The sequence below is a fragment of the Taurulus bubalis genome, assembly GCF_910589615.1.
Source record: "Taurulus bubalis genome assembly, chromosome: 13".
Taxonomy (NCBI): Eukaryota; Metazoa; Chordata; class Actinopteri; order Perciformes; family Cottidae; genus Taurulus; species Taurulus bubalis.
The window spans coordinates 8,204,564-8,276,372 of NC_136601.1; the positions used below are offsets into that span (position 1 = coordinate 8,204,564).

Below are 71,809 nucleotides of genomic sequence, written 5' to 3' on the forward strand. Positions count from 1 at the left end.
CATTGAGATGGTCTGAATATTGTGTTTTTGAGTTCTAAGTTTTACTTATTTTTCCTCTTAAAGAGTCTTTTGGGAGTTTTTTCTGTATCTGAATCAATTGTCTAAGGATGAAGGGTGTGATAACCTTCATCCTTAGACAATTGATTGGATGAAGGGTGTCATATGTCAAACAGATTGTGACCTTAGATTGTGATATTGGATTTTATGAACAACACTAACGTTACTTGGCTTGACTCAGATTGGACATGTGGTCCATCTAAGGTTAAAAAGGTCATAAATAGGTTTTTAAAAAGCCTCAACAGAACCTCCTGGTTCTACTATCATATCGTCATATCAACAGTATTTCAAGTATGTGAGTTTTCTCAGTATACTGTCATACATTATTTTCATGTACGGCACATCTCCAGTTAGAAAATGTGTTAAATATCTTTCCCTAATTGCAGCCGTGGATCTGACAGTCTGCAGAGGATTGCTTCATGTTTTTCACTCTGGTGCCGGGATCAACTCATTAAAGCCATCGCACAGTCAATTAACTTCCATTCTCTGCCCCGTCGTGTCCTTTAAACCACTTGAACCTGGGCAGAGCACGTCGAGATCCATGGATTATATGAATGGAGTGGCTGTCTAGCTCAGACACTGTAGGCAATGAGGATGAAATAGGCTGCACCTGCCTGAAGTTAATGGGGATGGATTATGTCCGGGGTGATGTAGAGCCACATTTACTGGAGGCCGCAGCCGGAGCGAGGACCTGAACTATGAGCCTGCTGAACTACATCAGCAACGGGGAGACTGATGCCTGCTCTCCCAACAGGCTATTACACATGTGACCAGACCAGAGGTGGCCGGAAAGTAAGGGCCAGGATTCAACGGTCGAGAGGTTGCAGTAATTAGACTTGACCATTCTGCTGCTCATCCATTATTCCTGGTCCCAGTGTTGCTCATTTGGAATTGTCAGAGAAATGCCTTGCTCCCACTTAGTCGTGTGTGTGTGTGTGTGTGTGTGTGTGTGTGTGTGTGTGTGTGTGTGTGTGCGTGCGTGCGTGTGTGTGTGCGCACCTTACTGCATGCATATCATATTTGAGTAGCTCTTTTTAAAAGTCAAGAGAAGAGCCCAGAGAGTTTTAGCCCTTTAACGGCCTAATTGTGATTGTCCAGAGAGTAAAAGTAATGTGACTGCTCTAGTTTCTGCAAAGTTTTCTGAAGTCGTAGCTCATCTTGGCTTTTATGTAAAAAAAAAAAAAGCCAAGTCTGCAGCTGTTCTTGTTCCCAGAGAGTTAAATACCGTCGCTTTATCACGCCTCGGTGTCAGATATTGGCAGGCCTTTGCCGTCTGTATGAGAGGCACCGGGTTAAGTCAATGTAAACCTATCCGTGTCATTATTTGACGCTGAGATGAAAATGTTGTGGAAGAATGATGTCATAGTCCAGAAGAAACACACACAGGGTGGGAGGGTCAAACAAACACAGGACAATCGACCAGGAGTGTTTTAGACCGATGTTCGTGTCCCAAAGTGTTGTTGAGTTAATTTTATTTGTATTATTGTTATTATACTCCTTTTTACATTTTCTGTTCAGTAAATACCAATGGTACCCATTAACCCCCGTTAGTTTGTTTTGAAGAAAAAAAAAGTATCCAATTGTTGGATGCTTCGTATGTCTTTTTGAGTATGGTGTTAACAATTATACCTAATTATCAAAGTATTTAATATGACAAACTTAACATAGCTTAATCAAAAGGAACTTCAACAAAAAAATGTAAATCTCCGATAACAAAGCTTAAGAAGCAAAGCTAAAGCCAAAACATTTTAACTAAACAATAATAAAGTTATGCCATTTAAATTATTTGTTTTAAATGTGCATCAATATATTTCCTGTAATGTTTAGTATGATCCTCTGAATGTAGCCTTCTTCACATCCGGGTGCGGACAAACTGACAACTCAATGGAGTTTTTGTTGGCCTTGAAATAGTCAAATTGATGTAGTCTGAGTACTTTAAGTACTTGAATCCTTCTGTAAAAAAACAAACATGTATTTGTCTTAAGGTTGCATTAAATGTAACACAACGTTACCAAGAGCCCTGTACAGTATCACGTTCTCTAATTTACTTACATATAATTGTAAATAACTACTAGAATTCTTCAAGAACAAACTAATGTATTTGTGGCAAAGCAAGCATCCTGTAAATGAAACTCTATAGCTTTCTTTAGAAGAACAGAAGAAGCAGACACATGTCATTTCTTATATTTGGCTCACCTATTCAATAAACAGCAGGTGCTTTGTAATTTTCTGTGAGTTTACTTGTTTTATTTGAACAGAAAACCCACGCTGATGGTATCTGTGTTTCTCTCCACAGGCAGATGGAGCCTCGATGGGAGCTGTATGCTGTGATGCACCATTAAAAGGAAATGAATGCATGGGGTACGATTCTTGGAAATCAGTTTTAATAAGTTGTTCTTTTTGCTGCCTAGATGCACGTGTAAAATATGTGTTCAGGAAATTATATCAAGATGATCCTTGAATTTGATCTACAGATGGTAAATCTGAATACACAAATCCTAGACTGCAACAAACTATTTTGATTCCTATTATCTTTGTGACCTGACAACCAACTTTATGATTCACAACATTTTGATTATTAAATATTATTTCACAAGATAAGAAAACACATATTGATGCAATGTCTCTGAGTGGCGTCACTGAGATAAAAACAATTTAAATTACCATTACTTTCATTCACTGTATATCATGATGAGAGAAACGATGACCAGCTGCTGAGACATGTTGCAGGTGACTCATACATCTATTGTTATAAATGAACAGTGACGTTAAACACCAGAAGTTTTTGTTTTATCTTTTCATTGCTTTGAACTCATTTTCCCTTGGGGATGAATAACGTATACATCTATCTATATATCTATCTAACATTAGGCACTTTTTTTTTTTATTAAGAAACTCTTGCTCAAGTGTAGCATTTTGCGGAGTCAATGCTATTGTGTAAAAGTCTTTTATCACTGTTATCAAATGTATCATTTTTCCAATACTTTGTAACCAAATAAATACCTGCAGCACTAACAAAATTCCCATCAGCCACAGCATCATTTGTGTTTAGTGCTAAATCCCAAATGTTGGCATGTGAACGTGCTAAAGCTTTGAGGTCAATATTGATATGTGTCACGTAACTTACGTAATGTAGTTATTTTAACACAAACAACGATCTTTTCCTCAACTTCACCAAGTAGTTGTAGCCTAAATCGTATTGAGGTTTCTGTGAAGATGGAAGTTTATTTTTCTATTTTGTACGTATGCAAGGACAATGCACGGAAATTGAAGAATAACTTTTCGTAAGATATCGTTTGTATGAGGAAACGTTTTCCTGCTTAACAGCAGCATGTTCACATTGCCAATGTGAGCATGTTGTGCCTGCAGAGCTGCAGACTCTGACTGTTCTTGGACATGACACTCATTGAAAACTGATTTGTTGCACTGCAAGCAAACACACTTTTCTGCTGCCCAAATATTGAATCTCATCTCCCTCAGTATGTGATTCGTTTAGTGGATGCACACTGGGTGATACTAATAATAATAATAATAATAATGTAAACAGTAAACGCCTCCACATTAGCTTTACTTGCTTGCATTATTGGCATGAATAAGATGTTGGGCTGCTGATGATTTGAATGTGTCTTCTGAGTGGGGTGAAGCGCGGCTCCTAGCCGGCTAACGATCCGCTCTCAGCTCCTCATTAGCTGGCTCCTCTCACTCAGACACACATCTTCCTGAGACTCCCCGCCACAGCAGGGGGAATGACTGGGATAAATAAGGAATAATCAAGGAATCGTTCTGGCTGCGAATTGACCTGAATATGGAGCTCCTCGCCGTCACGGAGGAGGCTCTGCCGGCACACTGGTACCATTATAATGAACGGACTGGGAGAGAGAGGGAGAGCTACAGTACCATCACACTAATGCTCAGGGAAGAGGAGGATGCTCTTTTGTGGTTCGGTTCCTGCGGAGGCTTGTTTCAGTGCAACTTGTGCATGCTGTGACGAGAACCCGCGGTCTATATTTGGGGAGGCATCATTTGCGAGACAAACAAAGATGCATTTTTGTTTTTATAAACCCATGAATAAAACGGTCAGCAAGGAGGCAGTTGTGGTTGTTTGCAGAGGAATGGTTCTCAAAAATAACACCTCCTCCTCCGAACATTCACAGTCACAGTTGACTGAGTCGCTATGCAGCTAACATTAGAGACATCTGGTTCAGAGAAACAAGGAACAATGTCGGGGAGAAAAAAAACGTGTTAATGTGAGGCTTTGAACTGCAGCACAAAAACAGAGACACTGGTTTAATTATAATGAGTCATTTGATGATTTAAAATGGTCAAATTGTACATTTTGTGTTCTCATATGGCTAAACATCAGCTTCTAGGCCTCCTCTACCAATACAAAATATGTTGTTCTCTTTCTATTACACTTCCACATGTTCATTTCAAGCTGGTGGACCTCAGCTCGTCACGGAGTTCACAGAGCCATGACACGTTGCTGCAGTATCAGATCAGGTATCTTCCTCCATGAGGATAATATTTCATGTACAGGACATTCGTTTTCTAGTCAACTTTAGCGGTTAGCCACCGCCGGTCTCTGTCCATCCATCATCTGCTGACCTTCAGCTCTGTGCCCTGACGGCTGCCCGGGGCACGGGGAGAGTGACTAATGTCGTCTCAGCCGCCACCTCCCCGCACCAAAGGCCCCTGATATCCGTCCAGTATTATTCGACCCTGGCATCTACAGATTTCTATCACTGCGCCCTGCTTTAATTATTCACGCTGCTGAATCACACTCTCACCAGAGATAGCCAGACCGGCCAGACTGCTTGCCCTCTCTCTCTCTCTGATCTTATCTATCTGGCTGTATGACACTATCTCATCTTTCTTTTTCATACGGGAGATTAGAAAAGACAACGGCTGGGCTCACCGGTGACCAAGTATATACAGTCTATAATTAAGCCAAGACAAGAGCGACAAGAGTGAATAAGTTTGGGTTCAGAAGTGAAGAGTACACAATGAAGTCATCTAAAAGAAAAAAGACACCCTACACTGACGTCCTGTCTTTATATAAACATTACGACCCATTCCGATGAAACTACGTGTTATGTTTGCCATAACTATGATTTGCGGCAAAGCTAAGATTTGCTAATTAGAGTAAACACAAAGCAAAAAAGAAACAAAGTGTGGATGAAAATTTGAAAAAATCCTACATACGTATTTAAAAGTTAATTAGTTTAAGTTAGATAGGTCTGTGTGTGGAAACGTTGGCCCACATTTACCATCACTTTGTGGCTCTATGTAAAGGGCGTATAGGAGGGCCACCTGCTTCTGACTACCTCTGCAGCTGTTCTTGGTCTTGTTCTTGATGTGGCTTATTACAATCACATGCATCCTTCCTGTGGCGCCGGTAATTCAACATCACGACTTTAACTGCAGTGAGATGCCTGTAAATGCATGAAGGACTTGGGTTGTATTGACCAATGAAACACACCCGCCCATGCGCACACCTCACCTCATATTCAACCTCTGTGTTCCTCAGCCCCCCTTCCCCCCCAGGCTGGGACCACGGATCCTATTTCTTCGTGACAGGTCCAGGACGGAGGAGGGGAGGTCGGTTCATTTCTTTTGGCTGCTGGGAGGAGGACGAGGTGGGGGTTGAGGACACAGGATGAGCTGCCAGATTGACAGGCCGATGGGGCTGTCGCTGGGGGCCAAGGTGTAGAGATGTTCGGGGAGTTGGCGTTTGCGGCTCAAAAGATAAGCATCAGTGAGAATATGAGAGGCTAGATGGTAATCTTTCACAGGAAGTCAGGCTATACCGTTGCAGAAGAAACCACAGGAGAGAGGCTGACCTTGTGCGCCTGTGCTCAGCTGCATCGCTTTTTGGCGGAGGCCGGGCCTCCAACCCGCTTCAGACAGGAAGAGTTTATGTGTTGATCAAAGAGAAGTCGCCCTCAACTTGTGTATGATCTCTGCACCATGGCAGCGTGAATAACCAAAACGTAAAGTAGTAGAGAGCTGTTTCACAGCATTTATCGCCAACATCTTCAGTGTTTTTTTGTTTTTAAATTTTAGTTTCAATGAGACTTAAAACTGCTTTAAAAGTATTATCTTCACTCCATCTAATTAAATACAATTTTGAGATAATAATTGATTCAGCTCTACAGAAAGTAGAGCTGAATCAATTATTATCTCAAAATCGTATTTAATTACACATAATAATTTGACCCATCGTTGTTATATTATATTGAATTTCATTGGTGTTCATAAATATCTCAGTAAAATATAATTTTGCCTCCACATGTATTTTTAAGGAAAGTTTTGTTGTGTAGCTCTGCCATTGGTTCTATTGGTTATGAGACTATTTATAATAAAGTTAGTTGTGGCTTTCTTGGCGCATGGCAACATTGTTATTGGTCATGGGCAGATTAGTGAAACTAATTTGGAGAGAAACAAGCAGCCAAATGAATATCCAAAATCTTTTTGACCACAGTTTACTGACCGACTTCCTGGCTCAACTTTGACTTAGCTATGCTTCTACTTTGAGGGATTTTCAGCAACAGTACACTGTTGGTAAAACCTCCACATATTTTCAGCTTTGACACCCGTTCCGACATTTCAGAATTATACAGGTGACCACAATGTTACCACCACAAATGTAGACAATGGCTGGAGCTACAAACACATGAACCATGTAACAACAGATGAGATATTTCCTTTAACTGTATTTTTTTTTGCCTGAGCGACCCAAAAATGTAATTTTCTTCCTTCCTTTTTCCTTTTTTTTAAGGGACAGTGGTGAGTGTTGCACATATTGGTTACAGAATGAGGATTTTAAGCAGAATATCAGCTATGTAATTTTTTGGACAACCAGGCAGGTTTTAAATAAGTCTGAGTAATGCTCCACCATAAATATATCTCATACTGTCAGTGTCCCTTGTTCATGGACCAATAAAACCCATCTTCATGGCCGGTGTTAAAATATCCTCAGCATGATTCAGCAGATGTTTCTGCCTCATGTAAGCTGTTATATAACTACTATTAATAGCGTGAGTTAAATACCTCTCACTGTTTGAAATATGGTTAATGTGTTAACCAACCTGCTGATACAAATCCATTTATTCAAAGTTTTTAAAGTATTATATAAGTGGCAGTAGACTATATTAAGTGTTTATGCTATTCACTAAAAATGTTACACGAAAGCAAAATATCAATTTGAAAGGGCATGAATAAAAATATTGTAATTTGGGTTTCACCTTCTTGTTTGCTATCAAAATAAAGCGAGGCGATGATCTGGTGGAAAGAGTAAATGTCACCCTGCTTCCTTTCGCACTTGGCAGAGCAAATGTTGAAATGTCACCGTGGTCCTGTTCAAATTAAGAGAAATACCTGGAGCACTGGAAGGTTCATTTGACCCTGATGCACTGAACAAATGGTCTAGACCTGGTTGTTTAGATGAATGCTGCATGAAAACAATCTCACCAACTAAAGCGAACAAAAAGGTTTATGCAGAAATAAATGAAACATTAAAAAAATACATAATACCAATACAAACAATGTTTCCGCTAAACAATCTGAAAACCAAACACAGATGCAGAAGAAGAAGCCCTCCAGAGAGAAACCTTTGACTGTCTGAAACAACAGTGAAGACCTTAGGTTATAGGCCAGTCGTTCACCACACAGGAAGTCATGTCGGGTTACTGCAGTGGGCCGCTTAACTCTGACAGGCAGTTGTTTTCTGTTGGTCTGTGCGAGATAAATGAAAACTGCAGACTCTTTCTGGAACCAAATACGTTTACCCAAATAGGCAGACATTTGCTGTACACCCACAAAGGCAGGTGTGCTTGTTGTACAAGTCTTCAGAAAAAGTAAGTAACGGCTGTATTTGTGTGTAGAAAAGCAAGTTAAAGTCGGTCTGCTGGGGGAAAGAAATAGATGAAAATGATAAGTAATGAACTATAAAGACGAGATAAGCTTTGATTTGCGGTATTTTCTGCTCGAGCTGCAAATCCTGCTTTAATTAAAATTCAAGAACAAGTCTTTATTTGCTCTAAGATCTTATGTAATTTATGAACGGCAGTTGTCATCTCATTTTATAAGGAATTGGGATGTGTGAATTAGGTGTTTCGTCACATTTAGTCACAACATTTGTATCAAAACAAAGGCGGTGCAAACTTATTGTTATAGTTTCACCCAACACTGATAATACATTTAAACTATCTTGTGTTCACTCTAAATAATAGCTTTAACATCTTCATAACAAAACATATCCTGTCTCTTGAAAGTGAAATACTGCATTCTTTAAAGCAAAAGAAACACACTCATCTTTGTCAATTTTATAACTCAATTAGGTGCACAAATACCAAACAAATGTAGTCCCGGCTTTAAAAGAAAATCTGTATAAACAACATATTTACTGCCACAGAACACATAAATAAATATATATATATATATATATATATATATATATATATATATGTCAACACAACGAGAATGTTATCAACAATAGTGGGTAACATTTTATGGCAGACAATCCACGGTATGTCCTAGTTCGGTCGCTGTTGATATCGTTTCTGAGCTCTTGCTCGCTCTCTGCAGTTGATACTTTCGTGACTTTCGTCCGTAGAAAAGCCAGGTCACAAATCCTTAAGTCGACTGGTGGTTTGAGTTGCTACAAATCCTCTGCACCCAATTTCCATGGGGCAGAAGTTTATTCCCCAGACTAACTGCTCAACCTCAGACACTGGCTGCAAGTATCTAATCTCCTTTCCTTTTCATACGTCTCATCCAACACCACTTCCCATGGCCCAGTAAGCTCTGCAAAGTAGACCGACTGCCCTGCTGAGTGTTGGACCACACTGCCAAATCCAATACTGAGTTTGATTCTCCCTTGTGGGACTGTGATTTGGTAGCCTGTAATGTCTCTTGGCATTATCACAATCCCAGAGCCTCGCTTAAATGTCCTCACTTCTATTTTGGTATAGGTTTCCTTCCTGCTTCCTGTTTAATTTTTTCTTCACAGCCAAAAGGACTCAAAGATAAAAACCTGTCAATCAAAGAGTGATTGATTGGTGCTACTGACCCTGTGTTTCGCTTCCTCTTCTTGCTTATCGCCCTGGAAACATGATTTTAAAATGGATAGTGTGTCTTAAAAAGCTCATAAATGAAGGATATGTGACAAAGACCCACACATCAATTGCAGTCCTCTTTCCGCCATCCAGATTGAGATCACAACAACGTCACTCCTTCTGATACTGTGTTGGCACCATCCAAAAAGAACACAAAATAGTATTATATGTATTTGTCACAGCGGCTTTCACAGTTTTGTAGACCGTTTGCACATGACAAAGAAAAAAACAGTGTCATAATAATAATAATTAATAATTGAATAGTCTGAATATACAAAACCGTTTTCGTAGTCGTCCCTTCACTGATATTTGGTTTAACGTTCATATTTTGAAGAGATATACGAAATCAGCACTGCTGATCAATATTGAGACACTTCTAATGAATACCAAAATGCTACCTGGTTAAATGCAACATTTAATACTGTTGCTCTGTATGCATCTTAGGACTGTCATTTATATTTACAAATACTAGTGGGATTAGTAATAGCTTTAACTGAAAGTGTTGTGTAATATGATACATACTTTTCTTTTCTACACTATGCTGATGATACATACAATTGAGACGGAAATAATCACCACAAATCAAACAAACTAATCCTTATATATTGCGGGATGTTACGCTATAATTATATTATTATTAGAATAAAATGTATAATTTTTATGGTTTACATATTTTTGAATAAATAGCATGATACAAGTATGTTATTATTATTATTTTCTTAATTAAGTAATTTTATCAAAAACTGTAAAAGCAAAATACATGAAACATTTTTTTTTAATTATTTGAGTGTTTACGTAAATTCAGATTTCACTGCGGACCTACTTAATACATGATGTTGCAAAGAATAATCAAATATATCAGATGTTTGATGTTTGATAAGCATCTGTACTTCTTGTGTTAAAATAAAATTATAAATCTGTCAATATTTTCTTCATAGTTTATTTCCAGTGAATGTTAGAACTGTAACAAACAGTCGTATACACAGATGTTGTTCTTCTGTAACTGTTGAGGAGGGAAAGTCCAAGGACATATTCTTTAGCAGAACACCAAACTAATGATGTTTTCCTTTTTGTTTCAGCCCCTCGTTAGCTGCAGGGAGAGAGGGAACAGCCATGCGTCTGCTGTGATAATGGTGAGTTATGGCGCCCGACTGGTATCACAGCGTTTCCCCGATGGTTCCACATGAACGTTCCCAGGGGAAGCTTTGGGAGTCTGCAGCCCCCCAGTGTAATTACCTTTTAGCACAGAGACGAGGAAAGAGTGAGATTCTGCTCTGTCATTGTTAGTGCACAGCAAAAACAACACCGACGTGGAAAAGGATTAACAACTTCTGTGTTGTATTACTCCTTTTGATGTTAGATTCAATATTTAAATTTATTTAGTCTCACTGGTTAATACAATAATCTCTCAAATTCATGAAAGCTCACAAGACTAACACTATTTTAATGTAATTTGAGGGAGTGATTTGAATACATGCAAAAATTTGAAAGAAAAAGGGAAAACAACATTAATATCCTTTAGAATTAAATTAAAGTTCTGACTCCACTCCACATAAATGTTCTATTGTGGTTATGAATCTTTACGTGCATATTTATTGTGAACATTCTAGCATTAATGAAGCACTTTAACTGACGGTGTCAGACGTTTTATATGTGCTGATGCTTTTTATGATGTATTTCAATACAAAAAAAGCTCATGATGCTTTTTTTAGAAATGCAGCACAGAGAAACGGCACAGTGTGAAAAATGTTTTCCTTGTGTCATGTTTCTGGCTTTAGACTTCCTCCTCATTGACTTTCCAAAATCACATGAACTCTTCTCAGGTTGTGCACTTCAACAAGCATAGTGCTCAACACAATTGGAAATGTGAAGTCATAACCGCAGTAATGCTAATTGACAGAGTCTGTATTGGTTTAAACCGAAGAATGTTCCCGACCAGTAACTGTCATCCGCTGGCAGGATGACGACTGCTTTCCCCTCTGGATGATTAGATCCCTGGAGCCACCTGAAGACTGCAGGTGTGCCTGTTCCATCTGCAGCCTCTCAATAGAGAGATGAGTTCGACATGTTCAGCACACTGGGCAAGAATGTGCTCAGTGAGAGTAAACAAGGGCTGAGGAATATTGGTATTAAATTGTTTTAAAAAAATATGACCCTGCTGGCAAGATATACATTGCCGTTTCTTGAATTTAAACATTATAATATTATATCATAATAAATTCATCGAAAACAGAGGGCATTATGCTTAATATGCAGGTATAAGAGCGCCTGTGGTTACAGCATGTAGTCTGAGTCAGCGGATGTAGACTTTGGGTATAAACCTGCCATTGGCCACGAATTCCACGAGGCATTCTCCTCTCCTTTTGCTGTCTGCGCTATCTATTTTGCAAGGTCGCTGAGGCTGCATCCTATGCTTAATGCCTCCCAAGACCATGGGATCGGTTTAAAAAATTACAAACAAGCTGGAGCGTTTTTCCCCCAAATAGCAGAATGACCATATGTATAGCAGGACCTTTCTTTAGCGCTGACATAGAGCTGTGTAGATCGGTCTGGCTATGCAAGACGACTGCTAGATAACAGCAACGTCCTGGACACAGTTCTGGCCTTGGGACTTTAGTTGCATGTCATACTCTCCCAATTTCGACACTGTCCTCTGTCAAATAAAGGTGAAATGCTCCTTGTCCAACCACCTCTTGTAATATAAGAACCTGAACTGCTTTATTTAGAAAAGACATTTGTGCACATACATAGCCAATCGTGTGGTTATTTTATGAATCATTGTCATTTTAAAAATAAACTTCCGGGGTTCATCATTACTCATGATACAAAGGAACGCTCTGAGAGAGATCTTTCCTGCCTTTTAGCGACATATTCCTGGATGACACTGCACCTGCCGGACAAAAACATCAAATTTCCTCTCCGAAAAAAACAAGGCCAATCGTGATTCTCCTTTTCATGACAAAAGAACCGGTTCTGATGTGAAACATATTGCTTTTGAATTAAGAGAGAAGCTGGTTTGATTGCCGATGATTGATGCACCCTCTCTGAATGTATCACCCTGATCTCGCTCTTTTTTTTTCAGCTTTGCCACAGCTGCACAAACGTACACCGTCACAGTGCCTCCATTAATTAACAGAAATAGACAGTTTTGTATTATTTAACACTGTGTCACAGACCGGCTTTAAAAAGGAAATCCCTCAGTGGGTTCTGTTGCAACACCTCATTATAGCTTCCTGTGCGTATCAGTGCTGTATACACGTCAAGGAGCTAACACTGTCTCCTCAGAATGTATGACTGTGTGATGGTTGATGTAATGAGCAAGGCACAAATGTGAGCAGGTTTACCGCTTTCATTGTTCTAAACCAGATTAGTACACTTGTTTCCAATAAATCAATGGATGCAGAATGAGATTGTTATCAAGGGCAGTCTTTCTTGTATTAAATCTTGGTGACACGCACACAATTTCTAGGAGCGCAGTGTTACAAGACGAAGATAAAGCTTATCTATCGTACACTTAGTATCTCCAATTTCAAGAAACTGCAATTTCCTCTCCACAGGATCGCAACAGGACAGGCAGGAACCGAAATGAAAGATGCGGCAACTTTAAAAACGTGGAGGAGCCTGAGTACGATGTGGTGGATGCCCAGGAGGAAGTGCTTCATGTGCGCATACTTCCTGCGAGGCCCATAAATGATGAGACAGAGTATGCAGGTAGAGAGGAAAACAATTACTTATAATCCACATTCACGCTGCTCTCATTATGTGTTGGTTTCAGTTCTTAGTTACTTGGATGTAAAGCGTGTTTTTTTTCTTTGTACCGTTGAACAGTAAACCAAATAATTGTCGTCTTCGTGGCTCAGTGTGTTGAGTGATTCACTCCGTCTGTAGGCGTGAACCTGACCTTTAACATGTGTCACCCACACGTTTTATTCTCATTATTCCTGTCTGCCTTAAATGCATAAAAAAGATGGCACATAAATAGTTCATAAACCTATATCCAAAAACCTAAGAATGCACTCTAAGTCTAAGTGTTTGCATTGCGACACAATGAGAGTGAGTTTATTTCACTTTCCTGCAAAGAACATCATTAGAATGAAGCTGAATGAAGTGCAGGCACAAAATTCCAGCTCCAGCAGAGAGAATGAAAGCCGTTTGAATCTGAGAGAGGGAGAGTAAGAGAGGGAGGGAGCTCACGCTGAGTGATCATGATCTGCCAGTGGGTCTCCAGGGCCATCTGTTGGCTGAGGCAGACTGCGGGAGATTACAATTATCCAGCAGCCGATCGGGGAAATGGGGGAAGCATGTAGTGTGAATAGACTCCCTTTACTCTCCTGCATGGATGTGGCCCACAGCCAGGGGCCTCGCAGCTGCACGTCTGCAACTCCACACTGAATGTGGCTTTTAAATGTGTTCACACTCGGAGTGTTCTCCCTCTGTAATCAATACAGTCTGCTGCTGCGGTGTGCCACTGGGACCGGCCGCCACCGAGTTACAACAATGATACAAACTCATCTGAACAGTCAGCTAACACTGCAACCGCTGAAACTACTGTCATTACTGTCACTGATAAGAGCGAGAGCATCTCAACTTCTTTTGCTTTCAAGACAGGGATCTCCCGAGGTCATCGTCGGCTCAGAGCCTCTCATCACTCTGCACTGTAAGTTTTCTGTTTTGATTTCTTCACATTCATTCTCCGTCACAAGTGCACCGCTGTGAATGTCTGCTTATTCTTTATGTGCTCTCCTCTTCATCAGGGTAACGCCGACATCCTGCCAAGAGAAATCCCACTTGCTTCAGGTAAAGTGACATTAAAAGCTCCGTCGTCTGAATTTTGATGAGATCCAGACATTCTAGGGAAGTTTCACTTGGCCTGCTTGCTACCAGTACAGTGTAGCTTAGCGCGGCTAATATTAGCTGATGTGAGCAACTTTAAGACTGGCTACTGCTCAGCAAAAGCTACACAGGGTCACTTAACCTGCATTATTAAAGATTTAATATTAAATCAATCGGCTCTCTAGGATGTAAAAGGGTCAGTCATAGTACTGACAACACTGAAAACAGACACACAACCACTTCTGGTGAGCTTTTCCGTCTCTTTAAGCTCTTTGAACTGTTTGTAATGTATTGTTACTGCATGGCTCCAACTGTTCTGATTAAATCCCCTCTACACTACAAGAGGCAGACTGTTAAGTTGGCAACTAGCTGAACATAGTCAACCATCCACCAGCTGACCCAGATATGTGTCTCAGTTCAAGGTACCTACACACTTTTAACGTTTTTAATACCTTCATTGATGAATGTTCATAATAAAAGTAATTAGTACTGTTAGCACGTTAGCTGTGAGCCGTTACCATGTTGAGAGCCATTGAAAGGCAATAGAAATGCTCCCAATTTTGAACATATATCACCTTTAACCAACTGTTTCAGATCCTGTGCTCCATATATTTAGAAGCATGTGATACTTCAGCTGATGGCTTTCAAGTCAGTTGTGACATTACATCAGTTTCAGTTTAAAGTAAACGGTGGGCCTTGCAGTTTACTTAAAAGTGTCACATTTCCCTCTGAGGTTGAGTACCAGAACCTCAACATTGTACTTGAGAGCACTACTTAACTATTTGTACACTGTACATTATTTCTTTCTGCATTGCATGTTTTTTAGGCACCGGCCCTGCAATAAACAGAGACCTGAAGCCAGGCAGAAGAAAGATCAAATTAGGTAAAACAACTTAGTTCCCTTTTCTTTCACCCTCCTCTGGCCTCAGAAGCATCTCACACGTTCACATGTTGCTCTTACAGATAAGAGGTTTCCACTTGTGCTGCCAGGAGAGCAGGTAAACACCTCACCATACATGCACTACTTATTGTTGACTCTGTTTCTGTGTCAATAAACCGTGTTGATTGCAACTCATAAAATAGGTGATGATTTCTCTCTCTTTCTCTTTCTAATATCACAGCGCTCACACAGGTAATTTTCTCAACTGCTATTAAAGTCATTCATTGTTGTGTTTAAATAAGATGTTAAATGAGAATGGACTTGCAGCTAAAGTCTGTGTACTTCCAGGCGATCTCCATCTCCTCCAACAGCGATAGAGAATCACTTGACTACACTGACCATACGAGAATCCTGCTGGAGAAAGTGAGAACTGGTTTGACTGTGGACGGAACTTCACTGGTTTTATTTTGCTGTAGTTTTACTTTCACCTCTGTGTGAATGCCGGAAAGTGAAAGGAACCGTCTGAGTTTACAGTTCGCAAAGTGTGGCAGCGGCGCCATCTGCTGGTTAGAAACATGATCACAGAAAGAAAACTTGAGGCTTTCATTGAGCGAGCATATTGTGATGTCATATTTAGTAATAATAATAAAAGAATTCTTCTTTTTTATTTTAGTGGACAAAGACCAACTAAAAAGGTAAGTAGTCAAACATGCAGCATTGTTACAAGAAAAGTCAATTTCAGAGATTTCTGTCTATGCCTATGCTCATTAAAATGTTATACATTGTATTTTATTATAGACAATTAAAATTGTAACCTACAATTAATCTAATTGTCTTTGTAATACTTCTAATAGGCTGAATTCAGTTCACTTACCAAAGGTAAGAGCTAAATAAGTGTCAATTTATTTGTTTGAAAAGGTGTTGACAGAGGTAAAAATGTTGAATGTGTTTTTAGGTCTGCAGCGTGCTGAAAGTGTTTCATCCCTTCACACCAATCTCAAACAATCTCTGGAAACTCATAATATAGAAACAAGGTGTGTGTTTCATCTCTCAGGCCTTCCAGGACAATTGTGTTGTGTTAAGTCATTTTGATCTGCTCTTTCTTCCTTTATTTAGGACACAACACAGTCTAGGTAAGTAACAATATTGATCATCAGTATCATCCTACAGTTATTAATTAAATGAGTCAACACTAATGTCTACTTAAAGAAAGGGTGAGATCAAAACGTCATCACCACGAGTGGCCTCAAACTAAAGAAGACTTTGACCAACATGACTTTGTTCCAAAGGGAAAACCTCTACAGGTAAACTCGCTGCTATTTAATACAATAACAAAATATGATTGTAACGATCCCTGTTACCCCACGAGTCTCAGGCAGCACAAAGAAGGCAGCACACTGTAGTTGGCAGATCTGTAATAAGCTTTATTTCGGACAGTTAATGTGCAGGTATGGCTGGGTCGTCGTTCCCTCGACTGTCCGTCGTTCCACCGTCTCTGCGACCTTTCTCCACTCCTCCTCAGCCACTGCTTATATGGGAGACACAGCCCCCCCCCCCCCCCCCCCACACACACACACACACACACACACACAAACAATTGCACACAGATGAGGCTGATCACACTGATCACACCTCATCCCGACACCTGTTCCCTGAGTCGCTTCTCCCCTCCCCCTCTGCAGCTGCGCTAACCACGCCCCTGCCACCACAATGATGTTACTCACTGAACTCTAAAGTATTCAGTGGTAGAAATTAACTAAGTATATTTACTCCAGCACTGAAGCACACTTTTGATTTACTTGTACTTTATTTTTTGTGATATTTTATATTTCAATGACAAACATACTTTTTATTACACTACACTTATTTGATAGCTTCGGTAACTTGACGCTAATTTAGCTTTGCAGATTTAGATTATTAATACGAAATATGATAATGATAATATATGTCATATGATGATGAATCGTTTTAGGTTAAACTACCCATAAATTCAAAAAGTAATTCATCTTTAGCTGCTGCAACATGAAAGTAATGTTCGTATTAATGCATTACTAATTATAATCCGGTGATATCATATATTTTACTTTATTTTTATGAAGTGGGCCATTCTGCATACTTTTACTTTTGGTGCTTTAAGTATATTTTGGTGCAAATATTTGTATTGAGATCGAGTATAATTAGAAAATACAGGACTTTAACTTGTAACTGTATATTTTTAAACATGCTACTTTTGCTTCAGTAAAAGATCTGAATACTTCTTCCGCCATTGCTAATGTTTGGCAGACCTACAGTGAAGAAGACTGGTATGTTGGGGCTTGTTCTCGAGCCGATGCTGAGCACGCCTTACACCTGGCGAACAAGGTACAGCATCTCTGATATGAAATGAAACATGAAAGATCTGAATACATCTGCAACAACAAATATTTTGTTTCTCACATCAACCCCTTTAGGACGGAGCCTTTTTGGTGCGAGACTGCTCCATCAACACCAACAGGGAGCCCTTGGTGTTGGCCGTGTATCAGGAGAAGAAGGTTTACAATATCAAAATCCGGTTTGTGGAGCGCTCCGGCAAGTATGCCCTCGGAACGGGACAGCGATCAAATGATGTGAGTGGACAAATGTCTCAGAAAGACGGTTCAACAGACCTCTCTCCATTATACTCAGTGAAAGTTCACATCTTATTTTTCCTCAGATGTTTGACTCTGTGGCAGACATCATCAAGATCCACTCCATCTTCCCAATATTACTCATCAGCGGGAGAAGCATGCCCGGAAGCAAATGTCCAGAAAACTGTGTGCTGACGTGTCCCATAACAAAAAAGGAAGTTGTCCAACTGCTGCAATAACACATCAATTATTCCAGCGAAGATAATCTGCTATGTCTGTCGTGGTAAAAACTAAGACGCCACTATTTATTTGTAATGTTACTAAAACAAACTGGATTGGTATAATAGATGTACTGTTTGTAGGTGAGTAATAAAAAATAATGACGAGCGTGTGTTAACAAGCTATCGTGTAACCACGCTCCTTTTTTCTACGTCATGAACCTGAGGCGCTTTCTCTTTAATTTGACCTGATTCCCAAATAAAAACAAGGAGGTCGTACCAGCTGCTCGTGGCTACAATGGCTGGTAGGGTCTGCTGTCAAGCTTCACTGAACACAATACTCCAACGTTCTTTACTTCATTCATTTCAGAGAGAATAATCTTCAGAAACGTTTTCCACGAATGGCATCTTGTTGGAACCCCAAACATCCACTGAAGTTCACGATGAGCGTGTTGGGAAGAAGATGACTGAGTATACAAATTGTGAAAATTAAAAAGTGTTTGCCTGTGTCAAATTATAAAAACCCTTACAATTATTTCCTTTATAAATGAATCAGTTGATTGTGCTATTTTTGGTTTTATTCATGTACCAACTGTCCAAAAACACAATGAATATCACTTCCGAGAGAAGCAACAAACTCTCATGTGAGAAGCTGGAGGAAGAAACTATTTGCCATTTTTGATTGATAACATTTAAAGTATTGATCGATCGACAATATAGTTGACCATTTTCTCTAACTGTGTCAAAATGTGAGATTTAGACTTCTAGTTTAGAATTATGACTCAATCAATATTACAAGATAGTAACAGTGGTGGAAAGTTTAAGAGACTTTTCTCAAGTACTATAATAATAATAATAATAATGCATTTCATTTTTAATGCACTTTTCTTTCAAAAGAATCTCAGAGTGCCACAGAGCCAATATATAGTAAAACAAATAAAAACATAGTTAAAACAAGCAAACCATGAAAAAAAAAGTATAGCTGACAATGAATTAACACAAAGTAAAAAATGCCTTCCTGAATAAAAAGGTTTTTAGGCCAGTCTTAAAAGAGTTCAGTGTCTGAGTTGCCTTTATGTATTTATGGGTTAGTAGTAGGACTTTGTAGTCAATCCGGAATGAGACAGGGAGCCAGTGTAGTGAGTGCAGAATGGGTGTTATGTGTTAATATTCCAGACTCTCTTCAGGATCCTGGTAGCACTGTTTTGGATGTATTGTAGTTTCTGGATGTTCTTGCCAGTGATCCCAGTGCAGAGTGAATTACAGTAGTCCGGTCTTGAGGCGATAAAGGCATGGACGAGCTTCTCTGCATCTGACGGGGTTAAAGTGGGGCGGAGTTTGGAGATGTTTTTGAGATGATAAAAGGAGGTTTTGCACAGGTATTTGATATGGTCATTAAAGGTCAGGTGAGGGTCAAAACTCCCAAACTCCCAGATTAGTGACTGTGGAGGAGAGGGGTATGACCTGACCGTCAAAGGTGAGATGAATTATGGAGGATGGCTGAACCTGGTGTGGAGAGCAAACAAGGAGGGCTTCGGTTTTGCTACTATTCAATTGGAGAAAGTTGTTGCTCCCCCATGCCTTTATCTCCCCAAGACAGGTGGTGAGACATGACATGGCTGCAGAGGGGCTTGGGGCAGTTTTTATGTAAAGCTGGGTGTCGTCAGCATAACAGTGGAATGACATCCTATGTCTGCTGACGACACGGCCGAGGGGGAGCATGTAAATAATGAATAGGATTGGAAATAGGATTTCCATTTTATGTTTACTACTTAATACCTTTAATCTATCACATTGTCAGGGTGGTTTACTCAACAATCAACTCATAACTCATAGATACATTATTATAGGGTAAACGACCCAGCAGTGTATTAATTCAAATAAGCTCCACCTTTCCAAGCTACAGCATTCAGCTGATTTATACATCAATCGGGGTGCCTACGTGTTTTATATTTAAAAAATCCATCTTTGACCATATTTGACATCTGAGTACAAGCTGGATGTTTATTGTGTTCATAACATTACCACTGCTTGTTTTGGTCGTTAGTGCAAAACCCAACTAGCCTGTCTTTGTGACACAGAACCATCTGAGAAGCCATCTTTGGAAACCGTTTGGTAATGTGACGGCACATTTGACCTTACCTGATGTTGAGTCTTTTAAAGCTGAAATAACGAATATCGAAGAAACAGTTGCTTGTCTATGGAGTCGTTTATTCTAGCAAGAAGAGGCACCGTTACACAGAGTCACTGAGTCTGCATCAGGATACACTGAAGAGTGACAATTCACAAAGGGACAGACAGTAGTATGGTTTCAGACTGTAGCAAACAAAGGGACTGGGTCTGCATCTTGCCCTTAATTTATGTCACGTCTTGATGACTTCACACCAGGTACATGAGGGGATGTGTGCCATTTGCTTTCTACCCCCCCCCAGTCCCTCACTGCAGGAGAAGAGGTAGTTTGCAAGATACTTCCCTCAAATAGAAATATAAAATACAGCTTAGAGTATACCATTCCCAGTACAGTGAAGAGCAGATATTCTGTAATAAAGCACTCACAAGCAATTGTGTCTTTAAGGTCACAGCAATTGTGTATTTAAGGTCACAGCAAGAGTTTCTTTAATGTCACACTTGTAAAGGTGCAGAAAAAATCCACCTTGGACAGAGTTTTTTAGGCTGAGACAGACTCCCTTCTCTCTCAGCCTGTTGTTAAGCTACTCCCTTGTATATTCAGACACGTGGGTAATTTAGAGAAAGTTCATGAAGAAGGAACTTAACAGAGTATGTTTACACTGTGGTATTGCTAATTTAACTAATAAAAGATCTGAAGGTTTCTTCCACCACTGCTTTTTTCTCTCTCCAACGATGAGCACTTTGTGTGACGCAATTCTGTTGCAACAAAAGGGAATAGACCATACAAATTGTGATCATGTTTTAATAGAAAAAAAGAGGAGTTACAGAATTGTTATTAAAAAAGCATGGAACACGATATTAAACAAAAAGAATAAACCCAAAACAGCTTGAATAGGGACGTCAAAAACACAAATGAGAGGTGAATGGAAGGCAAAGAAACATTCAGAGAACTGGCACGCCCTTAACACACCTGTAAAATAATAATATATATTTATATAAACAAACAATAAAATACGTCAGCTTCTGACTCTGCAGTGCTATGCAAGTAAAGCACAACATATCTGCTTTTGAAGAGGCTGTGGAATGTTAACCATTCCCTACAGGGTATGAACAACAGCTATCACATTTGATATTTATAGGTATGTACACAATAAAATCTGCGAATGATTGAAACGTATATACACACAATAAAAACTGGGCAACCAAAACCTATTAACTGATAGGTCTAGCACCTCATACATCATGGTTACGGATTATAAACACACATGTACTGCTGTCGCAAGAACAGAAACAGTTCTGCAAAGCACCAGGAAAGATGATCTTTTGTGGCCTTTTAATGGTTTCAACAGGTTCTCAGAATCACCACAGTCACTTAATATGTACATCAGATCAAATACAAGCATGTGGCTTTCTGGACCAGTAATAAACCAGATTGGGACCAGCTTTATTTTTGGACCACTGTTTCAAGAGCTGCAAAGAGGCGTCACATCAAAGTTGCGACATTGGAGAAACCGTATGGCACAAGGAGTAAAAATGATCCAAGATGGCGGTAACACTTGTTTCTGGGACGGTTGCCTCAAATAAGTTAGTTAAAAAAATATTTGTGATGGATTACAAAAGAATAACAAAAACAGAGACTGAAAAAAAAAAAACAATTCTTGAAGACATCGCTTTTCTTATCCATCTGGATTACGAGGAGTAGTCAAATGTATATAGACGTTAGCTCCGGCCTCACAGACACCAAGACTCGCGGTGCATTCAGGCACTCATCGTCAACTAGTAAAGTAAAAAACATTAAGGTTTATCGCCGAGAAAAGGCCAGCAGGTAAATACTGGTGATAAACTGGGGCACTTTCCAAGTTTACAGTACAACCGAGAAATTTAACTTCACACAACACATGAAGGACAACTGGCAAACATAATTGCCCTTTCTCTGCAACACCCAGTGATTTAAAACACATCCAAACTGATAACAACAAACAGCAGTGTGTGTGTGTGTGTGTGTGTGTGTGTGTGTGTGTGCCCAGCTTCCATTATTTACACCTTGTAGTGTTGTTGTTTTTTTCCAATGGTCCAGTTCACTTTACCAGTAACTGATGACCAAATAAATACCACACAGTCACACAATATTTCCCAAAATCTTTAGAGTTTGTAAAGAGTGCCTGAATGCATCAGTCCACTACTGACCTATACTGAGTGCTGCACACATCATCACACTGGCTATCATCTCAAAGTGATCAAATTTGGAAGAAACTGTTTGAAAACAGGACGTGCCTTATTAATCAGTTTTAAGGCAATTGTGTTAAATTGACTTGTTGGATGAAACATAATTGTCTATACAACTTCATCACAAGAAACAAAAAAGTGCTCTCTGTTCATATATGACGGCCGGAAACAGATTATTTTTTCATACTTCATATTCATACTTTCAATAAGACATTTTTTCATTGTATATTATTTGTGCTAAATGTTGCATGAAATGTTGCACAATAGATCTCACATAAATGTCACAAACCAAACATTTCCTCAATACTTACTATCAATTTTTTTCAATTCAATTTGGAGCCGTGTATGTTCTGCACATTGTTTGCTTGTTGTTTGTTTGTATTCTGAGTTGATACTCTCAGGTGTACTGCACATAATTCAGGTTGTATTCGAGGAGCCAGATTAACAGCAAATCTTTCTGATGACAACAAAAACTAAATAAATACAGTATGTTATCCTTTTTAAGTAAACAGCACATGCATTTATGCCTCAACTCTGACACATCTACTGGTTTCCCAAACATCTGTAACGGTACTCAACATCTGCATATTAGTGACCGCAGTTTACTAAACCAGATGTTTCCAGGACTCAAAGCAGTCCAACTGCATTGCACTTGATTATTCCACATTCCATGCCTATATAAACAACATATGTGTAACACAATGATAATTAAGATGTCCATCGTTTTTAAAATCTCACGCTCCCTTATATTTTGTCTTTCAGTCAACCTCCCCCACGCTGTAATACTATTTATTCTCTCATAAACGTACACTTCCGTGCAGCGATACGTCCGCTGATAGATTCATGGGAAGACGCCGACGGTGCACCCCATCACCTCGTACTTCTGCCCCACCACTTTGCTCAGCCTCATTTTTAAGATTTGGCACTTTGGCGCAAGCTTGGACTCTGGCGTGTCCGCTACAGTGTGCGGTCTCGCGCCCTGAATGGCGGCCCGGGGCTTCGGGTGATTGAGCACCACCACGGGCTGGTAGGGGCTCGGCCGCTTCACCAGTTGGTCCGACTTCAGCGGCATCGGGTAAATAACTGTGCCCGTCGGTACCTGAGTCTTGTATTTGGATATTCTAAGTTTCAGTCCCTTCTTGTTTTTTTTCCACACGCCTACTTGTACCCGCTTCAGCGAGACAGTCAGGAACTTTGAGATGTCGTGCTCGCTTTTCCCCATTTGCTCTAGCGGCTCTGCAGCTTTTGCAATTTGGGAAACAGATTCCTCATCCGTTGAAGATTTTGAAGCAGGAGTGCAGCTGCGTTTCTTACGGCGTGTCGTCTTGGTAGTAGTAGTGCTTGGTTTTTCCTCCTTGATGAGGCTGTTGTTCAGCGCAGGAGGGTGCTGAATACCTTTATCCTCTGTGGGCTCCACTTTGAGAGTCTCACCGATCCACTCTGTCAATAAAAGCTTGCGGATGATGGATCCATCTTTTGTGTCCACCTGAGCACAGGACGCCGACGCCAGCGCCTCCTTTGCAAGCGCCTCCTTCGCAAGCGCCTCCTTCGCCAGCGCCTCCTTCGCCAGCGCCTCCTTCGCAAGCGCCTCCTTCGCAAGCGCCTCCTTCGCATGCGCCTCCTTCGCAAGCACCTCCTTCGCATGCGCCTCCTTCGCAAGCACCTCCTTCGCAAGCACCTCCTTCGCCAGCGGCGTGACGTTTGTTACCTTGACGTGATCTTGAGTTGTGCTACCGGTCCGCCCTGTTAATAAAAGCTTGTGGATGATGGATCCATCTTTTGTGTCCACCTGAGCACAGGACGCCGACACCAGCGCCTCCTTCGCCAGCTCAGTGCCGTTTGTTACCTTGACGTGATCTTGAGTTGGGCTGCCGTGATCGTCACTTTTATCCATCACTATATCGCGCAGCGCCATGACCAGCGGTTGCATGGCGCCTTGGACGTCCTCTGGTTGTTGGCTGAGCGAAAACACAGAGGAGATGACGGGGAAACTTTCAGGCTCCAGCGGTTCTCCTGCTCTCTCCCCGGATCCGATTTCCTGGGTCCAAGCCGACATCTTTGGACCTTTGCTGGTGGAAAGCCTCGTTTTGTTGACCGATGAAGACTCATTTAGACTTCTGGGGATTGAAAACGACGGATTTGAAACGGTATCATTGCCAACGAGAGTCGCTGGAGGTCTCACTTGGGCAGATGCGGCCAAGAGGACACTCAAAGAAGGACAAGATGAATGTTGCCGATTCGAGCGCAGTAACTCCGTCTTTATTTTTGAAGAGGTGTCGTTCTTGGGGCGTATCTCGCCTGGTTCCATCTTCACAGCCAGCGATAGATCTCGAGGAGTGATTTTTGAGTCACTCGCCCTCCTGGGCGGGATGCTCTTGGAATGCTCTTGAATTAAATTCTGCCTCTCGTCCACGGCCCTCTGAGAAACACATGCGCTCATGTTGTCTGGATGCAGGGCGCTCGTGAACCTTTGGCCAGCCCGGCTGCAGATAACAGAGGGCAGCGCCGCAGCGTGGTTCACCGGCTCGCTCTGCGGAACTTTGACCCCACCGTTTCCCTCCCTTACAGGATTCAGGATGCTTTTGGGAACCTTGTTTGGAACGACCGTGTGACTTTCCAAGTTGATTATTTCCTGCGACGCTCTTTTAAGTCCAGCTTTTTCTTTGTTTACTTGACTCGGGAGGTTTTTGGAAATATTCACTGGACAAACAGCGGGACGCTCCACGTTCATTGTCTTTGATTCACACTGCTTCCGGTTAACCGTGCACATCCCCATGCTCATGGACTTCACCGCGTTCGGGTGAGTCAACGAGGAGAAGAAGGGCTTTCCCAGGCCAGTGTTTTGGGAGACCATGCTCCTGGTCTCTTTGATCACAGACTCGTTCTCTTGTTGAGAGACGAGCCTCAGTTTCAGCTCCTTTGTCCCATTTACAGTTTTCACCTCGACAAGCTCAACCAAGCAGCCAGCGGGGATCGTTACCTCCTCTGGAAGAGAAACCGTCAGAGCCCTGTTGTGCTGGATGAATCCATTCAAAGGGGTCAGAAGATCCGCGTTGCCATTAGTAGCGTTCGACACGTTTATTTCCAGTGTTCTCCCTCTCTGTTCATCTCGACCCTGCCTGGCTGCAAGCGCACTCGGGGCCGGTACATTCACCCGAACGACTGGTCGGAGTGAAGCCGGATCCACAGTGGGCACACTTGATAAGGCACTGGAGACAGGAACATGTGGGTTTTGTTTTGCAGGTCCTTGACTTGTGTTTTTACTATGCAAGCGATCAATGTGCTTAACAAGGCACAACCTCCGCATATAGCCCTGTCCACAGTGAGGACACTTAAACGGATATTTGGAGCTGTGCTGCTTCAGGTGAGCATTTAACTCTGCCTCACTGAATGAGACTTTGTTGCAGTAGAAGCAGTAAAACCTCGTCCCCCGGTGCTCCAGCATGTGCCTCTTCAACTCCGCGGCGTCCGTGGAAGCAAATCCGCACTTCTGACAGTACTTCACGTTGGAAGAGCCCAAAACACGATCCAGCACCAGGTTGGGATGCCCCCCATTCACGGACATGCTCTGGTAGCTGACAGGATTCATGTTGAGCCGAGAGGTCCGCCGGTCATCTGGCCTGCGGGGTCGCACAGCGGAGTCAGAGGAGCAGCAGCCTCTGACAAGCGAGCTGCCTCCCCACTGTGGAAATAAGATAAGAAAATACAGAAAGAGTGAACCTTACAATGCTGGCATAAACACAAGGCCCGTGGAGCCCCTCCCCCTCGTGTGAAGCGGCTTTCGTTAACGCCTGCAGCCGTGTGATCTCCAGCTAACGGGTTGCAAGCGAAAGATACGAAGCTGTTCACGCAGATGTGTGTGCGTTAGTTCACCCCTGCTGCTGTCCGGGGCTGTCTCCCTTTGAACACAACGGAAAAGGCCCCATCTGACCACAACAAGGAGGAGGAGGAGGGGGAGGGCGCAAAGACGACGGCCCGCTGTTCTACTGCTTGTGCTCGCAACAGAGTCGTATCCCATGCACGTACCTTGTCGGGGTGGTGTGTTTTTATCCGTCGTGTGTTTTGAAATCAATAAATCCTCCCGGTGGACGTAATATCAACGGTCGTCAACGAGACCAACCGAGCCGTTTTGCTTTAGCTCGGCGTTAGCTGTCCGGAGCTAGCTGACACCACTCCGGAAACGGGTTGTTCTCGCCTTCAAAATAAGAGCGTGGGATACAAATATTACTCTGCAGTTAGTTATTTGAACGATACTCCCCTATATATTGTGTTTGAGTTTGTTACAAAACGATATTTGGTGCATGCTGTTGTGACATAAATATCCTCAGGGGTTTTTATTGCACTTTAGATATGTAGAGGAAAAATGGTTAACTAACCTTTATATTACAGTACATTACATTTAATTTAGCTGACACTTTTATCCAAAGCAGCTTACATTTTTGCTCTATACACCGCAGACACAGCAACGGGGAGCAATTAAGGGTTAAGTGTCTTGCTCAAGGACACAACGACATGGACTAGCGGGGCCGGGGCTGGAACCGCCAACCCTCTGTGTTATACTGTTCTTATGACTTGAAGGATAACATGGCAGCCCTCTTCCTGTTGAACTTCGACTGAAGCACTGTCATCTGACTCCCTTTCTGCCTTGGGGCATACTCAAATGATTGTTTTTGCATACAAACTGTGTTGGTCATTACAATGCCTGATCTGTATACCACACTGATCGAAATATAGCCTAGTCTGTAAATTAACTTTTCCCCGTCTGTCCAAGTCAAGAGCGTGCTTTCAATTTGGAAAGTCCCATGAGCTTTGTGATAGACATATCAAATCATATCATAAATGTCTGTGTTGATTCTTTGTCCTTATACGCATAAGAACCCTGGTAAGGATGCACTCAGCACCGATTCCAGGGCAGTCAGTTGATTGTCAACTGTCTGGTTTCGGTCCTCCTGCACAGAAGCCTATTAAATATACAAAGACAAATTTATCTTTGTAAGTCTCCCTTTATTCGGTCAACTTCCATCACAATATATTTGCTACATTTATTTACTCTACCTGTTTTTATATTTGCATTACATACTAATTGACATGGTTAGATTATCACATATCACATGTTTGTTATTGAACAATGTGTTTCTACCCTTTTGTTTCTAGTCTTGCATCTTGTTCTGTATCTGTTGTTGTACCTTGTTATTTGTTTATTTTCATTCGTTCATTCTTTTGTTTGCATTGGGACCAGGGAAACACAATTTGCTTCCTCTATGCACTGTATTGCACTGCATCTATATGGATGACAATAAATCTCTCGTATATCTTATTTTATCTCTCTTTCATATGTATGAAGGATGTATGGTTGTATATAGATTGACATATTGTCCCCCTCTGTGGAAATGTGTCTTTGACTTCTCAGTAAAGAACATTCAATACACATAACAAAGCACACCATTAGAAATGTACAAATATACAGTATACAACAGTGCAAATGGGCAAGTAGCAGCAAATAAGTAAAAGAGAGCAGTTACAAATATAAATACATTTACTCAACTTCTGTATGTACGCCTACACCTTTGACTACTTTTCTTGGTATCAAAGGAAATACAAATGTAACGCACTTCTGCATTAGCTTCACTTTTCAGAAGCAGATGTTGCCACCTGGATATTTGGTCATAAACCAAAGTAATGAACAAATAAAATGCATTTGACTGATGATGGCACTAGATAAAACATGTATTAGGATTCATGTCTGTACAAAATGTCATGGCGTCCAGTAGTTGAGATGTTATAGTCTGAACCAACTTACAGACTCAGAGCCATGATGTTAGCGTAGCTAAAAATATCAGAATCAACTTTTTTTAAAACAACAACTAACACAAAAACATATCATATTTGTCTATTTGCAAAATGAAAACTCCTCTTTAAGTCATTATACACTCCCCAAATTTCCAGGAATACAACCGCGGCCCTTAAATGTCCTAAATGTCATTCTTTGCTCTGACACTTCTGGCAGGTCTGCATGTGGTTGTCTTATAGTACAATGTCTGTTGTTGCACTCCAACAGCGTACTGAGGCTTCTGAATTATTTATCAAAGGGATCCTCAGTCACTAATGCCAGGATCAGTGCTGGGTGGAGACTAAGTCTGTAATAGAGCATATCAGATTGTATGTTTTTAGAGGTGAGGGTATTTGTTGATGGGCTCTGTTATGTGGTATCTTCCCCTCTACTTTGTCTCGTATGCTCTCTGCCGGCTGATATTTGCTCACAGTCTAATACTCCACGGTCCTCTTTTAGTTTGTGTATTCAACAATAAATACTCTTCCAGTAATTCGTATTAAAATGTAGTGTGTTAATGACAAATATTTTTTGCATTAATTCCAGGTCATTACCTGGAATTAATGCAAAAAATATTTGACAACTTCAACGATACTGTAAGCACAATAAAACATTTGCAAATAAAAAGCCAAAACTTTATGAGTTCAACAAGAATGAATGTGTAAACGAAAGCAAAATTATATTTATACAAACAAGCTAGAAAAAAAGCTGTCTGTTCTTCATTATTGATTATCATTTATAAACTTCACTCATGAATGTAATTAATTTCATTTTAATCTTGTTAAGTTGTGTGTATATATATATATATATATATATATATATATATATATATATATATATATATATATATATATATATATATATATATGTTAAAAGCAATTAGCATTTAGTCATGAAGAAGAACAGGGCATTTATAAGAGTAGCTCCTTTTAGTAATAATTTAGTTAAATGTTTGTAAAATCCTAAAGATACCTATTCCTACTTGAAGGCAACTGTAGTTATCTGTGTGCTTGGAAAGGGAGGTGAAAGGAGGGATATGTTGTTGTTTGCAATCTGAAATCTCCCGCAAGGGAACTTTAGCCTAAAATATGTCAACAATCAGAATCAGAATTAGAAACCGTTTATTGCCAGGATACACAATCGAGGAATTTTTCTAGGCGGAAGGTGCATACATTAGACATGAGACGTTAGACGAGACAAACAACAATCAACGACAACAACAGTGCAATGATATTAAATCAAGTATAAGATAAAGTGCGATAAAATGAGGGTGGTGTCATCTGCGAACTTCAGGAGCTTGACGGACTGGTGACAGGAGGTGCAGCTGTTGGTGTCGAGAGAAGAGCAGAGGGGAAAGAACCGGTGCTGATGGTCCGAGAGGCTGAGACGTGTTTCCCCAGCTTCACGTGCTGCTTCCTGTCAGACAGGAAGTCTGTGATCCCCCTGCAGGTGGAGTCGGGCACGTGCAGCTGGGACCAAAGGGTGAAAGCATGATGACACATGATGATACAACCACTTCTTTTTTTTATAAGAAAAAGACAAGTACAAACAATCAAAGCCTCATTGGATGTCTCAATTTACATAGATACATCTGCCTCAAGTTGAGCATGATCAAAAATAAATGAAAAACAGGAATATTAGAACTAAAAAGAGAAATAACATAAAATTACACAACAATAGTCAAATACAAGTATAACAGCAATTAACTTACGGTTGGTAAGTTTCAGTGACTCACTAGAGACTTTTAATTTATTCTTCCAACGGTTAAAATTGGGTTTCGCCATTGTTACATTTTCACATCTCACAGTTGGAAAGTGCAAATATTGAAAGTAATGCTGGCTGAATTTCCATTCATTCATTTCCATTTCACTGGGACACTTGAATGGAACATAGGCTTTGTGTTATAAGTAACTGCACTTTTCATAACAATTATTTACATATGTAAATTATTCTAAAATGGGCTGTATAACGAGTATTTTTACTTTTTATACCATACTTTGATGCTAATACTATTGAATTTGAGCAAGATTTTGAATGCAGGACTTTTACTTGTAACAAAGTACTTTGCTTTTATGACACAGATACTACATGTTATACAAAAATCTGTCTGTGTTGCAAAACGCATATCTTTACATTGCATATTCAATTGTTATGCTTCATACTGTGAATCTTTTTGCGCATTCCTTGGGCAATTTTGCACATTTCTACCACCCACAACGACCACTTTGCCCAGCTTTTTCATTTTAATTGAGGTATATTGTACCCATGTTTCAATAATTGTACTGTTTGTTGATTTACAAACTTTATTTTTTTATCTTATTCACTAAAACACTAAAGCAAATCCCTTCTATATGAAAACTTCCTTGGCAGTAAACTGGATTCTGGTTGTGGCGAGGGAATGTTTTATTTTGAAAGTTGTGGCCGGAAGTTTACGTTATTTTTCTTTACAGCTGGCAGTTGTGTATAGCGTAGCCCTGCGCTATTCTTGAAGAAATGCTACGCAAATCTCCTTTAAACCCTGTCATTATTTACGCTAGTTTATACATATGTCCGAAACCGTGCGCTAAAGCTTGAGGCGTTATTCACACCCTCAAACATCGCCATGATCGATGTTAAACTCGTCTGTGTAGTTTTATCTCATAAAAAACGGCAACGGCAACATGTCTACACGTGAGTTCAGTTCACCCAGTGACACAGGAAGTGTTCAAAGCTTCTGTGTTTTATAATATAGTTAAGTCAAACTACCAGCTGAGAGATAAACAACGGCACGTGGTGGATGTTTCTCATTGAAATGACCACAGACGAATAAGTCATGGTGTTTATAAGACTCCGCAGACTGTTTCCTACTGTGTACCTGGGCTTACCAAGGTGAGTAACGTTCCATCTCTGCGACATTAACAGGTGAACATAATTAATAATTAATTACTCAAACGTATTCTCGCTGCAGAATTAGCTCTGATATTACGCCTGTTATTGTCACCACCCGCCCAGTAGCTCACGCGAGGCTCACCATGACTACTGTGAAAACACTAGGATTTACACAGCATTGTTGCGATTCACAATGACACAGCAGTCAGTGGCTTTCTCTTGACCCGCCCACTGCCCCGTTTTGTTTTTTTTGGTCCGACCCACGCGCTCGCGAGCTTCCTGGTCATGGCAACATTAACGCATCTAACCCGGACGCTCCCTCCCTCCTGGTTCGGCCTCAGAAAGCAACTCTTCTCGTCTCCCCGCAGACACGCAGCTCTCGTCCGCCGCAGCAGCATGGCCTCACACCCAGCGGAGACGGAGGCGACCCGGTTCGACTTCCTGGTGATCGGCGGCGGGTCCGGAGGCCTGGCCGGGGCTCGGAGGGCGGCGGAGCTCGGAGCGGCCACCGCCGTGATCGAGAGTCATAAACTCGGAGGTACCTGCGTGAGTAAAAAAAAAAAAAAAAAAAAAAAAACTACTGTTATCCCTCCTGAGTTACTGTGTGTGTCGCCTCTGCAGCTTTCGCACACACGCTGGTTGCCAGGTTCACTGCGAAGCCTCCGGACTCCTTTTGTGGAAGTGGTTTGTGTTTCCAACAAACATTGTAGCCAACAGCCAATGAATAAAACGTTGAGGACAAAGTCTTAACAGCTGCATGTGACGGGGTTAACCCTGGTGGAAACTCCACCTCATTGATCCCGTCTTTTGAATAGAAATGGACAAATTTAAAGCTGTAGGCTTTGAGTCAGGCGTTTATACACAAGGGCTTCATAACGCTTTAGTTGTATATTATTGCCATGCTATTGTAATGGAAGGCGTTACACATGGTGTACACAATAATGTGGTGTACACAATAATGTGAACACCCCCCCTTCTTTCACTTATCACTTGATCTGGGTGGGAAGTTGATGATAAAATGCATTGCTGCAGGTTGCTAAACCACTAAAATCACATTCTGATTGCACAAATGCGACACAGTTAGTCTGATTAGTTTCCAAATGTTGGTAAGAAATAAAGAAATAAGCTTGTATATAATACAATTCAGGACACACAAACCATATAACAAGGGGTTCAACAAAAGTTAGGAATCTTTTTATTTGTAGAATATGTTTTATAGATCCTGTTCATATTAATTTTTCTTATTCTCATCGAGCCAATGTTGCCTTCTTTGCTCTGTTTGAATGTTTTTCAGGTCAATGTCGGCTGTGTCCCAAAGAAGGTACACTTTCCTTTCTTTTCTTGTTGCAACAGGCTGAGTTTTAACTCTGAGAAATCATAATTTTTGTTTAAATAAAATCACAGTGTCTAACCCTGTGCCTTCGCAGGTTATGTGGAATGCAGCAGTTCATGCCGAGTATCTCCACGATCACAGCGACTACGGCTTCGATGTTGAAAATGTTCGTTTCAGTTGGGAGTAAGTTTCAGTGTCTTTTTTTTTTCTTCTTTTTTTTCTTTTTCTTCTTCCCTTTTTCACCTTGTTTTGTGCAACTACAATGAGCTCTTTTGAAATCTGCAATGTTTGTTCCTCGAACAAAGAGGTGTCCGTTTCATAGCACAACTTCTCCGCCTGTCGTCGTCTCTTGTTGCTTCACTTCAGCCCACTTCTGGGTCTTTTGAGGTGGTAGTCAAAGATAAGGAAGGAGAAACTAAACACTGACGTGCATCAGGACTGCAAGGGTTTGCCTTCATGGGTTTATCTAAAAGTTTTACCTGTCAGAATATTTTAATTCTATTGTAGGCTGTAGTTTGTTGCGTTGTTCGTGTTATTTATACTACTCGGAATATAAAAGTGTTGTACTCTCCCAGCTGTAGCGTAAGAAAGTTATCAGTGGCATCTTAAATGTTGGAGTATAAAAACAATTGCTCTTAGTTTACAGTTGTTGATGTTGTCATCAAATATCTGCAAATGAAAACAGAAGTATTGTAATACAACACAAGAGTGTTTATGATAATTGAGAAACATGACTACACAAACTGTTTTGCTTTTTTCACTCAGGCAAGTTGAATAATGCAACTTATTTTAGCAATAGTTAGGTCGCCGAAAGCCTTGTGGCAGAAATATGTAGTAGTAGTATGAAAAGCACCAAAGTATGTGTAGGGAGTAGTTTGTGGGAAATGAATGGGTCGAACTCAGGACTTTCCAGGTTTGAGTCTCACGAGAATGTATTTCAAAACTTGGTTGACTCCGTATTTCTGTTCTGTTTTTTTTTTTTTTTTTTTTTACAATAGGAATTGTTGGAATGTTTTAATGTCGAACTTTCATCTGACCCTCCCCACTGAATGTATTTTTACTGTAGTAATCTTGAATAGTTTTGTATCTGCACATGTTTTTATTTTTTCAATCTGGCATTACATTTGTACATTTCTCATAGGTATGAATACCCCAGCACATAGTTTCTTTTCTCCCGTGACCGTTGCAGCTTCCTCATACCATAAGAGAAGCTACTGTATCTTGGTCCTGGTTCAACACTTTAAATATGCTCAGATCTCGGGCTGTGTGTGTGTGTGTGTGTGTGTGTGTGTGTGTGTGTGTGTGTGTGTGTGTTTGTGTGTGTGTTGGAGCCGTTTCAACCGTGTGAAAGGCTCATGAAAGGCTGTCTTACTGAGCCTTTATTGAAGTGTATGCCCTATTTATTTTGATTCATGATTTTTTAACAGTGTTTGAGATGCGTTTATCATCTGAACGTAAGCCTGTCTTGAATGAATGTCGGGTAAACAAACAAACAACCTCTTATCTTTGATCATTTCCTGTGTTTGCAGAGCTCTCAAGGCCAAAAGGGACGCTTATGTTAGTCACTTAAATCGCATTTATCGCAACAACCTTGACAAAGTAAGTTCACATTTATATCCTCTTTATTATTTCAGTGTGTCAGAAACAACACACACACACACACACACACAATTATTTGACTTGTTTTGTTTGTTTATTTCGTTCTAAAGAAGAAGGTTATTGCAGAAGAAATAATGACATCTGATCCATTTCAGGCCAAAGTCCAACATATTCAAGGTTTTGCCAGGTTTACCAATGATCCTGAGCCGACTGTGGAGGTCAATGGAAGAAAATATACAGCGCCTCACATCCTCATCGCCACCGGGGGGCAGCCTACTGTTATGACTGATGCGGAAATTCCAGGTAAGACATAACGTGCTCAGGTCTTACTTTTTTTTTTTCTTTTTTTTTTACGTTTGTTTTATGAAATCCAGGGGTCGGCAACCTTTTTGATAATAAGTGGCATTTTTAGATGTTCTTGTTATTCAGTGTTTCAATGAAGTGGCACTTACTTATAGCACTTTGTAGTTTTGCTTTCTTTAAGAAATTGTACTTTCTTGATTGCTGATGTTCTGAGTTTGTACTCATGGTTGAATGCACTTATTGTAAGTCGCTTTGGATAAAAGCGTCAGCTAAATGTAATGTAAAAGAAGAAATCAATTCAAAACTACTGTAAATAACCGTCAGCATAACTGCCACTAAGGCGTTTCAACATAAAAAGAAACGTGCACATTTATTGCTAGAGTGCCATGTGACAATGGCATACCTGAGGTTGCCTACCCCTGATTTAATCTATTCATCCAAAAGTATATGAAATGCAAAAATATATATATATATAAATATATATATGCAAAAATATTGTGTCTATTGATAACTTCAGGGGGAAGTCTGGGCATTACCAGTGATGGCTTTTTTGAACTTGAAACTCTGCCAAAGTAAGCTTATCGTATAATCTCTTTAGTGTTTATACCATGTGTAAAGTTTGAGCCTATAATAAAAGGTTCTGTTCTCCCCCAACAGGCGCACCGTGATCGTGGGTGCAGGTTATATTGCAGTGGAGATGGCAGGCATCCTTTCCACCCTGGGGTCCAAAACATCCCTCATTATTCGACAGACCGGAGTAAGAAACCCACAGAATCACATCTAAATACAGAAATGATGACTTTTCAAAAGGGTGCAGTACATGTAACTCCACATGCTCTCAACCTCTCTCTGTAGGTTTTGAGGAACTTCGACAGCTTCATAAGCACAAACTGTACCAAAGAGCTGCAAAACTCTGGTGTGGATCTGTGGAAGAACTCTCAGGTGAAGTCTGTGTGTAAAACGGACAGAGGACTGGAGGTGACGCTCGTCACCAAAGACCCAGAGAAGAAGAACGACGAGGAGAAGATCAGCACCATCCAGGAAGTGGACTGCCTTCTCTGGGCCATCGGCAGGCAGCCCAACACTTTTGGGCTGAACATCGACGCCACGGTAACGGTCTGCTTATGATGATGTTAACTGGATGCTGAAATGTGCCGAGGAAACAACGTCTTAGCTCGGTGGGGAAATAGGCAGATGTTCCTGGAGAGACAAACTCATTTAACATCTTTATCCTCCTTTTATTGAGGCGATACATTTTTTTTTGCAGCTCGAAACAATGCAAAACACATGCAAGACCATAAATAAAATGGTAATGGTGCATTAAAACAGATGACTATCTCTTGTCACCATCTGTTCGCAAAGGGAATTAATCAGTCTCTGGCTCAGTTTTCCTTGTGTCACCCTCATTTTAGCTGCTCAACTGGCACCATATATTATCATTATAGCAGCACTGCAGATCATTATTTAGTATCTTAATGTCACACCTTTTTTTTTTACAATAAGAGCCCAACATACACCGGGCACGGGATCCTCTTATGTCAACGACTAGGGATAATCCGGGAGCAAGACTAGACAACAGTCACGGAGCAGTCTTTGTCATGTTGTTTGCTAGGTATGAAGAGTTAAAGTATTGTTAGCTCAGAATTAATAGGCAAATACATGACAGTCAGTCTTCCTTGTACTTAAAGGACTTCAACATACAGTAACATTGGGAGAGTTTAATAGATGTTCTTACCTAACTGAGTTCACATATTCTGGCTCGTCTTCATTGTCACACCGTTAATATGACCGAGTGTGAGTGAAACATCAAATCAGCAGCTCAACACTCAGGGAACCACTAGCTTGTATTTAGAAAACATCAAACTAAAGGAAATGAAACAGAAAATGTTTGACTGTGTCGTTGTCATCTTAGTTGGTGTTCCTGCCCGGTTTGCAGATATTTGTCTTTGTTGACACTTAATAATGTGAAACAGTACTCTGGTGCCCCTGCTCTGTGTATTCTGATTTACATTTAATGCTCCGAGCCTCCGCAAAAGGATGGGTCATTGTTTTCTTGCTGTAGATTGAAACAAAACTTTGTTGCTCACTCTTCATTTTAAAGCTAAAGTGTCACCGTCTGCAGTTCGGCTTGCAATTACTAACGGAGAGAACAGAAAGGACCAAAACATATCAGATCTTTCCTCATAATAACCCCAACAGAGCGTTCTGAGGAACCAAGAGAAACCAAGAGAAACCAAGAGAAACTGCTAAAAATGTGATGTTTTAGCTCATTTATAATAATTGTACAATATTCTCTCTATGTTTGCAGGGTATGGAGACAGATGAAAGAGGCCACATCGTTGTGGATGAGTTTCAGAACACCAGCAGACCAGGGATCTACGCTGTCGGGGACGTCTGTGGCAAAGCTCTCCTCACACCTGGTAGGAAGTTGTTTGGTGTCCATGTTGAATATCTTTACATTTGTTTTTTATGCAGAAAAGGCATTTTAGTATCGGTGCACATGCAACATTTTTAGAGGTTTTCAGTTGAACTTCAGAAGTTAAGGTCACTTGTTTGAACAGGTGAGGACTCTATTTAGTGTCTATTCAAAGACTGACCTGCTTTAGATAAAAAATTATATTTAAACACAAGGGGCTCAAAATAACTGCACTGGAATTGCCAGAAAAGGTCCTCCTCATCCAATAACATTTGTTATGGTTTTGAGTGAGAACTTCATGATAATTACACATGTTTTTGACTAGTTGCTGTTTTTTCCAGCTTGCCCTGTTCACAAGCTCTGAGTGTGACTCTTGTAGGAGGTATGAGTCCTAAATATACAAAGTGCAAAAACACGACAAAGAAGCTTTTCCGTTGCAGCTCGCGTTCAACGAAACCTGGAGGTTTAACTTCCAAACAAGAAATTCAGACCATGATTTGACCACTAAGAACTCAACCTTTTACATCTTTAAACAAGACATTGTGTAGCAGAAAAAACTGCTGAGCCATTGATTTAAATGGGTAATTGTCCTGCACACTTCTGTGAGGCAGCTCTGATGTAATGAGACATCTATTATAAATGAGCATATCAAGTTGCTGTTTACTTTTCCCCGCTCCATGCACCGTTGAAGTAGGTGCAGTGCTGCTTTGAACTTGTTTTTCTGGTTTCAGAATGACGCGTTTTACCTGAAATCTTTTGTTCATTGACGATGTTAATAATTGATGTTATGTCGGGGCAGTTGCCATAGCTGCAGGCAGAAAGCTGGCCCACAGACTGTTTGAGGGCAAGAAGAACTCCAAGTTGGACTACTCGAGTATCCCCACCGTGGTGTTCAGCCACCCCCCCATCGGCACGATGGGCCTCACAGAAGGTGAGCGGTGGTTTCCCAGTCAAAAGTTCAACTTTCACATGATGGACTTTGCCTGTATGTCCAGTGTTCTTTTGTAGTACTCATGAGGACAAGATTTCAAACTGCTTCATTTGTGTTCCTGTCCCAGAGGAGGCCATTAAATTGAGAGGAAAGGAGAATGTGAAGATCTACAAGACTTCTTTCACTCCGATGTATCACGCCATCACAAGCAGGAAGAGTCAGTGCATCATGAAGCTGGTGTGTGAGGGCAAAGAGGAGAAGGTAGGAGTCATCTGTCATTTAAAGGGGGTGAAATACGAGATACAGAATTATTTATTCAAATTATTGTAACTGTTATAATTGTTATTAATCAAAACAACATTAACTCTTTGTCATTGTTTGTTACAGTACAAGTCATTCAGATTTCTCTTATAGTCTGTAAGATTTTGAAAATCGGGAAAAACTCAAATGTTGTACTTGAAATGTTTTTTGAGGGAATAATCCTTGGAAAAAAATGTCAACAGGAAGAAAGTACGTCTTCATCCTGAGCTAGTGTCTGGTTAAAAACCTTATTCCAGGCACTCAAGTGGATGCCAATAATAAACCTTTAATAAATATGGCCTACTGCATTATCAAAACACAACTGCTAGTATGAGCACACATTCCTTCATCAGTGACACAATGAACCCACTACCAGCAAGCACACATTAGACTCTCTAAAATGTGTCAAATTATGTGTACAAAATAAATAAAAATAACGGCTATTAATAAGTTCAAATTTAGGGCTAAGTTGTTGTTATACTTATTTCCCCCCTAAGCCAGATGTGGACAAGAAGAAGGAGTCTGTCTCTGTGCACCAATACTGTAATCATGCAGAGAGAAATACATATATAAGGTGTTATGCACGGGTCGTGTCTCTTGCCTATCCCTAACTGGGATTATCTCTCCTGCTCTGACTGTTGAAATCACAATGGTTTTTCTGCACCTTCACAAGCTGTTGAAGCCTCAACTGATGTCAACATGTTCACACCCAATCTCTGCAGATTGTTGAAAGACATCTTGGTAAATGTAGGAAGTCTGCTTACTTAAGTAGATCAGGCAGGTTTAGAGACATTTTTCGTGCGTGTGTGCTTATTTGTAGTCTCTTGTAAACACTAACAACTGCAGTGATTTCCAAAGGCTGACGTGTCTCTTTTCTTCAGGTTGTGGGCCTACACATGCAGGGCTTGGGCTGTGATGAGATGCTGCAGGGCTTCTCTGTGGCCATCAAAATGGGCGCCACCAAAGCAGACTTCGACAAGACTGTCGCCATTCACCCCACCTCGTCCGAGGAGTTTGTCACAATGCGTTAGTCTTTCTACAACCAGCAACCCAGACAAGCATACCAGGAGTCGCTCCTCTGTACCGCTCTCGCATCAGCTTCACCACTCGCTTTCTAAAATGACATACTTACATTTTCTCTCATTTAAGTGACATTATTTGTGCGCAGTGTTTCATCTTTTCTAACTTCTTCCTAAATGGACCAAGAACGAGTTATGGCCTTCTTAAACTGTACTGTGGGTCTTGATTATTGATTTGAATATTCTGGATTCCATTTTAATGATTGTGAAATGGAAGTGATGGATCTGCAGGTATTGTTGTCAAGTGATTGCATTTGGTAATCAAAAAGACCTCATAGTGTATGTGTGTGATCTGTTAGTTGTTTGTCTGATGATTATTACAAACACTGCTACGCACATACGTACTACTAATGCAAGGCCATAACATATATATTGTACTGTTCTAGAGATTTAATAAACAACCTTTTTTTTTCTTAACTGTTGTGATTTCTATCTCTTCGTTCTGTGACTACAACTTTATAGTTTTATTTTGGTACTGAGTTTAATCACTCTTTCCCACCAATGCCCTTCCCTGTCTGTGTGTGTTTACAATTGCTGTGGGTAGAGAAATTAATGAAGTTCTGTTAATGTTTGTGATAACAATGTTGCATTTAAGACGATTAGCACACCATTTCTTTATGAAAATATGCAGAATGATTACCCTTTTATTCAGATGATACAGTATGCTATGTGTAGTGACAAACTATACATGCATACTGCCCAGATGCAATAGAGTGGTGGATCTATTTCCATGAACCGACTTTATATTGTACTCAAACAGTTCAAATAATACTATTGTATTTCTTTAACAGCCAAAGTTATTAGATGCTTAACAGTTAAAAGTGATATTTAAATACAGAAATATGATATACATATAACTAAAATTAAACTTCCTTACACAATATGAAGTAAATGTACTCCATGCCAACCATTTACACAAGAATACAATTATGTTTAGATGTTGATAAATAAATTATATTTGATAGACATATTTCCCTTACAGAGTCCATTCTGCTGCATAATGAGTATTTTTACTTTTGGTACTTATTGTGGATTTTTCTGACAACACTTAGATATTTTTACTACAGTACGATTTATAGTGCAGGACTAATGTAATCGATTATACTTATTATATTGTGGCATTGAATGTCTTACCTAACTTAATCTTCCATCACTGGATAGTCATAAAATAATTGTAATCCTATTTTTTTTTTACTTTTCTTCTAAACAGAAAATGATTTAGTTTGATTTATGATTTAGTTTAATAACTAATAACGTTTAATCTAAGTTTTAAAAACTGAAATGAAAAAATGGAATAAGCGCGAGACTCGTCGATGTAGTGAAACCGTGTACACTCTCGCGAGAAGACAGTTCGCGTCACTGGTGTGTCACAGGTCACGTCCGGTCCACAGTGGTGTTACCGTCAGTTTGACCATAGGTTCTCAAAATGGACACAGATTATGCAGCGCAAACTTCACAATAGAAAGGTAGTGTCTTTTTATATTTATTCGCGTATCTAAATGTACGCGCTATTCAGTTACTTTGGTTAAATAACATGTTTCACGACACTTGTTTACTTACGGCAGCTAACGATGTTACCTTAACGCGAGTGCTAAGCTAGTTTGTCCAAGTGTGTGGCTCCGTAGTTAGCCGGCCGGCTTTATCAATGACAGTTAGACACCAGCGTCCGCTATGTTACATATTTGAATTGGCTTAAAGCCACACGAACGTCATTATTCGACGAAACGTTAAACGCTTTACGTTAAATGTTTAGAAGGCGATGCCTCGGCGCTAATCTGTCTGAATTGGTTTAGCTACGTTGGCAAGCTAACACAACAGTGACCGTGTGCCATTTGTGTGTGTGTAGCGAGTTCCTGCACTTCGGTACCGAGCCCCGCCACAGCGAGGATGTTCCCCTGCCTGGCCCACAGGCCGTGGCATGTCTTCTGCAGGGTTTCCTTGCAGCACCGGGCGCCCCTGTCGCAGCGGTGCCCGAGGTTCTCCCAGCTGTGCTACGGTGAGGACCCTCACGTCGAAGTGATGGCAGCCGTTACACGTTAAGGCTTTTTCTTGACCCAACTAAAGTCGTCATACATTGTGTTGCGCAGGTGGAGGCATGCATAACGTGTGGTTCAGCCTTCCAGACTGCCGTGTTGCCTCTCTCGGGCTGGGGAAGGTGCAGTACTACTCTACCTCTGGCAACAGTGATGATGGTCCCCCAAAGTCAGCATCCGGGGTTGCTCCATCAGCAGAGAGCGTCCTGACTGCTGCTGTAAAAGCCACCCCAGCTCCATCAGGTGACTAACTTTTAATGTTTACAAAATTCTGCAGAAGTTGTTTGCCTGATCTTGGAGTTTGGTGTAGCGTTGTCTTATGTACATTGATTTTCACAATGTGCCCCTGTTAGCTTGCAGTAGACCACAAAAACACTTCAATCACTTTGGTCATTTCCATTACTTACTCAACTGGTGCAATATAAATATATTTTAAATATTTTGTTATTCTGTCTGTATATATAATACTGCTATTGTAGATTCTTTACTGTTTATTTATATTACTTGTTTTTTTAATTGTATTTACTATGTGTCTCTTGCTGCTGCAATCCTGCAATTTCCCCACTGTGGGACTAAAAAAGGATTATCTTATTTTATCTAGAACTGCTAAAACTGTTGTTATTGCCATCACACCTTAAGCACCGGGAAATATAGATTCAATTGTAAATATTCATGCTCCCATTTATTGCACTCTGTTTATTGTTAAATGTTTATTGTTAAATGTTATGCACCTCCCGCCAGGACAAATTCCTTGTATGTGAAAACATACATGGCAATAAATGGTTCTGATTCTGATATTTCTGGTAAATTGAGATATTGAGGAAAATTCAATAGTCCATTTATATCTTTGTTCTCCTAGGTCCAACACTTCAGAGGCTGACAAAAACGGAGACAATTCAAGTGAAAGGTACTAAACATTTGTGCATGCTTCATGTGAAACATGTGGATCATGATTCACTTAAGATCTTAACCATCTTCACAATGTGGCTGGGATTTGTGGCTTGCACAATAATGAGAACTAATGGATGTGGATGAAAACCCTGTGTCATAGTTCCCTCTGTTGTAATATGCAGTTCGGGCTGTCCTGAAGAAAAGGGAATATGGAGATAAGTACACAAAGAACAACTTTATCACAGCAGTCAGAGCCATGAATGAGTTCTGCCTCAAACCAAGGTAAGTCCTGATCCCCAAACTGACTGTTTCATTTATTTGATATATGCAACACTAAACTGTTTGTCACCATGGTAAAGCTGAATTAACAGACCACATTACAAATTCCTTCTAGTTAATAAGTAAACATACTGTTGTCATCAGCTCATATAAAATTGCCTAATGCTGTTTAACTCAGGTCTTCCTAAATCTGTTTCTTACCACCTTCCAATGATATGTTCACAGTGATCTGGAACAGCTTCGAAAGATCAGAAGACGCAGCCCCCACGACGACACAGAGGCGTTCACGGTCTTTCTGCGGTCAGACGTGGAAGCCAAGTTAGTTATACATCCTTTTGCTTGAAACCACAATATATATTAAGAATACAACACTGTATGTCTTCCAACACATTATTGTGTAAATCACCAATTTGTATTGATGTATTTTTCAACATTTGTTGACTGTTGATTATTTATCTCTTTGACAATTAGAGCATTGGAGGTATGGGGAAGCCAAGAGGCTCTAGCCCGAGAGAGAAATCTCAGGAAAGAAGTGGAAAAAGAGTACCAAGAGAGTAAGTTTTTATTTTCCCCTGGCTGGTTGTGATTTGGTTTGAACGTGCAATAATACTGAATATCTGTTATGTGCCGGTTTATTTCTTGTCCCTGAGTAGTTACCACATAAGCAGCTCCGTGAAGTCACTGCTCGTGGCCAAAAAATAGTCCCACACATAATCGAGGATTGTCATATACTTTTGTACAGATTAAAAAAAATGAGATATAAAATGATATGACTGGGATATCGAGGTAATTTTGTACAGAACCAGGCTCACTGGTTCCCCCATTTTCCAGTCTGTAGCTAAAGTGAATACGTGTGTTTCCCAAAATGTCAAACCATTCCTTTAATGTTAAAAATTGAGCCCAATTCTGAAATTTTGTGAATGTTTGTCCAAATTATCTGATTGTTTCACAGCTGTTATTAATTCTCTGATCTGTTTGAGACATCGTTTTATTTGTATCTCTTGTCTGTTGACCTCCAGATATTTATCGGAATCAACAGTTGTTGAAGGAATACAAAGACTTTTGGGGAAACACTAAGGTGAGCAGTTTTATGTTTGCCTGATCAGTTTTTCCACATTATGTTTTATATGTGAAAGATTAAGTAATGTGGACATTAGTGGTGTATTTGTGTGACCTTTGTGTCAGTGTCATTATCTGTTGTCATGACGTCGCCCCCCTTTAGTGTACAGTGATGTTATTTTAATGGCTATACTGTTCTACACCTCTCTGGTATGTCACGGTATACTCTGTACTCTGCTGGGGTTTCTTTCTCCTAAGTTTTCCCACAGTATTGTTCATGAGATAACATCTAACTGTATAATCTTTAAGAGCTATAAATTTCCAATCATGTGTTTGATAAATCAATGACCGGTTTGCTTTTTCTTTCTTCCACAAAGCCTCGATCAGGTCCGAGGGCAACTTTCCTAGAAGGGCCGGGGAAGGTGGTCATGGTCGCTATCTGCATGTAAGTTTTGATTCTCGCCCTTGTTTTTGAATGCTGCTTGGTTTTGTTGTAATGTCGTTCTGAACTTGATAGGAATGCCACGGTGAGGGGATTAATTCACTTAGGATAATGCCGGCGTCACTGGTTGCAAAATCCTCCATTGTTGTTGCCGGGCAACTCTCCTTCCTTTTGTCACCTGATAAGTGAAATCTGGCAATTGTGACTCCGCTGCTGTATAGAGCAGACTCGTATTGATAACCCGCTTAGTATTTCACAAGTTAGAGTTTTTTTGATAAACGTGTGTGCCAATAGGCAACAAAATACTTAATGGGTTTTATTTGTGTCTTTGGATGTTGTTGTTATTCTTATTTTTTATGACTGGCGACTGTGGGCAAGTAATTCAGGCAGTGTATCCCCGAACACTCGGTGACTTTACTGAGCCGTAGTACACACAGTGGGAGGATTAGAGAGGGAACACAAGTCTGCTCTCAGCGGGGTTACTATGTTCAGATTGTCGGAAGAATGAGTGAGTGCAACATTTGGGAAAATTAACAAAAATACTGGCTCCATCTGTACAGAAGATCTAGTTTCACTTGAGCTCTTTTGTTCTAAAATAGACCCCGCACTGCAGAGTTTTTGGCACTTATTAGTCAAGATGTTAACATCTCATTTTAGAACTGCACGGGACCTTGTCTCACATGTCCTGTAGCCAATTAGATTAGGGTGATTGTGTTAGAGAACATGTGCAGTCACATGAACAGTAAAGTGTTTCCTTCACTTCGTTTGGACTCACGGGACTCAAAAAGTCCTGAGTATCTGAGAGGCCCAGTTAAAGTGTAGATTATGTGATTTGGGGGCATCAAAACAGAAAATGTATTCATTTATTGTATCCATTGCTTTTCATCTATTGTACTGTTTTCTCAGTGTTTGAATTTCACCTTAGTTTTGTTATTTCTTTGCTTTGTCTGTCAAAGCGCTTTTTAAACTCTATTTTAAAGACGCTTTGATTAGAGTTGTTGTTATATTAACATTTGTATTGCCGTTTGAGTGCTTGATCTACTTGTTTTTTCTTTTTCCTCAGCAATGGGCTGAATTTCTTCTTCAAGCTCCTGGCTTGGGTCTACACTGGATCAGCGAGCATGTTCTCAGAGGCCATCCACTCTCTGGCCGACACCTGCAACCAGGCTCTCCTCGCCCTGGGAATCAGCCAGTCTGTCCGCAACCCGGACGCTGGCCACCCGTAAGCACCACCGTGACATTCTAACGCTAACAAAACAATGGTGGCTTAAATGTTGTTGAAAGGGTGAAAACTAGTCCTGGTTTTGTCAAAAAGACTGTCCCTTTTATCTTATCCAGGTATGGCTTCACCAACATGCGCTACATTGCCTCCCTCATCAGTGGAGTGGGTATTTTCATGATGGGAGCAGGCCTCTCCTGGTACCATGGCATCATGGGATTGCTGCACCCAGAGCCCATGGAATCTTTGTTATGGGTACGTGTCTGTTTCGACTCGTCCCTGTGATATCAGATATATGTGTGTATAAATGATAATGATCCAACACGTCACCTTTCTGTGTTACAGGCTTACTGTATTTTGGCGGGCTCCCTGGTGTCTGAAGGAGGTAATTTACATAAATGAAGCTCCAGATCTTTGATGGCATTTTGACGTTGCATAGCGTTTTGTACTGAAACATCTCTTTGTATTTTTCTTTCTCAGCCACGTTACTTGTAGCTGTCAATGAGATAAAGAGGAGCGCCCAACTTCATGGAGTGTCTTTTTATGAATATGGTATGTACAACTGAAATATGTATGTTATTAATTAATGATTCACTTGGAATTACAGGCACACAATAGAGGTCTGAACCAAATGTAATACAATACGTGTTCAAATAATTGAGGATTGATCCTGGTCCCAGGGCCAAGTTCAGTTTAATGTGGATCAATCTTAACTCTGTAGTTAAATGAAATACAGTGTCTTCTGTCATTGCACACAGACTGTGTCATTCAGGCCATGTCTATTTGCATATCGTGAAGGAAATCAAATCAGCCATCATGCTTCCATAGCGCATATCTGACAGCAAATGTAAATGTCATGTAGATAAATCCCAAATTGGTGTCATGCTGCTTGAAGATGTGGGTGTAAATGGTATCTTGTGTTTTTTTTGTTTTTTGTGTGTGCAGTAATGCAGAGTCGAGATCCCAGTACTAATGTAGTGCTGCTGGAGGATGCTGCCGCTGTGTTAGGAGTCATCATGGCTGCTAGCTGCATGGGGCTCACTTCACTCACAGGTAAACATAGAGGCATGGAGACATTGTTGGATCATTGGAGGCATTCAGTTCCAATCTATTCGATTGTCCTAAGTCTCTGATGGCAATGTGGGCAGTGATCCAGATTCTCTTTCTTTTCCTTTTCCTTTGTTCCTCGGCCCGCATCGTCCCAGGTAACCCTAGCTATGACAGCCTGGGCTCTCTCGGCGTGGGCACCTTGCTGGGCGCCGTCTCGACCTTCCTCATCTACACCAACACAGAGGCTCTGCTGGGCCGCTCCATACAGCCAGAGCGCCTTCAGAAGCTTACCGAGTTCCTGGAGAACGACCCTGCAGTGAGGTCAGCTAATGAACAGGCGCACACCTCCACGGCTGCAAAACACAAACCGGGTCCAGATGTCGAGTCTGGAATCAATCGTAGAAATCCAAAATAATCTCAAACTCAACACCACATGGTCCAACAGTGACTTCATAGTTCTACTGATCTTGATGGACAACATTCAGGCTTTAAATAGACCTATAGACAGAGCAGTGCAAAGAGATCCAGCCACAACATGAACAATAACACACTTTGCTTTAAGACATAAACATTGTTTTCTTTTAACCAGTTTGCACGTCATTCACATTGTAAACGCATCGTGTTGTGGCGGAAATCCACTGAAGTATCAAGTAACGATGATTTGTTCTTTGACTAAGTTAAAGTAGGATTTTTCTACTTGTCTAACCTAAAGATAAGAATATTTTTTATTTTGAGCAGAGCCATCCACGACGTGAAGGCCACTGATCTGGGAATGAGCAGAGTGCGCTTCAAGGCTGAAGTGGACTTTGATGGCCGAGTGGTGACACGGTCTTATCTGGAAAAACAAGACATTGACCAAATCCTCAATGTAAGTTTTGTTCATGTGGTCTTTAAAATGGCCTCCTTTTTCTTTAATACTGCTGCTTCAAATTAGGATCTCTGCTTTTCATTACCGTGATGTGTGAGAGGCAATAAATGTCTTTTGAACTGCATTATGAAGCCTTCTGTCTGCTTGTTGCTGATAACTGGCAAAGATATTTCAGTAAATAAAGGATGATTCCAGCTTTTCTTTTTTTCCCCCAGAGTGAACAAAATGTTTTATGTGGAAGCTCTGCTGCACATTACATAAGTAAACCTTTTAACATAACAGCCCTTCCAGCGCAGCTAATATTGACTTTTAATGACAGAAACTGATCATCATCGGGATGGTTCACTGATGCCCAGTTCCCTTTGCTAATTGTTGGTTCCCTGCTGCCTCCCTGTTACTTTGAAAGAAGCATTTATTAAAAACATGCGTTGTTTTATTTACAGTATACACGGCACAATCATTATTTTTCAATAAATGATAAATTACCCAGCAGGTCACAGTAGGTACACTCCAGATGATCTTGTCGCATGCAGAGGTTTATAATTGTTTTCTTTTGCCGCCTCATTGTGCTTCAGTCCAGTCGGAGGGACCAGAAATGTACAACAGGAATCTGGAAGAACCAGAACTTAATTTCATGAAATTGTCACTCCTAAAATGTGTGATATTTTCTGTCTTCTGCTGTGTCCAACATGCATCCACATTGCTTAACTTTTATCTTCACTTAAGGCAAGTGTGTGCTTTTGTGTATCTGCAGGAAATTCAGCTGGTGAAGAACCCCGAGGAGCTGGAGGGCTTCATGCTGAAACACGGGGAGAACATCATTGACACTCTGGGGGCCGAGGTGGACCGCTTGGAGAAAGAACTCAAGGTTCTTGAACATTAAACTTGTCCCATTTGTTGTTATATAATGTAAATACCTAGAAACTCCAGTTTCTACTATATCAGGATAGTGTTTTTATTGACTGGGATTTATCTGCACAGCAACGACAGATTTGTGTGTAACCGTGTTTTATTCCCCCGCAGCAACGCAACCCGGAGGTTCGTCATGTAGACTTGGAGATACTATAGTGGCGTTCGGGTCTCCGCTGAGGGAACATCCTGCTATGAAAAGACGAAAGGAGGGCTCACCCTGCCTCAGCTACCTGCCTCCCAACCTGACCACCACAAAAGCAACCTCCGTCTCTGCACAACTCATCAAGTCTTACTGTAGAATAGTCCACAACCGTAGCGGAGGACAGTGTTTGGGCAATGATCCATGCTCTTTTGTTTGGACTTCAGCTAGCAGAGAATTCGACCCGCCAGAGATCCACTTTCATATTCTAGAGTGTTTCTTACTCAAGACTAAGAACTGTCATTAGTCGCCTGAAATTGTAAGAGAAATGTGAATCTCTGGTCACACACACACGTATGACAGTTTAGTCTTTGGGTCGTTTTGAACTCACATTCCTGAACGAATGTGTTTGGGTTTGGTTGAAAACTTGACCGCTTCAAAAACAAAATCACCAAACAGGACCAGTATCATTTACTAGACGTGTACCTTACTTTAATGTGATGCTTGAACCACAACTGTTTCCTCAATTAGTACGAAGGAATCCTGAGCGCTACATATTCAAACCAGATTTAACTGCTAGATAAAGTAGATGTGTTTTTTTCTTTTAATGTATAAACAGAGGAACTGCAGACCTGCAGGTCCTCTTATAAGACAGCTTGTGATGAATAGATTTTATTTTTAAAAACATTTAAAGATGTTGAGACTTTTCATTTGATTGTATGCTGGAGTTGAAGAGTGAACGAAGGTTAAATACAATAGAACTTAAAAAACATCCGCTTATGCAAAAAATAGATATTAGACAACGGAGGTGTAAAATCAATATCTCCCTGTGACATAAAGACAAGTTGAAAGTCTAACTAACAAATATAATAAATAACCATTTATTTGATATGTTGCTCTTTATACAAATTGGCATCCCCCTCTTTCACTTCACATTTCTCTCTCTGCCGGCTTCACACTCCGAACTTTGATGTTCTCCAAATTTAGTAACTTAATCTCGTGAGGTTTTGGCAGCTGATCAGCAGGCGACTGATTGTACTGATCCAAAGATGAAGCGCAGGAGGGATGCAAGCGCCCGGTGTAAATAAGTGGGCTATGATGACGAGTGGACCAGCCTCCGTCTCAAACAGCTTTTTAAGCAGTCGGCCAGTCTAGTATGTGTAACAAATGATCAAGTGAATTATCTCCTACTTGGTGTTTATGCTGAATATTCAAGCTGCGCTTTTTGGTTTTCATTCTGCATTTACTTTCGTGAGCCACAGCTGGAGCACACCTGCCTGTTAGTCATGTCACTCTGCTTCAGGTGGAGGAGGAGGAGGAAGGGGCGGAGTCATTTGGGAGGTTGGATATATATTTTTGAAGGTGTTAATAGTGTAATAATATTCCCGCCCCGTCGGTTGTAACAATGTTGCCGCTGCTGAAGGAGTTGGAATAAATTTAAAATAATTTATTAAATATTTGTGTGCTTTGCTTTTCTGTCTCGTGGTCGTGTTTCATGTCACCATTGCTTTATATGGAAGTATGTGAGCGACATTACGCAGGACGGCGTCTCTCCACAGGTCTAGCATCTGGACTGTAACCCTATAAGGAATGACTCGGGTGCGTTGAAGACCTGAACGCAACTGGAACAATAAAGAAGACCATTTTTATTGTCCCCTTTCTTCTTGATGTGATGCCCTGTTTCCTGTTTAAAGCTCAGCTGGTTGACTGGAATGTAAACCCAAGACCATTAGATGGTGCAGTTGTGTGGATGAGAGAGGAGAGGAGGGGAGAAGGAGGGTGGGCACTAGCCTGTGCGCTGACGTCAATAAAAACATCATTTCCAACCAGTCTGCGCAGTGACCGACCGTTCAAAACATTACGCACAGCATCGCGGCTGGACCCGCGCTAGACCACTCGACTGAAATAATATCTCGCCGAGCCCGGAGAGCGGGGACAATGCGGACAAACGCCATTTGCAGGTTTTTAGACCATTGAATGTTGTCTTAACATTTTTGGGTGTTGCGCGCATATCAGTGTCATGTCTCATCGTTCCATTCCCAAGTCACTTATTGTGCCAGAGCCGCTGCCCATCTTGTCTCCTTTCATGTCTCCCCTCCGCAGAGAAGGACACGGTCGCTTGTGCACGTTGATTAATTAAACAAAAAAGGAAGAAGAAGAAGAAGCGGCAGATTCTCTGGCTGATTTGGTTCATTATTATATTTTTTTAAATACATGATTGCTTTGTGAGACGCGCCTGCCACGTCTGGAGATCACCAAACACATCTTCGATCCTTTCGCACGTCATATAGTCACTTCTAGTATTATCCATTGATTTATTTTCAGGGCGAATGTAAAGCAAATGTGGCTTTTTTTGTGGTAATATTCGATGCATCCTGTGTAATATTTCTGGTCTCCGGCAGCCCACAGAAGGGGGCGCAGTAAACCTGCACAGTTTGAGTCTCATGCAACCTCCCCCTTCATCGCCACAAGCCTGCGGTTACAAAACCCCAAACCCCATTACTACTCGGTGCGGAATTGAATTAAAGAAATGAGCACATCCCTGCACACAATTTTTGTGCAGGGATGTGTCCTCTCTCATTAGCCTTTTAGAAAAAAAAGCATCATCCCTTTCTTCTTCTTCTTCTTCTTCTTCTTCTTCTTCTTCTTCTTCTTCTTCTTCTTTTGCTTTACGGTGCGTTTGTTTGTTTTCCTCATTTTTATTTTTTTCTTCTCCTAAACAATCGATTTATTTTGCTGTTTCAATCACAGGTGCCGGAGCTTCGAGAACGAGCCAGGTAGTGTTTGATGGCAGCAAAGGTCTTCATGGCGGATGATCATCATCACCATCATCATCATCATCACACTGCTCTACGCTTTTAGCCTCTTTACAGTGCTGCCTTGTCTAATCATGTTCAAGCAGCATTGTACAGGGCTATGACAGCATAGAGAGCTGAGCATCTCGAGCGCTGCGTTTCTCTGACCCTTCGGATGGGAACCAACAAATGACATCATGCGTTAAAAGCACTAAACGGCGAGGATCGCGTGTGAGGATTGTTTGAAATATTTGTCATTTGTCTTGATTTTCATGGTGATGTCGTTAAAAAACTGAAATGCATTGCTATTTTTTTTTAAAGGTTGAAGAAAACTAGAGTACATGTAATTCTTTTTGGGTTGAATTATTCAACGCAAACCTAAATCCCTTTGCAGCCAATACATTATTGAACCAATTAGTCGCATTGCATGCTGCTTCTGGATTAACCCATCTGTACTCTGAGCAGACCCATTTTCCTCTGAACATCTTTGAAAACCCACTGCTGTTCTGAAGCTATTTCCAGAGTCGTTGCAGACTCTAACCAAGTTTAATTTTGCTGAAGGATAAAAAAACTGGGGTTTCTTCTGGAAATGAACATGAGTGTATAGGACTGCAACCGACAATGATTTTCATTATCGATTAATCGCTTGGTCTATAAAGTATCTGAAAAAAAACAATTGCCAAATTCCTCAAATGTGACATCTTCAAACGCTTGAAGCATTTTCAGTTTTCAGTTTACTATCACAAACGAGAGACAAAGAAAATCAGCAAATCCTCACAGTTGAGGAGCTGGAACTGGGTTATATTTCCTTGAAAAATTACTTCAGCAATTAATCGATTATTAAAATCAATCACTTATCGTTGCAGCTCTTATGTAGCACCAGAAACATTATGTACTATTAAAATGATTTGAATATGTTTGATTCCCTTGGTTTATTTGTTTTTAAATTGGTCTTTTTCATTCTTTCCAATAAACAACTTAGTTGTCAATGTATTACACCTCGTACACATAAAACCAATCTTAAATGTGTAACGTTTTAATTGAGGTTTGAATGACGTTTGGTGCTCCATCGTAAGTAAAGGTCAAGTTTCGTGCCCTCTACCGGCTGCAAATTGAGCCCTTTTACTTTCCCTCTCTGGTCCTGTGTCTCCGTCCTCCTTAACTCTGTCTGATATGGGATTAGTAATGAGAGCATTGTTAATGAAGGAGCCACTTATTGAATAACAAGCTTAAGTTTACCTCAGGTGAAACTAGTTCACGGCTCCTTTGTGACCAGGCAGTGTTGACAGAAACCTATGCGAATTTTGCAATAAGCTCATAAAATAATTAACATATTCCTGTCTTGAAAGATTTACCAGACCAACAAAACCACATCCACAAATTCACCGATTTTTTTTTATTACAAATGAATTGTTTCTTTACTAACAATGGCCATGGAGGAAGAGTCCTGCTTTGTTTCATTTCACTGCCTGTGTTACAGTCCAGTTGAAGGCCCCGCCGCGTAAAAGGATGCTGGGTCAGGCACGTAACATCCTCAGTGGCTGCAGCTCACACAGGCCTGCAGGCCGTTCTCGTTACAGGAAGTGCACTTGAGGGCTTTGAAGGAATCCGTGAAGCAGTTGCGAAAAATGGACATCTTGCTGCCATGGCACATTGGGCACGGGATGAAGGCATAGCCCCCACAGGTCTGGCACGTCTGGGGCTGCTGTACTCTCTAGAGATGCATGGATAGATACATATTTACATTCCAGATGAGATAGCCAACATTAAATACCGACACCTAAAATACCTACATTCCTTGTGAAAAACAAGGCTGTTTTTCTTTTCTTCCTACAGGCCACACTTCTTATACAACATATTAAATTAGCTTGATTTGGAACAAATTCCTGACTTAATACTTTATAAGATTATGGTAAAGGTATGGGGGTTTGTTTTGCTTTGTGGTTTAGAGTTACAGATTCATTCCGGGTTGTAATTCCGAGTAGACGCTATTGGGAATTTAAGACAGTGAAGATATCTCCAACTTGGGTAGATAGGAAGTACAGCAAACTGTCTGCAAATGGCTGTGGAGGCTGCTATTTAAAAGTAATCCACATAAGTCAACATTAATATAATTGATTGAGCTATTTTAAAAGGATCAATCTTCTTATCTAACTATCGGCAGGAAGGTGTAATTCACAAAACGTGTAACGATACCTCTAATCACAACTTCCTTTCAGAAAACTCTGCAGATGTAAAAACACAATAAAGACACGTTGCAGCCCAGTTCTGGACTGATTAGTGTATGCATGACCTTTCAGAGCCGCATGTTTTTTTAATAGCCCGCAGTGACTGCAATGCTTGACTTAAATGTCATAACACTGCTTTGTATTCGCTTATGAAGAATCTTGTTGGGTCCAAATTACAACCAGGGCCTGAGAAAAGGCCACTGCCTGTGTGACAGACGAGGCTGCAGCTCAGTGAGAAACAGAAAATACTTTTCAGAATCTCGGTTTGTTCCACCGAGCGATGAGCTACGCGTTGGTGTGTTTGAACAAATGTGTCGGAGTCAGAATCAATAACACGCCCTCTATTATTGATGGCCGCTTATTGATGTGCATGCATCTTGTACATTGCAGTTTGCTCATGTTTTTTTGATGACACGACCGGTGGTGAGGGGAAATGACTGCTCCTGCTGGCACAGTGTTCATCTCACTGACATTTGGGCAAACACAAAGCATGACTTCATCATGACTTCATGAAGTTATATGCTTTAACATACGTGCTGTAAGGGAAAAACGCGATAAATTAAACACCTCGTGTCAAATCACGTGGTCAACTTTAACTGATTCACAGGAAAATCCTCGGTTTTACTGCCATCAATTATTCATTTTCAATGCAAACACTGTGAAAACCCACCTCTATTTTTGTCAGAAGATCTTGAAGCTCTCCTGATTCATTCATGCCTAGTATTTTCTCAGCACCCTGAAAAAGACAATTCAATATTTAATGAGCTCAATGTGTGAATGAACAAGGTATTGAACTCAGATGTCTTTAGGCAGCAGAAAGAATCAGAGCTGACCCCAAGGTAGTGTCCATCAATGAACACAACTGGTAGCGAGGGAGGTTCTTCCACTCGTTTGCACCGCTCCTCCAACTCCTTCCCGTACTCGCTGTCCAGGGCGATGTTCTTCTCCACAAACCTCACCCTGTGGTTCTGGAAGATCTTCCGGACCAGCTCGCAGCGCTCAAACGTTGTCCTCACCACACGGAAACTCGTAGTGTAGATCACTATGCGGCCAAATTCAAGAGATAACTCCATCTAAGAGGAAGTGAACATTCTTAATGCAGTTACAAGGTTCTCGCTTTTATTCCCAAAAAAATCACATTCACGATGCAGAGATAAAACTATGCCTCCCAGCTGAAAAGAATAAAGATGTCACATTTCAGTGTGTACTTGAGATATTGGCCTAATTTTATATGAATATATTTCCACTCTTGTGTTATAGGAACATTTATTTTATCTGGTACCACTTTTCTAACTTTGAACTGATTTGTAAAAACTTTTTTGTTCTCATGCTGAAAATAACAAACTCCTGTTCTTAAACTGTTTTTATGATCCCATATATTGGCTCTTCTTAAAGGGAAGTCTTCAAAGTGTACTATCCAAACATCAGAATTAGTCAAGATAACATTACAATTTGAAGCACAAATATACACATTTTCATAAAAAATAAAAATAAATAAAGGGTTTTAAAAAAAGAAGATGTTTCTGTTCTGTTCTGAATGCAGCCCTGTTACAATTTAAGCAACTGTTGGGGTCTTGAAATGCTTCAAATCATTAAGAATTGTAAGGCTTTGTGCATTAATATGATGGACAGTTTGTCAAGGTGACGCCAGGATTTAACAAAAGGAGATCTCAAGTATGGCAGCTAATCCCCTCCTCGGCCTTGTGTTTGGAGGTTATCATTTATAATCCCTTCATACAAGGTGGCTCATTAGAAAGTGTTTCAACCATTTTACAAGTTATGTATTATTTGCATCACTTTCGAGAAAGCATACCATCGATTTTTATACTTTTAAGTGTGCTCATCCTCCCCTCCAGGCAGCCTTTGGTTACTGTTTATTTCATCAGAGTTTGGAAATCAATTGACTGTAAAGAGACTTGAAAACTATACTTTGTGTCGTATAACAAAATCAAGATGTCGTGTTTTTAATGAATGCTATTGCAGACCAAAGTAAAGCTGTTGTTGCAAAGTCTGCATCAATAACACACAATGCTCACTATATTAGTGTGAGCATGCTAGTTCTAGCATGCCTTCAAACATTATTGGTGATAATGTAATGTATGCGTAATTTTCTTTACGTGGATAAAACCTGCAAAAACACCAGAATGTTCCTCGAGGATAAAATCAATGACAAGAATGTAAATGAGGAGCTGTAACAAGTCTACGGTGACACTGTTCACCAAATACCACTCAGCAGAGAAAGGGCCTCTTCCATATGACCCCTCGACATCATCTTTGCATCAGCACACGAGCCAAAGAGTAACCTCAGAATACAAAAACACGTCTTCCTTCAGGGATACTAGAAAGTGCCTGGAATTCATTAACCTGATTAGTTTCTCTTGAAACACTTAACGAAATGCATCATTAATGTTTAATTTGTCTGTGACCTTGTCCTCTATTGTCAGCTTTTATCTCAGTCTTACACCTTCGAGTAGCTCCTGCCTGTAACTAGACTTGAGGGCGGAGACAACACTGATGGGAACTGGTGGTGGTTTTATATTTTAGATTGGATCAAACAATAAGATAAAAAGGCCCTGTCCGATATACTTACACTGTTGGAATTGGGAAGGTTTTCAAACAGCGTCTGACCTGCGCTGACTTTGTGTTTGACCCCTCTCACGGTCCCATTTTTACTGAGTATGTTGACCCTCTTGGTGGTGAACATCCAGTCCTTGGTGGCCCCCGCGTACCTGAGCAGCTCATCCGGCTCGCACTCGCTGTCGTCCAGCTCGGAGCCCAGGTATCCAAACAGGTGTCCTTCCCCACTCGTAGAGGGGGTGCTGGCCCGTTCTGCATCAGAGCTGCTGGTGCAGTCTGAATCCAGGGAGTCTGAAGGCCCCTCATCCTTGAAGATCTCCTTCAGCACCCGGCCGCTGTTCCCCGAAGCCACGCGGAACCTCACCCGCTTCTGTGGCTTCTCCTGCCCAGCCGTCAGCATCGTCTCCTCCATTGCAAAACCTCTGCCACCTTACATGGCCCACCACACCGCTGAGTAGCTCCTCTCTTCTCATTCGGAGGTAGACGCGCCGTTAAGACACACCGGTTTGTCCCTCATGGATTACTACCACGTTTAATCCTCGCTATTCGAACAGGTCTGAAAACGACTGAGAGCCTGTAAGCTGCCTTACAGTCAGACTCACACTGACAGTAAATAATACATGCATGTCTACCATGGCAACCTAGCAAGCTTATCTCAAGTAAAATGATAGTTGTCTTTTAATTATTCATTACAGTTTACACAGTTTTCACCAAAGCTTTGACAGGAGACTTTTAATGGCCTGACGTTGTGTGCTTTAATCAAACAAACAAACATTTCTCCCTCTTGGGATCAGATGACAGCCGACACTGAGAGGCAACGACCGCTTCTGCTTCAGTTACATGGTTCACTACAGTTATACTGTTTCTCCGACATGATAGTAGTTGATTTAAAACATAGATAATGCTTAAAGAGACAAAATTATACCATGCTACCAAGCTAAACAAGCATGTTAGTGTGTTAAATCTAGATGCTAATCAAACTAGTTGGCATGTTAGCTAACCAGTTTAGCATTGTCACTTGCTATTTTGAGTGCATAAGTGTGTTCACACTGACAGGTATGATAAAATGCAGTGTACTATGAGTACCCAGATGGTGTACTATGAGTACTCAGATGGTGTACTATGAGTACCAAGATGGTGTACTATGATTACCCAGATGGTGTACTATGAGTACCTAGATGGTGTACTATGAGTACCCAGATGGTGTACTATGATTACCCAGATGGTGTACTATGAGTACCTAGATGGTGTACTCATGACTGTCATATAGTTGAGTGTGGAATTTGGGTATTTGTCCAAATAGGACAAGAGTAGCAAAAGTGCAAGATCCTCATTTGTACTCCAGTGTAGTAACATAGTATAATCCTTTTTCATTGTGACATCCTCACTTTCTTTATTGTTTTTTTTGCAATATAATATAATGTGATAAAGTGAAGTCCAATTTACTGTGACACATGAATGCATGACTTAAGTGGATATTCCTGGACTGCTTTCTTACACCCAAAATGTGAGTGCAGGTGTTCACTAAGCGTCCTCATGGAGAAGAACATTTAATATGTCACGGTGACACGATGCAGCAGCGTGTCCATCGAGACGCCTCGGCCAGGTTTTTCTGTGTCACAGGTGATGAAGCAGCTCCCTGGAGATGCGAGGCGTCAGCTTATAGCGGTGACAGCACCACTCTGTTTGAGTGCTGCAGTTTGGCCCCTGAGGTAAGAGCTACACTACACACACACACACACACACACACACACACACACACACACACACACACACACACACACACACACACACACAGCATATCATCACCTGTTTGTGTCACTCACATCGAGCTGATCATTAAAGAAAATCCATCTGAGAAAGGTGTAATGTTTTAATATTGCCTGTAAAGGCTTGTTGTATATAATTGATGCCATTAGGTTGTCTAGACTTTGAAATGACCGCCTGAGGAGCTGAGGGTGCTTAATAACTTTTTTTTCTAAATCTCATCTTGATTTTATTTAGCTGTTGTTTCTTCTATTAAATTTAATGACAGAGTCTTTAACTTCAGTCTTAAACAGCCCGGAAAACCGGAATTTCTCAATCTTCTTTCTGTGACTGATGAAAGTCTTTCATGAACTCACATGATTCAGTGGTAATTTCATAGAACGTTTCTGTTTACATTCAATGTTACTCACCAGAAGGCATTGTGTGTGTATCCTTGAGGTCAGACCATGTTGAGTGAATTTACTTCTTCAGAAAACATTTAGAAAGCCAAACATTTTGAACATTTTAAGCCTGGACTTCTTGATCGCGCTGCATTGCTGGTGCATTTCTGTTTTTCTTGGTGCCTGTAGATAAGTGGATTAGTGCGAAACCATACCATTGGCAGGGATGTATAATGTGTGTATGTGCATCCTTATGGGGATCCACTCAAACACACACACACACACGCACACACACACACACACACACACACACACACACACACACACACACACACACACACACACACACACACACACACACACACACAGACTGTCCTGGTGAAACCAAATAACCAAGTATTTCTTGTTAATAAATAAGGATGTAATATTTCAAACGTTTACCACGATTGTTGCTTATTTAGTAAAACATATTTAATGTTAAAGATAATTACTAGATTAGTTTGTTTAAATTGGGAACACCAAATAATAAAGAACATGATATCAAATCAAATTAATACTACATGATATGACATTAAATGTTATGACATAACATGACATTGTATTATAATGTATTATTATATCATATAGTGCTGGTGCTGGGTTTTGAATTTGGCAGTCGGTGTTGGGATAAAGCTGCTTATATGACTCTGCCTTCCAGTTGAACATACTGTTCTTATAATTGGAATAAATCAGTCATGGTCTTAACATATCATTTTCATTTTAATTAGTTTTTCTTTTCAAATCATCGAGAAGCCGTTTCTCAATCATCCCTCCCTCATACAGTTTCAGTAAAAACCTCTTCAGCTGTTTGATTCCAGAATAAGACTTTTACAGTATGAAGACATTCACATTCAAACAAGTTCCCCGTGTTGTTTAGACCTCTTGTAAAGACAGGACGGGACATGCTTATCAAGACTTCAGTGAAACACACCCACGCCATGTTGAGTCAAGCAGACATTTTATCTAATTTTTGCACATTTAGACAAGTGACCACGGAGATAGTCTATTCAACCTGAGGAGCTTATCTTTCAGCCCTCCTCATCAGTAGCACTAATGTAGCCTCACCAGCCACCTCAACTGCTATTAAAAAAGCTATTCGAAAAGATTAATACTTTAACGCTCTTTAATTTCACTGCTGTCCGCTGGCTCGGCTGTGACGGAGGGGAAGAAGTAATAAATGGTTTTAATTTTGTGCAGATTGAATAAACAGATGTATTCATAGATTGCCAGCATGATTTGTATGTTAACTTCATAATATGACTGATCTGCAGTACATTTTTTGAGTTGGTGTAATAAAGCAGAATCAGAGTGATCTCCATATGAAGAGAAAACGCTATTTAATGCAACTCTTGCCCCTTATGGACCGTGAAATGTGTTTCTGTGCAGGTTTGACCAGATCTGCACACGTTAATCAAATATTGTGAACAGGGTCTAGGGGAAATTACTCTGCAGGGACTCGCCGTTTGTGATTTGCTGGCCATCAAACCACCTCACCGTCCCTGACTAAGGATCAGCGTCCACAAGGGGGCAGAGTGCAATTCAATCACAGCAAAATGTCAAGCTGCCCAATCGTTCCCTCAAGAGCTGTAGGCGAGGAATGAAGGATGCAGCTGCAGGCCTGATGGCCGCCTCCCTCAGCTTGGTTTGATCAGTGTGAAGAGAAGGAGCAATGATTAATGATAAAATCAATAACACAATTCTTTAACCCAAGTGAGAAGGAGCAGGATTAATTTATCCTGAAGAGATTGAGACACAATTTTCAGGGTAAGGATTTGGAGCCTGAACTTCAAAGCGTTTGCAGCCACGGTGCGTTTGCAGCCACAATACATTTGTGTTTTTGTTTTTTTTAATATCAAAGACATTTTTTTAATCTAAAAGCATTAGAAAGGAGAAATGGTCTCGTCCTGCTGTCTCAATGCTGTGATGATCATAAAAAGCCAAATGAATGGGCCCATAAAATACAATGAATGCCTGAATCAAGCTGTTTTAGTGATGCTTTTACTTTTAAACCAAAAAGCATCAAGGTTACATTCAGGAGAGGTTTAACAATAGCAGTTTCTGGTATGGGATGAATATCAGTAAGGGAAATAGCCGGTACTTAATCCTCTATAGTCAACTGGATACCCTTTTAAAAGCATCTGGGATAGGATCCAGTAAGCTGGTGCAGGATTTAAGCTGCATTACTTCTTTCCTTAGTATTTCCTCTCTCAACAGCAGCAAAGTGGCTCAAAGTATTTTCCTGCAGAGGCAGGGGCTTACAAACATTATCATTTATTATTCAGCCAGACTTTTCTCTGAAGGACACTGCAAACTCACTATAGTTTGATGTAGAGAAGGTGACCGTGAGGATTTTAAAGGCCGGTGTATGAGAGTGTTTGCAGCTCAGAAGAGGTTCAAGGATCACGCTCATTAATGTATTTTCTGTTTGATTGATTGAAGTTATGAGCCTGACTCTACTTCACTGAGCCCTTTTGAACATGACGATAGAAGCCATTGTGGACTCAATCCCTCTTTCTGCCTCATTGCTGCCAAATTAGTGATTCATTGCAATGTATACCTTTGAACAAAACACTTTGTTGAGATATTCCACCCCAAAATAAAATAATCAGGTAGCAGTAACAAGAAGTACATCAAGGAAATACCATTTATATTGATACATTATAAAGCTGAGTTAAAGAATTGGACTGATGGTGGAAGGTTATTCCTGTTATCAATATGTATTTTGAGCCGTGAACAAAAATAAAAGTAAAAGGACTTGATTGTAAACGCGTGTCAATGTTTTTGTTGTGCTTGATCTGTTATTTGTATTTCAATCACAGTCTGTCAACATGTATATTTACTCTGCGGTAGTTTATCAAAAAACAGAGGTGATCAATGGCATCAGTGAAATCTTTTGAGGCCACTCTGAGAAAGATTTTTTTTTTTATCTAAATAAACTGATACTGTTTGTAATTGACACAGATTTTGACAGTGGTGGAAATTGTTACGGCTGGTTGAATGAGTCATTGTTTGGACCGGATCGGCTGTAAAACACACACACACACACACACACACACACACACACACACACACACACACACACACACACACACACATAATCGAAGAGGCAGGCTTCTTGTCACTGTTGCTTAGCAACCGTGGGAGCTGTACCAGCCAAATCCCCGTGGTGGCAAGCTGATGTTGAATTAGGTGGAGTGGGAGAAAGAAAGGAAATCTTTGTGAGAGATGTGTCTCTAGCAGGCACAGGAGGAGGCGTCGATGTTCAGGTGTTCATTTCTTATTTTTGGATGTGGTGAATCCTGAATGTAACACAATCTCTCTGTGTTTGTGTGTTGGCTCTATTCTGGCTGTAAAGAATAGGACTGCACGTTGAATTTTACCCAAAATTATGGGCATACCCAAATCTTAAGATATCGAATCTTATTGTTCAAAGAGATGTGAACTCTGATGTGCCTTCCAGCCTCTACACACTCCTCATACACAAAGCATAATATCCTTTCCCTCTAATCCCCACAACAGTATAAATGCATTTGAAATTTTACAGGGAATATGGATCAAAATAGTCGCCTGAATCATTCCCAACAAAGTTTCATATCACGTGAAAATATGCCAGAAGTTTGGCAGCAATAACACAACAAAATCCACATACATACAAGTAGGACACTAAGCATTATAAACATACTGCCGGTGCAACACACACACAAACACACACACACACACACACACACACACACACACACACACACACACACAACTGGTGTGTCTGTAACACTGCAGTTCTCTCAGGAAACTGCAGTGGTGCTGCTGCTGTACAAATGCTGTCTCCGGTGTGATTTGCATTTCAACTGCAGTGACAATGAGGACACACTTTGATTTACTGTACAGCCAGGCAGACGCAGCAGAGACGGTGTTGTTGCTGCTTTGTTCTCTGCATTTGCATTTGTATTGTTTTATTTAATGCGTCCTAATTTTGGTAACTGTGGGTCCGTGTTGGAACAGATCTGTGACAGGAGAGTAACACGCTGATGAGGGGTTTAAAGGAAGCTGTAAAATGCCCACCCTGGATTAGATCTTATCCTGAGCTGCTCTCTGGACAATAATCACATAATACTGACGGATACTAGTTTTTGCTTACAACTGCTGTCCAGTATTTTATTATTTATGTGTTTATGGGTTTAGTCTCCCCTGTTTATGGGAAGGAAGAATATTTAATAAATTTGTGACATTAGAAATTGTTGTGAAATGTTTTAGTTTTTGCCTCTGCGACAAATTATGTTGGAGTCATCTGATGAAACTGAACAGCATATTTAAAAAAGAAGCCCCGTGTTTAAAGTGAGGTTACTGGAATTAAAACATGTTGTGGTTCTACCAGGAACAACAGTCATTAGATTATAATGATGACAGGCTGGTTGGTTGGTGGGTGTTCAGTCCAACATAGTTGATGAAACATGTCCATTCTTCATACTCTCGGCAGACAGATGTATGATTATTAATAGAAGTGTTCTTGCCTTACTCAGACTCTTAAATTATTAAGTTAAACCAGGTGCCTCTCCATCATCCTTAATGATGATTGGCTATCTGTGATGGTGCCATTCTGTTGTGTTGTGACAGGTCTATTTATCTTTAAAATAACAAAAATGAAACACAGGAATATAAGAAAGTGTAAGGCACTCTAATGCTACTGACTAAAGTAGATAGAGTAGTTGAGAAAGACATGGAACATGAATGCCCTTTCAGCATGTGTGTGTGTGTGTGTGTGTGTGTGTGTGTGTGTGTGTGTGTGTGTGTGTGTGTGTGTGTGTGTGTGTGTGTGTGATTCATGTCTGGACACGCCATTGCACCACACTACAGACAGTATATTTCCAAAATATTAGACTGTTCTTTTGAGAAATTAGTCCTGCAGTCTGGTTTGTGGTTGAACAGAACAGAGGTCTTCCTTGTTAAAAGGAAAACAACTAAGAAAAAAAGTAAAGGTTATACACCAACCAAATAGGACTTCCTCTCCTGTTTATGTGGACACTGGCTTTTCTGCTTTTCAAAATATTAGTGACGGAATTCACGAATTATCAATATCATTATTTTTTGTTCACTTTTGTTTATGTACGAAGTACATTGAATTAACCAATAATTGGTATATTCAAACATACACCAATAATAAAACAACAACAACAGTAACATATTAGCAAATGTAATCAGTAGTTTTATTGATTAACATAAAGTACAAGACAACATTCAGAAAATGTATATGTATATTCAGCATAATGATAAGATCACAAAGTATTTACAGAGCATGATTCTTTTTGTAAAAATTCATCTAAATATAATTTAGCAATATAGTTCAAGGATTAAATGGAATAAATATAATAATAAATTACATAACATAATGTTTTATTTATTTATGGGGGGGCATTTTCTGACATTGCAATTACTATTAATACATTAATGAATTGATTTTAAACTAAAACAAGACATTTTTGTGAAAAGCCAACTCCCACCCAGTGTACTATAGTTATGTCTTCAAGCTGTGAACAACATCTACTGCAGAGGGGGTAGGCGTCCACACCAACGGACAATTTATGGGCGAATTTGAAATACGTATCTATGTCATAATCATTATTTACCCCACCGATTACAATCCGGCACTTTGTCTTTTTTCATATCCTCGTAAAAACATACCGTTCGTGACATATATTTCCTAGCCGCAGTAAAACGAGAGTTATTATGTTCTCGCACACCCCTCCCACTGCGGGTGAATGTGGTACGGTCCATAATGTGAAACGGCACCGTCCCCCTCACGTCAGTTTATGGTAAATCCATGTCCCCTGCTCCTGTACCGAAGACGTCTATCGGCTTTATAATCCGACGTGTAAACTGGGATGCTGGGGGTTCCGTGAAGCCGGGGGCTCCTGGGCATGGTTCTGTCACCACCAGGCAATGAATGTTGTAACTCGTCTGTATTTTTCATTAAGAGTAAATACGCAGCAGTACCGCCCGCACGAGAGAGGTTCTTTTGTTGAATTTTAGCCTCTTTTTTTTTTTTCTTCTTTTTTTTTCTTCTTCTTTGACGGTGTAGAAAAAGCAGCAGTCACAGGGAGCAGAACTAACAAGCCGCGGCCGCTTGACAGGTGCCGTGGCCCGGCTCTGTGTGGAGAGATGCCGCCCGTCCAGAGAACGATGTCTGATCTTCGTACCCGGTCGGAGGGTATGTAATGACAATCTTTACTTCGTTTTTGTGTGTTGCAGAAATGTTTGGAAATCAGGTCCCCGGTCTATATCATTGTTACCATAGGCAGGCCGACCGGTGTTACGGTTCACGTTATAGCTCTCTGGGAGCGCAGGACAGTAAGTTGCTAGCTAAAGCCGGGAAAAGGAGCCCCCAACAGGGGTCAAGGAAACCCCGGAGGGGCCGTGGGAGTTTTCTGAAGGAGTCTACATAAAATAGCTTCAAGAATACAACTTTTCAATGAAGAGAGTCTGCTGTCATATATCTGCAGAAAAAACACGGGGGTTTCCAGACAAACGCTTTATATGTTGTGTTAGTCTGCATGAAGCTTCTTAAAATGAAACTAATATACTTAACCTGACTTGACCCAGCAAACCTGGCACCCATCCAGACTGAAACCACCCCCCCACCCTGTCCAACACAAAAGTACCATCATCTCAGAAAGCAGGAGAAGGGAACAGGAGTACTGCAGTTGATGCTTAGTGCCAGTAGCCACAAGTCTTGCAGCACAATAACAAGTTTCCAACAAATGGCATGTACAGTAGCGTGGGTCTAATAATACAGCCATTGTAATTCAGCTGGGACCCTCACTCCCTCACTGCACCAGTAGCTTTCTGCTGCATCTCAGTTGTGTTTGCCAGGGACAGAGGATACGGATACATACGCATTACGAAAGTAATTTGAATTCTCATAAGGGGATTTGTTTATGTTTAGGTGCCAAAGGCTGCTTAGTATCTTTGGGTCTGTTTGTTTATCCAGGAGAGTACCTATTTGGCTGGGCACACACAGGCCTCTTACTGGCTCCAGATGCACCGTCCTGTGGGATTCCTCCCATCACTTATTCGTGGCTCATCCTGACCTCTCTGGACCGGGGTCTGAAGTCATCTGCATGTGTCAATAACATATTGTATTGTTATTATTGATGGTACCTACAGTGCAGTTTGTTTTTCTCCTAGTTGCACTTGACTTTGCTTTGGTTAGATTTATAATTCTAGACTCAGACTAATATCTCAATCTGAGTTATTGCTGTTGAGTAAACATTTTTGGCTAATAAAGCAAGCTATCTGACCTCTCTAAAGTTAATACAAAATTAACTTTTGCTCATTAGTATTTCCTATACTTCTATATAAGTTGATCCATAACTAAAAATGTACAAGATAAGGGCACATTTGCATAACTAATATGTGCTTCACATTGAGGCGGTTAATTACATTTCTATGATAATGCAGTGTGCAATCTCATTTACCTTTTAGTAGTGCAGTTTCACTTTATGAGTCTGTGTGGGTCATCTGGTCAAATGTGATCCTGGAGACACCTGCTGTAGCAGGAACTACGACAGCGGTTTTGAGTACTTTGCCAGGTGTGTCCCTTAGTCTATCTATGGAAAGATTTTGTCGCAATAGCACCACAACTGTGAAGTATGGGGGCAATAAGTGTGGAAGGGGCCATTAGTAGTCCTGTGTTTATTTTTACCTTTAGTCAGCTTTGTTTTACCTGTTTTTAGCCTTACGTCGTCTTATTTGCTTGTACATCGAGGGTAACAAAATACTGGTGTTGAATTCCTTGTATGTGCTTACTTGGCCATTCTAGTTGATTCTGATTCAGACTTTTTTGGCGTCATGGCTGTTTTGATGTCATCGCAAGATGGTCTCTATTTTAGTATGTGTTCATACAAGCAGTATTTCTGAACTAGGTACTTCATCCAAGTAGCTGAGAATGTTGGAAATGTGTTTTTACACATTATAAATATGTATATACTACATGTGGAAATCATATCATATTGGCGCAGAATAATCAATATAGGTAGAAATATTGGCCTCAATGAGCTTTGTTGCTTATCATAATTCTAAAGATTTCAATACTGAGAACCTTTACAATACACAAATGTATCTACTCCAAAGATTGTTCTCACAAATAAATTTGTTATTTCCATTACAAACCAAAAATCGTGCCCGCAAATGAATATTGGTCATACCTGCATAACCATATTCATAAATGGATGGCCTTGATATCACCATTTCTATTTCTTCCAATCATTCAAAATACAGTATTTTGTACATGTACACATGTATTTTAAGGACATAACTAATTACATGGTGGTAAGATTGTCTTTCAGACAAACAGTTTTAAATGATCAGTAATAATAAACTGACTACTAAGATTCAGTGGTTTTACCGAAATGCAATGATAAAAATAGATGTCAGTAAAAAACTATTCATATGCTTTTCATAAATCCAACCTAATTATCATTATAAAGCAATTTCTCATTGTGTGCACCACAACAACAAAATATAGTGTTATGCCACCGAAGGCCCGATGCATCCTACTGGAAGAAATCTAAATAATTAAATGCTAGTATAGATTCTATAGAGAACTGTTGACCAATGTGGCTCCTGCAGTCACAAGAGCAAACAGATTAATTATGCAGCAGCTATCACTGTCACCCGCAACTACCACACACACTACCTTTTTTAGGTTACAAAGAGCAAACGATTTAGCGTTTTTTCTCTTGACTCCCCATGGCACTAAACCCACACTGTCACCCCCCTGCTTCAGTGAAAACAGTATCATGTTCCTTTTGCAAGCATCTTTTTGAACGTAGGATTTGATCACCTCCTGTACCGTGCCAGGCTGACGACCTATTGTTCTGCTCCAGCACCAACGTTTCCAGCTCTCGTGGCTCCATATCTAGTGAAGTATTTTGCTCAATCACGCGTCTGTTCCGCAACATTTCTGTCGGCTGCTTTTTATGGGAGCCTAAGCACACTCCCCACCCTTCAGTTTTATTTTTTAATCACCAGACTGCATCAGGCAGACTTCCATCGAGAAAGGGCAGCCCTTGCCAGGCTTACCACCTAATCCATCAGCGGCCTGTCCGTCAGCTCTTCGTGCCGCACACTCCCCAGTCTTGCCCACCACGTGCCGCACCTCTCCTTGTCACTCTTCTCTGCTGTGCTGTGGATCACTGCCATCCTGTGCCTGGATGTGTTGCCAAAATAATCTTATCTAGGACACTTGGGGTACAGGTGACGTCAGCAGCTATCCACGTATTTAATGTTTGATCCTGCCCTGACAGACAGGCACCTTTTAGACGTTGATCTTTCCAATACAAATTTCTACGAGAGGGCGCTTGATACCTGCTTCCACAGAAGCCACGCAAGTTAAGGCAAATGGCAAGAAGCATCCTGTTTGCCGTCTTAGCTTGCATGCCTATCTGCAGACAGACAAAATCCGCTCTCACAAATAAGGTGCCAATAGGCAGGTAAGCCTGTCCTGTGAAAATGTATCTATCAAAAGAAACAAATCTTGTCATTTTGCATCAGCTGATTCACATGATAGAAGGTGGTCCTCAGCATCTGGTTGCCCAAATACTAGTTTGTAAAGACACAAAGTAGTCTGCCTCATCTTTAGGCATTATATTTCTACCTTTCTGTCATTCTCAGGATTTTTTTTCATGTGTAAGGGAAGCAGGATGTTCCTCCGTAGCATTTCAATAACACCAGCTAAGCCGCGGTCAGTCTGAATAGTAGGAACAGCATGGGGAGGGAGACTGGAGAGGGATAGACTGCTCCCTTCTGAAGGGATTGAGAGCTGCCCATGTGCCTGGCGGATCACTGGCTGATAATAATGTGGCACAAAAGCCCAACATGCCACTAAATCCCCTGTCTGGGGCCGCTGGTGTGTCATATCAAGTCCCCTCAGTCCTCTCCACTCTGTCGATGTGTCGGCATGGGACATCTCCTCTGCTCTAGTTTTCACTTAATGTCCTGCCTCCATCACGAACCTGCAGCCAGTCTAATATGTGTTTCTTCAGGTATACTCTCCCCACGTCAATGACTCTCCTCTGTCTGCAAAGCAACAAGACGTGGCAGGTGAGGAGGGAGGGAGATGTGAAAATGCTCCACACAGAAACGGATGTAGAGACGCATAACTTACCCTAATATTTGCACGTCTTTATATTGACCCAACGTATGAGCTGACGAGTGAGATCTTTACAGACAGTGTCATGAGGATTGTCTGTTAAGAAACTGCATTGTTCTATTTAGGGGTGCTAACAACTAACAATCATTCTTATTTTTGATTAATCTGTTAATTATTTATTTGAGTAAATTAATAATTGTGGAGCTCCATGGTGGCCTTGGAGGTTATGGAGTACAGACATGAACACAAAATTCCTTGTTTGGGAGGGACTTTTATCACATGCCGTTCTCTTTCTCTCAACGTTCTCTCAACTACTCTCTTTCTATATCTATTTTCTTTCTGTTGGCTAGACAATAAAGACATACAATGCCCCCCAAAATAATAATGATTAAGAAAAAAAAGAAGAAAATAAATAAATATATATACATATATATAAAAAGAATTGTGATCTATAAATGAGAAAAATATGAATATTATCTTAGATCTGACAAAGGTGGCATCTTCAGATGTCCAAAACCAAAGAATATTCAATTTACAGAAATATTAAACACAGAAATGCAGCAAGTCTTCACATTTGAGAGGCTGAAACTAGAGAATAATTTAATAATCAAAATTGTTGCAGAATAATTTTCTGTTGCTCAATTAATCAACCTATTGTTTCTGCTCTTACAAAATGTATTGCCGTACTTATGGCCAGATAAATTATCTTGCGAGCGTCTGCTGTGGGCTATGGGATTCTTTTGCTATTAATTATAGAACGATTTTGGCTCTGGGCAATACCATCTTTTCAGATGGTCTTTCTTCTTGTTACATCTCAAAAATGTGAATATCCTTGCCGTTATCAGGCCAGAAAAGTGAAATAAACTCCGAAAATCTTATGAGTATCTATATTGCTGCTTTTACAAACAAGAACAAAACATTGACAGTACTGACATATCTTTCTTTTCGATATTAATAATTTGGCTATTCTGAAGTAGTCTACCAAAATATTGAGAATGTAAAAAATAAACTAGAGACTATAGTTCTGCAGCTCTAAACTCAATTAATGGAATGTCTTCATGTCCTGAAAGGCTCAAGCGTCCTTGAACCATCAATTTTCTGGAATTTATTAGAGCCTCTGATCTGCAGGTCAGAAGGAGATCCTCACTCATGTTTCTAAGATTTAATTTTATTTACGAGACACTGAAAAACAGCCTTGCAAACATATACACGTAGGGAGATAAATCAGCCCAATGCTTAATGACAGCAGCATCGGACACTGAGAAAAAAGGCCCTAAACTGAATCCGCGATCATATATATTATTTTTGCTGGTGGCTTTGTTTTTATCCTGGCTGTATTTGTATATGTGACGCACACACATGTGATATGAACAGCCGTACAATGCAGCAAGCCTCCACTATCAGGAGTTAGTCAATATGATCCTGTCACAGCGGGATGACAAGGTCAGATGGAGACGTGTCAGCAGGCACTCCACAGAATAGCAACACCATCAATGGCGGGGGAGCTGCCCTTGACCCCAAGATCTCAAGCTTGTTATGGCCCCGTTCCTGTCTCAACTTTATGTCCAACTGGGCCACAGTGCTGCTTCCACTAAAAAACACACACATTAAGGACTTCCTGTGTTGAGTTTACTGTCTGTAGATAATAAAGTTTCCATCTCTTAGATGAATGCATGCGCTCTTGTAGTTAAGGCAGTAATTGAATTGATCCTGTTATTAATAGATCCTGTATGAATACATGAATGCTGCTGTCGATGGCTGATTCAATGACCAGATTGGCGTCTAGTTGGTTATTTCCTATATAGAGCTGAAAAAGGGTTTATTTGTGTTACTTCCTCTGTTCTGGATGATGATGTAGCACTTTTTTCTTGTTAAGCTAACACATTACTATACTATTGAATTGGATTAATCGTCATTGCTCAGCCATTTTTATATTTCAATTAGTGCAATGGTCAGCATCTAGTTTTTAGCCTCCATTTCCGATCAGAGTCCGGATCTCAATCATTGAATATTTGTCTATATTGAGTATGCCAATACTGAGTTTTGTTGGACTTTCCTACCAAGTAAAGCTGCACATTACATCCTCATGCAAAATAGGCCTGTGGTCAAAAATAGTATAGCTCACGAGGAATGTTTAAACTTTAGGCAACTAAAGGTACTTGGATAAGGCTAGATAGCTTTCATGGTTAAAGAATGCCATTGTTGACTGTTGGTCGAGGGAAATAAGGTGTTCTCCACGTCATTATTTTTCCTTTCACAATAAGAATGTCACCTGATTTTCTGCTTTGGCAGTTAACATAAACATAATTGGGCAGTGTGAATAAACCGCCTATTACATCATTCATCTTTAGGAGAGTCGGACAGGAGACAACATCCTTGTTATCTCAACCAATCCATCGGGCCTTATAGCAGAGACAGACACAACAAATGGTCACATGCTATCGTGGCCTGTTGTAACCTGTTACCTGTATACCTAAGAAGCTGTGCTGCACGAAGCAGCTGATGGCAACGTTGAGTTACACAGTGTATGATAATCCTCTAAACGCTCAAAATGTGTCTTTTTAAAAAAGTTCTGAAAATTAATAACATTGAGGCTCTTTCCAAATTCACTCACTCATGGCTATATAGTGGACTCTATAGTGAGTTCCCCATTGTGTAGTGCTGTTCAAACATATAGTGATAATTATTATTCTTACCATTACTAAAAGTTGTCTTCAACAATGGCTACTAACACTGACACGTTATACCATAATGCATTGAGCTAAAGGAGTAATGGCAGACGGACGAGAGAAGAGCAACGCGATTGGTCTCCCAGCCGACGTTGATCTGGCACGTTTGAACTCTGCGACAGCAATGACATAGTTAACGGCGTGGAGAAAGTGACCTGAGCAGTGTCCGAAAGTGCTTTTTAATTTAGCAGATGAGCTCAATATATAGTCCTCTACATCGTCCTCTACATTAACTCCCTGGATAGTGACGGGAGTAGTGAATTAGTGAATGATTTCAGACACAGTGTGGGTTTTAAAGTCTTGCAGTGGTTGCAGTACATTTGCACCCTGTGAATACAGGAAGAAGGGCCTTGGGGAAGGCAGGTGCATCACTTCTGGCCAGATCCTCCGTCAATTGATTCAACATCAACATCAATAGCCCTTGCACCACTTTTGTTGTTTTTTTGTTTAGTAGTCACTATCCATACTTATATACATTGCACATACTTTTTTGCACTTGAGTATTTTTCATTCCTGATATTTTGTTGTGTCTTCTATGCATTGTTTTTGCTACTGTGACAAACTAATTTCCCCTTGGGGGTGAATAACGTATACATCTATCTGTCTGTCTGTCTGTCTGTCTGTCTGTCTGTCTGTCTGTCTGTCTGTCTGTCAAACAGATTTTAGATTTTCATTTAAAAAATATATTTTTTTATGTCAGAACACATTGAAAAATCACAACTGTCCATAGTGCAAGGAGACATCTTCAAATTATTTTATAGATTGCTTTTAAATTTGCTGCAGACATTCATATTTGGTTCCTAATAACTTTGGTGATCCTTTGAACATTTAGCTCAAGTAAAGCTTCACGGAGCCGCTAGCATAGCGGGAGACTCTGAAGTCTTGCTGCTTGATGAATAACCCAATAATGATTGATTTATTTAACACATTTGTTGTTCATTAATTTTCAGTCACTTTATAGATTAATTTATATTTTTTCTCCGCTCTCCAACATCTGTGGTGGAAAGTCAAGAAATGTCAAAACATTCTTTTAACATATATTTTAATGGAGACAAGTAACAGTAGCTTGAGGTTAGGCACAACACTGACACAACACGATGACTGGTATTCACAAGGTCTATTTCCTGTTTCAGATCTTTTGCCTTGCACGGCATAAGCCCTTCCTTTTTACCATTCATAAAGTCACACACGGTGGAAAGGTTTCTGCCCTTGTAGATCCCACGCTAAACTAATCCAGGCCATCCCTGTGATGTCACAGCAAGCCCCAGCTGCCTATGTTGTCCCTGGACTGTCAGTCCCACTGTAGCCCGCCTGAGCCTACGAGGAGCCAGACGGTGCCGGACAGGGAGGGGGATTAATTCTGCAGCTGCCCTGTTGTTGTTGTTGTGAGTGATGGTTACAGCATTGGGATCTGATAAGCGATTTATAGATGTTTCTGTTGCTTAGATTGAGGCAGTATCTTTATGCCCCTCCAGCTCTTTTCCCCCCAATTGACGAATGGTTTCATCTCTGGGCCTTTGATTCCCATGAATA

General features: G+C 40.6%; 6 protein-coding genes across 6 annotated transcripts in view; 4 read left to right on the plus strand and 2 right to left on the minus strand.

The window, feature by feature from the left end:
• Positions 1 to 11,260: 11,260 nt before the first annotated feature.
• Positions 11,261 to 17,799, plus strand: clnk (cytokine dependent hematopoietic cell linker; the record flags this gene model as incomplete). Its single annotated transcript, XM_079228608.1, has 15 exons — positions 11,261 to 11,269; positions 12,731 to 12,884; positions 13,778 to 13,830; positions 13,928 to 13,970; positions 14,970 to 15,004; positions 15,128 to 15,138; positions 15,235 to 15,309; positions 15,560 to 15,581; positions 15,741 to 15,765; positions 15,842 to 15,920; positions 16,003 to 16,019; positions 16,096 to 16,190; positions 17,170 to 17,247; positions 17,337 to 17,492; positions 17,579 to 17,799. 15 exons carry the CDS (start codon positions 11,261 to 11,263, stop codon positions 17,729 to 17,731), a joined length of 1,005 nt encoding a protein of 334 aa, XP_079084734.1. The 3' UTR covers positions 17,732 to 17,799.
• A 5,108-nt stretch (positions 17,800 to 22,907) lies between these two features.
• znf518b (zinc finger protein 518B) lies at positions 22,908 to 26,084 on the minus strand (the record flags this gene model as incomplete). Its single annotated transcript, XM_079228611.1, has 4 exons — positions 22,908 to 23,552; positions 23,856 to 25,748; positions 25,792 to 25,878; positions 25,998 to 26,084. 4 exons carry the CDS (start codon positions 26,082 to 26,084, stop codon positions 22,908 to 22,910), a joined length of 2,712 nt encoding a protein of 903 aa, XP_079084737.1.
• A 4,500-nt stretch (positions 26,085 to 30,584) lies between these two features.
• gsr (glutathione reductase) lies at positions 30,585 to 39,142 on the plus strand. The gene is made up of 13 exons (XM_079228233.1): positions 30,585 to 30,764; positions 31,133 to 31,310; positions 32,059 to 32,085; positions 32,192 to 32,280; positions 33,627 to 33,696; positions 33,852 to 33,999; positions 34,517 to 34,571; positions 34,657 to 34,756; positions 34,855 to 35,109; positions 36,308 to 36,419; positions 37,215 to 37,346; positions 37,474 to 37,607; positions 38,528 to 39,142. The coding sequence occupies exons 1-13, from the start codon at positions 30,709 to 30,711 to the stop codon at positions 38,675 to 38,677; spliced, it is 1,506 nt and encodes a 501-aa protein (XP_079084359.1). The 5' UTR covers positions 30,585 to 30,708; the 3' UTR covers positions 38,678 to 39,142.
• A 1,003-nt stretch (positions 39,143 to 40,145) lies between these two features.
• On the plus strand, positions 40,146 to 49,008 carry slc30a9 (solute carrier family 30 member 9). The gene is made up of 18 exons (XM_079228311.1): positions 40,146 to 40,191; positions 40,572 to 40,721; positions 40,813 to 41,001; positions 41,618 to 41,665; positions 41,832 to 41,931; positions 42,154 to 42,246; positions 42,400 to 42,482; positions 42,948 to 43,006; positions 43,365 to 43,432; positions 44,493 to 44,651; positions 44,768 to 44,903; positions 44,994 to 45,033; positions 45,129 to 45,200; positions 45,594 to 45,701; positions 45,854 to 46,019; positions 46,437 to 46,566; positions 47,321 to 47,434; positions 47,590 to 49,008. Exons 2-18 carry the CDS (start codon positions 40,613 to 40,615, stop codon positions 47,632 to 47,634), a joined length of 1,719 nt encoding a protein of 572 aa, XP_079084437.1. The 5' UTR covers positions 40,146 to 40,191; positions 40,572 to 40,612; the 3' UTR covers positions 47,635 to 49,008.
• A 2,938-nt stretch (positions 49,009 to 51,946) lies between these two features.
• grxcr1a (glutaredoxin and cysteine rich domain containing 1 a) lies at positions 51,947 to 55,629 on the minus strand (the record flags this gene model as incomplete). The annotated part of the gene is made up of 4 exons (XM_079229188.1): positions 51,947 to 52,126; positions 53,311 to 53,376; positions 53,474 to 53,713; positions 55,231 to 55,629. The coding sequence occupies 4 exons, from the start codon at positions 55,627 to 55,629 to the stop codon at positions 51,947 to 51,949; spliced, it is 885 nt and encodes a 294-aa protein (XP_079085314.1).
• A 7,927-nt stretch (positions 55,630 to 63,556) lies between these two features.
• The window catches only part of atp8a1 (ATPase phospholipid transporting 8A1), a gene marked incomplete at both ends in the record, with an annotated part of 86,583 nt that continues 78,330 nt past the window's right edge, over positions 63,557 to 71,809 (plus strand). The window contains 2 exons of the mRNA XM_079228612.1: positions 63,557 to 63,605; positions 63,647 to 63,745. Of these exons, the coding sequence (XP_079084738.1) occupies positions 63,557 to 63,605; positions 63,647 to 63,745 (148 nt within the window). The remainder of the gene's footprint in view (positions 63,606 to 63,646; positions 63,746 to 71,809) is intronic.

Coding starts and splice junctions, on each gene's coding strand:
- slc30a9 (XM_079228311.1), top strand. CDS start 40,613: ATGTTCCCCTGCCTGGCCCACAGGCCGTGGCATGTCTTCTGCAGGGTT. Junction 41,002..41,617: donor AGCCACCCCAGCTCCATCAG/GTGACTAACTTT, acceptor TTGTTCTCCTAG/GTCCAACACTTCAGAGGCTG. Junction 44,652..44,767: donor AACCCGGACGCTGGCCACCC/GTAAGCACCACC, acceptor TATCTTATCCAG/GTATGGCTTCACCAACATGC.
- gsr (XM_079228233.1), top strand. CDS start 30,709: ATGGTGTTTATAAGACTCCGCAGACTGTTTCCTACTGTGTACCTGGGC. Junction 32,086..32,191: donor TCGGCTGTGTCCCAAAGAAG/GTACACTTTCCT, acceptor GTGCCTTCGCAG/GTTATGTGGAATGCAGCAGT. Junction 34,572..34,656: donor GAACTTGAAACTCTGCCAAA/GTAAGCTTATCG, acceptor CTCCCCCAACAG/GCGCACCGTGATCGTGGGTG.